At 35.2% G+C, this 72089-nt stretch overlaps 5 protein-coding genes and 1 long non-coding RNA gene across 14 annotated transcripts; 3 read left to right on the top strand and 3 right to left on the bottom strand.

Annotated features, from left to right (window-relative positions):
* Positions 1 to 28310: 28310 nt before the first annotated feature.
* On the top strand, positions 28311 to 54914 carry LOC122274775 (protein MID1-COMPLEMENTING ACTIVITY 1-like). 8 transcript variants are annotated; one of them, XR_006228328.1, is made up of 11 exons: positions 28311 to 28646; positions 28773 to 28854; positions 29015 to 29105; positions 29241 to 29666; positions 30651 to 31069; positions 31342 to 31451; positions 37068 to 37139; positions 38004 to 38110; positions 39434 to 39527; positions 39770 to 39884; positions 54596 to 54914. XR_006228328.1 is itself a non-coding variant. In XM_043083804.1 (10 exons), the coding sequence occupies exons 4-10, from the start codon at positions 29259 to 29261 to the stop codon at positions 39820 to 39822; spliced, it is 1263 nt and encodes a 420-aa protein (XP_042939738.1). In that variant the 5' UTR covers positions 28311 to 28646; positions 28773 to 28854; positions 29015 to 29105; positions 29241 to 29258; the 3' UTR covers positions 39823 to 40130. The 8 variants fall into 8 exon arrangements, 5 of the variants coding, with proteins under 5 accessions (XP_042939738.1, XP_042939739.1, XP_042939740.1 ...); XR_006228327.1 differs by lacking the exon at positions 54596 to 54914 and adding an exon at positions 41787 to 42128; XR_006228329.1 differs by lacking the exon at positions 54596 to 54914 and adding an exon at positions 41775 to 42128.
* On the bottom strand, positions 45997 to 46524 carry LOC122274550. The gene has a single exon (XM_043083580.1). The coding sequence runs from the start codon at positions 46522 to 46524 to the stop codon at positions 45997 to 45999; it is 528 nt and encodes a 175-aa protein (XP_042939514.1).
* Positions 51341 to 53309, top strand: LOC122274549 (SKP1-like protein 1A; the record flags this gene model as incomplete). The annotated part of the gene is made up of 2 exons (XM_043083579.1): positions 51341 to 51670; positions 52930 to 53309. Coding segments are annotated over 2 exons (504 nt in total), but the record flags the coding sequence as incomplete, so codon positions are not given.
* A 2798-nt stretch (positions 54915 to 57712) lies between the features above and the next one.
* LOC122274778 (SKP1-like protein 1A) lies at positions 57713 to 61574 on the top strand. 2 transcript variants are annotated; one of them, XM_043083814.1, is made up of 4 exons: positions 57717 to 58030; positions 59359 to 59409; positions 59780 to 59956; positions 61198 to 61574. In XM_043083814.1, the coding sequence occupies exons 1-4, from the start codon at positions 57740 to 57742 to the stop codon at positions 61540 to 61542; spliced, it is 864 nt and encodes a 287-aa protein (XP_042939748.1). In that variant the 5' UTR covers positions 57717 to 57739; the 3' UTR covers positions 61543 to 61574. The 2 variants fall into 2 exon arrangements, with proteins under 2 accessions (XP_042939749.1, XP_042939748.1); XM_043083815.1 differs by lacking the exon at positions 59359 to 59409 and having other exon boundaries at positions 57713 to 58030.
* A 2717-nt stretch (positions 61575 to 64291) lies between these two features.
* LOC122274780 lies at positions 64292 to 65578 on the bottom strand. Its single transcript, XR_006228332.1, has 3 exons — positions 65344 to 65578; positions 64784 to 64871; positions 64292 to 64556 (listed from the first exon to the last, which is right to left on the bottom strand). It is a non-coding gene; the product is annotated as an uncharacterized LOC122274780 (long non-coding RNA).
* A 3056-nt stretch (positions 65579 to 68634) lies between these two features.
* On the bottom strand, positions 68635 to 70035 carry LOC122274779 (cysteine-rich and transmembrane domain-containing protein WIH1-like). Its single transcript, XM_043083816.1, has 3 exons — positions 69775 to 70035; positions 69214 to 69301; positions 68635 to 68986 (listed from the first exon to the last, which is right to left on the bottom strand). Exons 1-3 carry the CDS (start codon positions 69818 to 69820, stop codon positions 68827 to 68829), a joined length of 294 nt encoding a protein of 97 aa, XP_042939750.1. The 5' UTR covers positions 69821 to 70035; the 3' UTR covers positions 68635 to 68826.
* Positions 70036 to 72089: the final 2054 nt, after the last annotated feature.

Genomic DNA, 72089 nt, shown 5'->3' with positions numbered 1-72089 from the left:
CAATAGAGTCAAAGACCTTCCTGATGCTCATAAACTCAGAAGCTTCCTTAGTGGCCTTAAGGATGATATTCGACTGCCCCTTCGTATGTTGAATCCCATCAACTTAAATGCAGCATTTGGCCTTGCATGAATACAAGAAGAATATTTAGTCAGCTCCAAAAAAACATTCAAAACATGGGGAGAAAAAAATTATTCATCCACATTCATTGGTCAGTCACCCTCTTTTTTAGAGATCATCACAACAACACAAGTAGAACAGCTGCTTAACCTAAGAAAGTGTACTCAATGCAAATGGATGAAAAACGCAAAAAGGACTTGTACTTCTACTGTAAAGAAAAGTGGAATCTACTACATATTTGTAAGTCTCCTAAAGTTTATTATATTCATGCTACTTATGAGTCTCATGATGAAAAAGCTGAGAAAATTTTTTATGACTCCACTGATGTTGTTGATAGTGGTCAAACTCAGATTATTGAACCTAACCATGTTATTTCCCTTAATGCATTATACTAGGACAGTGCATTAACTGGCACCCCCTGTCCTAGTATAATGCGAGTATGGGATAAGATTGGCTTCACTTCAGTAGTGATTTTAATGGATTTAGGAAGTACCCACAACTTCTTGGATCCTTCACTTGTTAAAACAAATATGTTGCTAGTTGATGAAGCTAGCCAACTTAGAGTGACAGTGGCCAATGGGGAGGAAATGCAAAGTCCAGGTTGTTGCAATAGTGTGCTCACTACAATCCAAAGTATCACTTTCTGCCCCAACTTTTATGTACTTCCCTTATCCGGTTGTGATGTTGTTTTGGGCATACATTGGTTGATGGGTTTGGGGCCAATTACTTGGAATTTTACCAGCTTGAGTATGAGATTCCAGTGGGCAAAAAAATGGGTTCAACTACAAGGGATACAGCTTAGCCCTTCCATTGTTACAAATGAGAGTGACAATTCCCTCATATCTGAAATTTCTAAAAACAAGGGCCTTTTGTTACAGTTAATGGCCACTACCCTAGAGACACCTCAGTCGACTTGTTGCCCTGATATTGACACCCTACTGTTACAGCTTGATAAAGTATTTCGAGAGCTAGTGGGCCTTCCACCTCCCAGGTCTCAGGACCACAAATATTGTTGAAGGATGGCACTAACCTAATCTCTACTCGACCCTACCGATACCCTCACTTTCAAAAAATAGAGATTAAGAAAACTCTAACTAAACTGCTCACTACTGGATTTATTCAACCTAGCTCTAGCCCCCTTTCCTCACCAATACTTTTAGTGAGAAAACATGATGGAAGTTGGCGACTATGTATCAATTATCGAGCCCTAAACCAGGAAATTGTGAAGGACAGATTTTCCATTCCAGTTATTGATGAATTACTCGATGAGCTACATGGGTCCCTCATTTTTTCTAAGTTAGACCTCAAGTCTAGCTACCATCAGATTCGGGTGGTTCATAAGATGGTCGTTTGTACCCACAAAGGTCATTACGAGTTTTTTGTAATTTCATTTGGTTTTACCAATGCACCATTCACCTTTTTAATGAACATAGTTTTTAAGCCATTCCTATGGAAGTTTGTCCTTGTTTTCTTCGATGATATCTTAATCTACAGCAGTTGCATGGAGGAACACCTGGCCATTTGAAACAAGTGCGACACACCCTGTCTGATCATTGCTTGAATGCAAAAAGGTTTAAATGTTTGTTTGGGGTAACTGAGGTTGAATATTTGGGGCACATTGTAACTGGACATGGAGTTAAGGTTGACCCTAAGAAGGTAGTAGCCATGCTGGACTAGCCAGCCCCTAAAAACACCAAGTCCTTGCGAGGGTTCTTGGATTTGACAGGCTATTATCACAAATTTATCAAGACTTATGGTCTTATAGTTGCCCCCCTTACTGAACTTCTTAAGAAGAACTCTTTTGCATGGTCTGACAAGGCTACTTAAGCCTTTGAGGCTTTAAAAAAGGCAGTGACATCACTCCCTATGTTGAGACTGCCTGACATCTCCCAACCCTTCACTGTGGAATGTGATGCTACTGGAGGGGGTATAGGTGTTATTCTTATGCAGCAGGGACAACCTATTGCATTTCTAGGGAGGGCTTTATCTCTATCCACCTATGAGAAGGAGCTTCTAGCCCTAGTCACAGTAGTTCACAAGTGGAGACCTTAGTTACTAGGTCAAGCCTTTAAGATTAAAACTAACCAACAGGCTCTAAAATATCTATTGGAACAAAAAGTGGGTATTGTAGCCCAACAGAAATGGCTCACTAAACTATTGGGTTATGACTTCAGTATTGAGTACAAACAAGATAAGGAAAATAAAGTAGTCGATGCTTTATCTCGCAAATTTAAGGCTGAACAACTTTTAGAAGGTTCACTGGCAATTATCACCTTTCCCACACCTATATGGATTGATGAATTAAAGAGCAGCTATGCAACTTCACCTGAGTTGCAGGAATTGTTGGGTAAGTTTCAATCCAACCAGCCTGTTCCAAAAGGGTACACTCTACAAAATGGCTTAATACTCAAGAAAGGTAGATTTGTTGTTAATGTTCAATCTCCCTTCAAAAGCAAGGTCCTTAAGTTAATACATGAAGACCCACAGGCAGGACACTCGGGGTTTCTCAAAACTTACCATAGGGGCAAGAGAGATTTCTACTGGCGTAGCATGAAACATGACATCAAGAAAATTGTTAGGGAATGCCACATCTGCTAGATTAATAAGATAGAAATTGTCCCTTATCCAGGTCTACTGAAACCCCTCCCTATACCTAATCAAGCATGGGATGCCATTTCCCTTGACTTTGAGGAGGGTTGACCCAGCTCTCACGAGGCTACAGTTATTTTGGTGGTCGTGGATAGAATAACCAAATATGGTCATTTTATTACTCTATTCCACCCCTACACAACAATTAGCGTGGCTCAGAAATTTTTTTAGGAGATTTTTAGACACCATGGACTCCCAAAAATTATAGTCTCAGATCGAGACTCTATCTTCCTTAGTTCTTTTTCGAAGTCTCTATTTGAACTACAAGGCTCCACATTGAACTACAGTTCTGCATACCATCCGGAAATAGATTGTCAAACAGAGGCCCTTAATAAAACTTTGGAAGGGTATCTCAGGTGCTACATAGGGGCCGAGCCTAGGGCATGGGCTTAGTGGTTGTCTATGGCTGAATTTTGGTATAATACCTCTTATCACACCTCTACTAAACTCTCACCATTCGAGGCCCTATATGGTTATAGTCCTCCTAAGCTTCTAACCTACAGCATTGGCACAACTGCCAATGACTCAGTGAACGATTTATTGCAAACAAGATAAAAACTCAAATCCATACTCAAGCATAACTTAGAAGCTTCTCAGTCAAGAATGAAACTTTATGCGGATAGAAGGAGAATTGAAAAGGAATTTGACTTAGGGGACTAGATTTACCTCAGACTCCAACCCTATCGTCAAAAATCTGTGGTGGCTCACTCGAATCTCAAGCTCTCGTCGAGTCTTTATGGGCCCTTTCGCATCATCCAACGCCTTGGTTAGGTGGCGTACAAGCTAGATCTTCCCTCAAGTTCCCATATCCACCCAGTTGACCATGTTTCGTACCTAAAATAGAAATTGGGAGATCAAATCACCCTGTTACCCTAGCTATCACTAGTCAACACAGAAGGTGAAAACTTAGCTGAACTGAAGCCATTGTCGATCGCAGACTCAAACAACAAGGAAATCAAGCCATTACAGAGGTCTTGGTAAAATGGGTTGGCACTATGGCAGACAACAATACGTGGGAATCTCTCTAGAAGCTGCATGATCTATACCCCCACCTTGTGGACAAGTTGCTTCAAGGGGGGGATTGTTAGGGTTCCATGGTAACAAGCAGGGGGAAGAGATGGGACTCTATGAAGAAGAAGAAGACAAGACCTAAGGCTTCAGAAGTGGGAACTATCGAAGGAACAAGGTTCAGTTGGGATTAAGTCTCAAGTCGCGATTAGGGGTGTAACTGGTCCGGTTTGGTCCAGTTTTAGACAAAATTTAGGACCAATTTTGCATTTTTCAAAACCGATTACGCACCGGTTATCCTCTTAAACCAGTACTCCAGTTTTATTGGTTTCCGGTCCGGTTCGGTCCGGACCGGTTTTACAGGGTTTAATATACTATATTATATATATAATATAATATAGTATATTATAGTATACTGATAATATATTGTTATATATTATAATATATAATATAATGATATATTATAGTATATTATAATATATAGTGATATAGTATTTTTTTTTTTTGATAGGAAATGCTTCACTGCATATATTCATAGGCGAAGTTACAACTGTGACTTAACAAACTGGAAAACCAGACCATAAGCCAACTAACGCATCTGCTCAGGAGCTCCCCCGTCAACAAATTTCTTTGTGACGGACAGTGTCTAAAACTTCTATACCTCCTCTCTTGACAGCGGTCAACAGAGAAAGCTCTCTGATAAACAGAGATAAACGACCACTCTTCCGAAGAAGAGGGGTACACCACACTCTCTCCTCCCATGGAGGAAGAGTACCCAAACCTACATTCCTCCAAAAGATGAGTAGGACAAAACCCACATTCCTTTTAAGAAGGAGTGGGACTCTAGGCAACATATAAGATCCCTAAAACTACATAAGACAAACTTATATTACATAAAAACCACTTCAAAAACACAAAATAGAAATTACAAACAACTGGACCAAAAACCTTGGGCCCAGCCCGACACAACTAAAAAGCCCTAAAACCAGCGGGAAGCCCACGGACCAAACGGGTTGAAGGGAGCACGACCGGCTAGGGTTTCGTCTCTAACTCCCCCGCCGCCCCCCTTCATCTTTCAACTGTTGTGCAGCACTGATTTACCATGCCGACCACACGGTTTCATGCACACCGATCCACTGCCACAAACAAAGAGAAGGAAGGCCAACAGCCTTTCCACCACGCACCCGCACCTCTGCTCGCACCTTCAGGTCTCTGTTAAAAACAGAGCATCACGCCTCTCGCCAATGAGTAGCCCTGCCGTAGCCTCGCCTCGCCTCGCCATAGACCACCGCCGTCAGCTTTGAGCCCTCAAAATAGGATGGCCAGCCTCTCATCCCTGACCAGAATCTCCGCCCTCGGCGAAAACACCGTGGCTCTGTTCGCGTCTCCTTCGCGATGTGCCACCTAATCGGGGGGTTGCACTCGGGAGCAAATCCTCTTTGGTTGCAAGTGATCCTCGCCTCGGGGCAGCTCCGTATAGAGAGCAAGAACTAAGCCTCCTTAAACACACAGCAGCGACTGAAGACAACAGCCAAGACCCACCCAAAACCCAGACAAAGTCTGGAAGAAAGAAAACAAAACCAAAGAAAACAGAAAAACTAACGAAAACAGAAAAACTAACGGGGGGAGGGAGGAAGGAGCTGAGGCTCCCACCTCCCTCTAGAGGTGTTTCTGATAAGCTGTTTAGAGAGAAGGGAGAGATTCTCTCTCTAGAAGGGAGTTCATGCTGTTTTCATGACGCACTAGAACTAGAACTAGAACCGCTTTCACATTCGTGATATAGTATTAGTATAACTATTAATATGTAATATATAATATTAGTCTAACTATTAATACAATAAACAAAATGATATAAGATTTTAAAATTTAATATTATATTAATTAGGAATTTATCATATAATACAAAACTATTTTATATATAGTTATATATTATATATAAAAAATTAAAATATATATAAACCGGTCCGGTCCGGTTTTAGAAAAAGAAAAATTGGAACCAGACCGATTTTGACCAGTTTTAAGAAAAATAAAACCGGTACCGGACCGAATCAACCTCGGGACCAGACCAATTCCATCAGTTTGGTCCGGTCCAGTCCAGTTTACCGGTTTATCGGTTTTTTTTTACACCCCTAGTCGCGATGCACCGTTTTGGGGATTGAAGCTCACTATTTCAATGGGAAGCAACGCAACGTTTCATGAAATGAGAGAGTTGCCATTTATTCTGTTTAGTTGTCATTTACTGATAAAGTGTTAGAATTGCATAATTAAGTTATTTAAAAGAGTGATTTATTTTATCAAATAAGAATTGAGCACTTAATTATGCATCAAATTCTAGTACTGGATGATAAATTAATTGATGCCAATATTTTACACATAAAGTTCTATATTTGCCTTTGAAATGAATACACTTTTTATGTGTTGCAGGGCATTTATGAAAATAATAGAAGAGCAATGCAATGACTTATTAAAGAAAGGGCATTCTTGGAAAGCCTCAACAAACTATGCGGGGCTATACTTGGAGATTGGAGTGCTCTGGTGAAAGGGAGAGGCAGATCATGCTATGGATGTGGAGCAGGTCACGCAGAGGAAATCAACACGGCAGAGGCATGGACAGCAGAGGAATCATGCAGATTCAAGGCGCAAATTCGATTCTTGGCTACAGGGGGCATTTGGGGGATTTTTCATTGGGATTCTATTTTCTTTTTCTTCCTTTTTTTTTTTGGTTTGAGTCGGTGGAAGCACTCCCTCTCTCTAGGTCTTTATTTTTTTCGTTTCTTTTCAGCTTTCTGGTTCGTTCTTAGTGGGGTTTCAAATATTGGCTATTGGACATTTGACTATTTTTTTCTACAATTTTATCTTTGGTGTCGGCTGGTTCTTTTTCGTTTGGATTCCCAGATTTATCTCTTAGACTCAGTATTTTTCAGTTTTCATTTTTTGTAGGTAGCTCTTTTGCAGTTTAGCCGATTGAGTTTTGGGATTGGATTTTGGGTTTGCTTTCACCGTTGCTTCAGCTGGGTTCTTAGGGTAGCAGTGTTTCTTTTTCTTTTTTTAGTTTTATTTGACCGTTACATTGTATTTTATTTTAATTTATGCTGAGCTTCTGTTTCGAAGGCAACTTTGAGATTCGATTTGGTAATTTTCTCTTAGATTTTATGATGGTGTTACTTAGATTAATTTTCATTGCTAGAAATATTATGCGTAGCTAATTTCTTAAACTTGGATTGTGGGATGAGACTTGATTTGTTTTGGGTTCTAATTTAATGCAATATTTTGTTGATAAATATTAATTTCACTATGTTACTAGTAAGATTTGAGTTGAAAATAGATTGCGGCTCTTGTTCTTGATTTGTTGCTAACGTAAGGCATAACAAAAGCTTGAAAATTATCAAGGTTTCTCTCGATTGATAATGTGTATTTGGCTAGTAAAATAGAGAATCCCTTAGGGAAACATTGCAAAAATTGAGTATAACTTTTTATCTTCTGTTTATCAATGTTTTGATTGGATTGTTAATCGAGAAAATTATCTAGGAACCGAAACAAAGAGTCTCATACCCAACCCAAGTGTTTGTTAATTTTCCTTTTTGATTAAAAGCTTTAATTCCAGCTTTGATTTAATTTTTGCAGAAATTGAATTCATACTTTTTTTCTTACTTCATCTTCAATATTTTTTACATTGCTTTTTATTTGTTTTATTTTCATCTCTCGTAATCGACACATTTGTTATACATAAATCTCACAAACGCTTTGATAACCCGTTGTCCCTGTGGAATACCATCTTGGTCTGATCCTTGATACAACTTGACACATCTACACTTGGAAGCACATTCAAAACCGAGTCATTTACTATTTGCCGTTTGTTTTGTTTAGTTGCCACTTAAGCATATTTTCTATTATTTAATATTCCATGTGTAGTGCTACCATTAGATCTGTTACAAGGCATGTGCAATATGTAAGCAAGAAATGGCAAGGGAAGAATCATGTGGAAAAACTTGAAAGAAGTGAGATTCACTATGTTCGTTTTAACCCAAACGACACCGCTTGCACCACCATCTTCTTATTTAAAACGCTACGTTAATGCATTCTGCACGCTGCTGCTCTTTTGAGCCGCACGTGAGAGTCTACAAGCGAGGCGCGTGGTCATCGTAAGAAGCTGATAGCAGTAGATCGGTGTATATTGGTCCTACAAATGGAAAACTATAGAAAAACTATAAGAAAGCACTATAGATAGGTCGAACCCTGAGTCAACCTAGGTTGTGCTTGCGTGTGACAGAAGTACCTAAGTCTTCAGGAAATCTTTGTTTGTCCCAATTTCTTTTTAATTCTCTTTTTTAGATGATTTATTTGTTTATATTTAGTGAGGTCATTTTTAATAGAAAAATGCTAGTATGTCCCATGGGTTTGTCCCCTCATTTTAATCGCTCATGTACTAAATTTTTTTAAAATTTTTTTCTTTACTTAATAGTCAAGGAAGTGACTTTTAGTATATTTGTTTGTTTTTTTCTTTCTTAAAAATATTTAAATATGTTTAAAAATGTAGAAAAGAAGATAAGAAAAAAATAAAAAGTTAAATTCTTACTAGTGGGCACAACCATCGATCAAAGCTAGGCAGCATACTAGCACTACCCTTTTAAATAACAATCGGACTCAATGATTGGTGCAAATGTAGCAATTTGATATATTGTTAACTAGTATACTAAACTAATTTGATCAAAATTATAAAATAAAAAATAAAAAATAAAAAATAAAAAATAAAAAATAAAAAATAAAAAATAAAAAATAAAAAAATAGTTTTTGAGGAGGAATTCTCTCAATTCCAAACTAGGCCTACTGCTTGCCCCTCTAGAGTTGAATAAAAATTCAAAAATCTAACTCCAGTTCAGTTCTGCTCTGACTCTAACTGAAAAATTTAAAAAAAAAAATTTGACACCAACTCCAACTTGGCCCTCTGACTCTGACTTCGATGTTGTATATATGTTATAAAAATATGTGTTTATTTGTATATTAATCATATACACTAGTATAACTATATAGTTATATAAGTAGAACTTATATAGTTAAAATCAATAATATAATTATCTCCATCTCCGGCGATTACGGAGACGGTTACTAATCATCTTCTTTCTCTCTTGTGTGAGACGAAAGTTTTGTCCTTCATGTTCAGTGAAGGTCTATATTTCTGCATGCATCATTTTTTCTTTTAGTAGATTTGATCAATTGTGATATCTTGGTTCACACCTCTAGCCACTGATGGAGGAGGACATTGCGGATTTATGTGATCGATTATCCTTAACTGAGGAGGAGGCTACGGATGTTGTGGTGAGGACCCATGATATACATGCAACGTTGGAGAGGGACAGATTTTTTCTTATTGGGAAAGTCCTAGCTAATCGGCGAATTAATCAAGTAGCTTTCAAGAACACGATGCTAAAGGTTTGGAGACTGGACACAACCATTAATATCATTGAAGTAGGTTTCAATATGTTCCTATTTGAATTTGCCACTACGGGTGCATTAGAGAAGGTCTGGGATGGGCAACCATGGTCCTTTGATCAGAGCCTCCTTTGTTCAAATATTTTGATGGCCTCACTCCACCTTCTACTACGGTGTTCATCAGACGTATCTATGGGTGCAAGTGCATAACTTGCCATTTGGTTGTATGAACACTGACATTGGTGTGCAATTGGAATAGTTTTTCATGTTGAGGCTAATGACAGAGGCACCAGTTGGGCTCATTTTTTACTTGTGCTTGTTGAATTGGACCTTACTAAGCCATTAATTCGCGGGAAATTGCTTAATGTCGATGGGAAGCGATTATTTATTCAATGCAAATATGAAAGGATCCCCTGATTCTGTTTTTATTGTGGTCTACTTTCACATGGTAAGAATGGATGTTCTCAGAAGCCTGGTGTTGGTTCGGACAAGGATACCTCAGGAATGCCATATGGGAGTTGGCTAAGAGCATCCCCTTCTACTCCATTCATTGGATTGAGCCAATTTGTCTCTGCTATGTCCAAGGGATCATGTTCCTCTTCAGAGGTTGGAGGGATGACGGTTTCTGACAGTCCTTTTGACAAGGATAACTGCTTTGGGCAATTGCATGGTCTTTTTGAAGATGCCCCTCTCTGATTGGCTGAATAACTCGTGCCAACCACGTGTCCTGATTCAACAGGTCTGCCTTCTCCAACGGCTTCAATTGCCACCTCTATAGATAAACAATCTTCGACCCTTTTGATGGCAAATTCCAAGAATGCAATTGCTGTTGCTATGGCTACAGACAAGGCAGGGCTGCAGTTTTCTGCTTCTCCCATCAATCTGAAGGATACTTGGAGGAGTGGCACAACAGATTCTAATGCCATCAGTGGTACCTCCTTGCTGAAGTGGAAAAGGCAGATCAGGCAGGGTGGCAGGTTGCATGCTACTAATTCTTCACTTCTCAAAGGTGGTCGTAAGAGGAAGTCCACTTCCAAAGGTTCTAACTTGAACTCTACTTTTCCTCTCAAAACTCTTAGAAAAACTAGAGCACAAAGTCAGAGTGCTAATCTAGTGGCAGAGGCTATATCGGGAGAAATGAAACTCCTAAGTTGGAACTATCGACGAATTGGCAATCCTCGAACAGTTCGTGATCTTGATCGTTTGATCAAGACTTACAAGCCTACTATTGTTTTTCTTATGGAAACTAAGGTGCTGAAGTTTAAGTTGGATAGGTTGAAGTTTAAATTTGGCTTTCAAAACTTATTTATGTGGATGGAATTGGGCAAAGTGGCAATTTGGCACTTTATTGAAGGGATGATTTGTCTCTTTCTATTCAATCCTTTTCTCATAGACACATTAATGCTTGGGTTATGACTGATATGCATACTCAATGGATGCTAACTTGTTTTTATGGCCACCCTGTGACTGAGTTGCGTGGGATTGGTTATAATGTTTTAAGATCCTTGAAAGAGTTGAATCCAGAGAAGTGTCTTTGCATTGGAGATTTTAGTGAACTTTTATACACCAATGAGAAAATGGGTGGTGCTGTGAGGCCATTGAGTCAGATGCAATTATTCCACCAAGCCTTGCAGGATTGTAGTCTGTGTGATTTGGAGTTTGGGTCTGGGTTTTTTACTTGGTCCAATAACTGCGAGGACACTGGTTTTACAATAGAAAAGTTGGACAAGGCTGTGGCTTCTAAGAGCTGGTGTGATTATTTTGGAGATGGGAATATTCAAGTCTTACCAACAATTTCATCATACCACTGTCTCATTCTAATTACCATCCTGCCATGGTTGTAACAGAAAATGGTTCATACTCGACTTGCAAGGTATGAAGCAACCCGGTCCCCTTATGAAGACTGTGGTGATGTGGTTCAAAGGTTATGGCTAGGTTCATCTCATTCTCAAGTTTCCTTTTCTTCACTCATGCAAAAGTTAAAACGAGGCATGCCTACTTTGCAAAGGTGGAGTAAAGGCAAGGCACCTCTCTCTGATTCCTATTTACAAACAAAGTTACAAAGGTTGCACTTTCTGCAACAGTCTATGCCTGCTACTTCAGTTGGGGAGATACACCATTTGCAGGGTGAGATCAATGGCTTATTGGAAATGATTAATGCTAAATGGCAACAATGAGCCAAAGAACATTGGCTGCAAAAGGGGGATAGGAATTCAAGATATTTTCACTCCTGTGCTACACAAAGGAAGAAGAGGAACCATATTGTGACGATTTCTGATGAGAGGGGGAATGTGTATACCAAGTCAGAGGAGATTGGTCAAGCTTTTACTAGCTATTATCAGTCTCTTTTCACTTCATCTAATCCTTCTAACATTGCTCTTTGTTTGGCTCATTTAACAACAAAGGTTTCTGAGGAGATGAATGCTAAGTTAACTCAGTATTTTACTGCAGCAGAGGTTGAAATAGCTCTTTTTCAGATGGGACCTTATAAAGTTCCAAGTCCCGATGGCTATGGTGCATGCTTTTTCCAAGATCATTGGTCAACTATGAAGGAGGAGGTTTGTCAGGCTGTGTTATCTTTTCTAAATGCCCAGCAAGATATTGCCGAGATTAATTTTACATACCTTGTCATGGTCCCTAAGAAGCATAATCCCTAGCTTCTAACTAACTTTCACCCTATTGGCCTTTGTAATGTGCTTTACAAGTTAATTGCCAAGGTTTTAGCTAATAGATTGAAAGGTATTTTGCCAAGCTTAATATCCCCAACTCAATGTGCTTTTGTGCCTGGACATCTAACTTAGACAACACATTGGCAGCTTATGAAACCCTCCACACCATGAATAGTAACATGTATGGGAAGAAGGGTTAAATGGCATTGAAACTTAACATGAGCAAGGCGTATGATCGTGTGGAATGGGGCTTTTTACAGGCTGTCCTACTAAAACTTGGCTTTGCTCAGAGGTGGATTCAATTGCTCATGGATTGTGTTTCAACTTCCAGTTTTTCAGTTTTAGTGAATGGCTCCCCTTAACAGATTTTCAGACCATCAAGAGGTTTTAAGGCAAGGCTGCCCACTATCACCATACATTTTTATTCTATGTGCTGAAGCTTTGAGTTCTCAACTCTTTGCTGCTGAGAGGCAGGGTTTAATTTCTAGTGCGCCTATTATAAGGGGTGAACTAACTATGAATCATTTGTTCTTCAGATGATAGTTTAATGTTTTGTCAAGCAAATATGGTGAAATGGGGTAGGCTGAATCACATCCTCAGCATCTATGAACAGGCCTCAGGACAGCAACTAAATAGGGACAAGACTTCTCTTTTTTTCAATAGAAACACTAAACTTTCTACAAGGGCCTATATTAAAGAGATTGTTGGATTACATGGCTCTTCTAACATGGAGAAATATTTGGGCCTTCCTAGTTTGGTGGGTAAAGCTCGAGTACAAGCTTTTCAATCTATTGTTAGCAAGGTGCAATGCAAGCTTGGCAATTGGAAGAACATATTTCTTTCTCAAGCTGGAAGGGAGGTTCTTATAAAGGCAGTGCTCCAATCAATCCCAACATACTGTATGAGTGTATTTCTATTGCCTAAAACACTATGCCAAAAGCTGAACTCCTTGATTTCTAATTTTTGGTGGAGTGGTATAGATGATAATAAGAAACTACATTGGAAGGCTTGGCATGTTCTGTGCACAAACAAGCAGCAAGGTGGGTGTGGCTTCAGGGATCTTACTGGTTTCAATATGGCTTTACTAGCTAAACAAGCATGGAGATTATTGACAGCACCTAACTCCCTACCTAGTAGAATTTTCAAGGCCAAGTATTTTCCTTCCTCCATTGTGTTGCAAGCCACTCTGGGATCCAGACCATCCTATGTCTGGCAAAGCATATGGCAGGCTACAAAACTTCTCAAAGATGGTCTTATTTGGCAAGTGGGTGATGGCAAGCAGATACATGTCTGGCAAGACAGATGGCTCCCAAGGGGTGGGTCAGGTCAGATTCAATCTCCAATGCAGTTGTTGAGGCCTAATGCTTTGGTTGAGGAACTCATTGACAAACATACAGCATGGTGGAATGTCCAGTTGGTTAGAGCTATCTTTACTAAGGCTGATTATGCTACAATTTTGCAAATCCCTATTAGCATGCTGGGGAATCCTGACAAATTGGTCTGGAAAGGAACTTCCACTGGTCACTTTTCTGTAAAAAGTGCCTATCACATGTATATGGAGATAATGAGGAGCTGCATTGGCGAGACATCCACTAGAGCTATGTATAGGCCACGTTGGAAACAATTATGGGGGTTACCAGTTGCTAACTCTGTGAAAACTTTCATGTGGAGGACCTATTTTGAATCTCTCCCAACAAAACAAAATCTCTGCAAGAGGAAGATGGTTGATGATGACTTATGTCCAATTTGTCTGATGGAACCTGAATCTTCTGGGCACATTATGTGGTCATGCCCTGCTGCCATGGATGTTTGGATGCTGGGTGCTAAGAAAATGTAGAAGATGGCAATTACTCATAATGATTTTGCTCAGATCCTTAAACAAATGGTTTACAGATTAAATAGCAAGGAGTTGGCTTGTTTTGCTTATATAGCTTGATCCCTATGGCATAGAAGGAATGCTTTCCTCTATGAAAAGCAATTTACACACCCTACAAAGTTATTTGAACAGGCTATTACTGAGTGCAACTTATATCAGCAAGCTATACAGGCGATGATCCACAAACCGAATCTAGTTGCCCCTCACGCAGTCCAATGGGAATTACCACTATTGGTTTCATTAAGTTCAACTAGGACATTGCGATACAACAAAGTACCAACAGGATTGGCATTGGCATTGTGCTTAGGAATTGTGAAGGGGAGGTACTGATGAGCTTGATGAAACCTATAGCTTTCTGTTCCAATGCTGATTATGCTTAAGCAAGGGGCTTGTTTGAAGTTGTGAAGTTATGTTATGAGCTTGGTTTTACACATTGCGTGTTTGAAGGTGATTCTTTACATGTTGTGCAAGCTATTAATACTCAAGGGGGCGAGGTGTATCTCCACAATCCTATTATTGCAGACATTAAGCAACTGCTGCACTGCACCACTTGGAGTCTGAAACATGTGGAAAGGGCAGCAAACCATGTTGCACACAAGCTTGCTAAGGAAGCACTATTGTTAAATTCAGAAAGATTGTGTTAATCATGTTATTTCAGATCTTGTAATGGTTGATTGCCAACGTTATCATTAATAAATTCATAGTCTTCCTATCAAAAAAAAAAAAAAAATAGACTAAATAAGCTAATAATAATTTAGTATATGTAAATATCGTAATATTACTAGAATGTAATGCTAATGTATAATAATACGCAATACTAATGTATAAACACTAACGTGTAATAACATGTAATACTCATTTATGATAACTAATGTATAATAATATGTAATACTAATGTATAAACATTGATGTATAAATTTATAATAATATGTAAAGTCTGGTATAGTAACATGTATAAGTCTAGTATATAATTAAGTTAGAAATAAGTTAAAAACTAATATAATAACATGTAATACTTTTAGGATAATAACATGTAATTAGACATTATAGTACAAGTCTTTAATAGAAATAAGTTAGATACTAGTATAGAATAGTATAATGAATTAATAACATGTGATACTATAATATAATAACATATAATTAGACCTTTTAAATAATAATTGTTAATAATCAATATTAACAATTAAATTTAGTGATGAAAAACCTTATAAAAACCATAAACAAAAAGACTTGTGACTAAAATAAAGATTAAAATTATTTTAGGGTTTGGTTTTGTTTAGGGATTATGAAAAACAAAAGCCCAAAATATGGTTTAGGGGAAAGAAAGAGGCCTTAGAAGCCCAGAAATGAGGCAGCTTAGCGCAAACCAAAATGGCTCAACACAGCCAAAAGCCCAAAAACGTAAACGATCTCTTTTTACGTGGTTAGGGTTTTTACCCCCTTCCCAACCTTCATCACGAAAATTCCTCACTCCCTCACTCTCACTCTCACTCTCACTCTCACTCTCACTCTCCCATCGTTGTTCCTGTGAGTAACTTTGCCCCTCGCTATCGACCTTCATCCAATTCTTCATTCCTCACTCTCTCAATCTTGGAACTTCTCCTATCGATGTCCCTAACTGTAACAGCCCGATAGAAATTCAATTGTGAAATTTCTATTAACTTTAGGAACCTCGTGAAGACCCCATAAGTTTTCACGAATCCATTAATCGTATAGGTTTTTGTCTAACTACATAGTTAGTGTTATTATTTACTATGGTATCAGAAGTGTGTTTTTGATTATTAGAGATAGTTAGAAGTGTCAAAATGTATTATGATTTGTGCCATTAGACTCGGAGGGTTATTTAAGGTCTTATGGCGCAATAACATTTTTTCATATTTTCGAACAAAACGTCTGTTCAAAACTGTAGATATTAATTATTGGATAAAAATATCTTAAGCTAATTTTGTGGATATTATTAAATAAAAATATTTTAAGCTAATTTCTTGGATATTATTGGGTAAAAATATCTTGAATTGATTTTTGTAGATATTATTAGGTAAGAGAGTCCTACACTCCACTCTCACTCCTGGTAAGAGAGTCCTACACTTAACTCTCACTTCAAGTAAGAGAGTCCTACACTTAACTCTCACTCTAGCCTCATCTCTTCCATATCTCATCCATAAGTATCTCCAGCCACCTCTCCCCACGAAATTATTTTCATTTATACTTTCCATTAAAAGAATATCAAACACTCTCTCTCGGACAGCTTTTAGGAGTTTTTTGCATTGACATTTCGAAGCTTTTTTAAGTATTTTATCATAAAGTCTCCTTCATATAAATTGTTCCTTTTTGAGTCTAGTTTACATGGACATTTTATTTGTCTCATTTGAAGATCATTTGGTCAGTAAAATATTATGTAAACTATAGAAAGGTCATTCTGGAAGATAAACTGGAGAATATGTTATAGTTTGGAGTTTTTGACCAAGCTAATGGATAGATATTGGTCCGAAATTTCTATGGAGTATTGTTAACATGTATATATGACTATTAGTTGAGGATTTTTGTATGATTAAAGGTTTTGATGAAAGTTTTTCTTAGATTTAGAAACTTAGAAACTGGAAGAGGAAAAACAGTTTCTGTTTTGAGAAAGTTTAACTTTTTGGTGGTCTAAACCTATTCCAATGACTTTGATAATTTTATTAGAGGATCCTAAGCATCTTATATACATGTTATATTATTATTTTGAAGATATTTGATATTAGTTTCAAAGATATGAAATTTTATGTAAAGAGATATTCGGATAAGCCAAAGTGTGGATGTTCTTGGCTAAATTTAAGTTTTGGTTAATTTTTAACCAGGTGATCTTGAATTAGAAGCTTATATATGTTTTAGGATATCTTTTTAAACCATGTGATGGTTTGGTTTGAAGATCACATATTTATAAGTCATATATCAAAAGGTTGATCAAAACAAGTTGGAAACAAAAATCAATAGAAATAGCATATAGAAATTTCGGCCCTATGGAGTTTTAATAGTTGTGATTAGCTTTAAATTTTTCTAAATTGATATTTGAATTGAGGATAAAATTTTCATGATGCATGTAAATTTTGGTGACTTTTGGAGTTAGTATGCAAAATCCTTAAGTTATGGATAAAACGGTCATTTTCTTACATGCAGAGAGTAAAATGAAAATTTTACTCTTTAAGTTAGTATTTTATATATTTTAATTTATTAGTGATTTAGTGCTAACTTTTAGAATCACTAATTACAGTTCCTCGTGATCGCACTTAAAGTTTTATAAGAAACGCGGAGATCGAGGTAAGTTAGCTTTTAACTTACTAGCAGTCTACTGTGTATGTGTACTAAGTAAAGGAACTATAGTGTATGTATGTGTGTTATCATATATGTCATGCCATGCCAAATTATCACGTAATTGTCTATTATACAGAATTTATTCTGTCATCAATTTTTATCTGTTACATAATATATTCTATCATGTATTACTGTACCTTACAAGTACGTCATGCTAAGTATGCCATCTATTACATGTATGTCAAGTCATGTAATATTCACTGTTGCAAGTATGTCATGTTAAATATGTTGTCTATTATATGTTATGCCATGTTACGAAATGTTTCTATCTCAAGTTAGTCATGTATTTCAAGTTATGTTCAAGTCACGTTATGTTACGTCAGGGCTTCAGTCATTTCGTATTCCAGTCACGTTTCATCTTGATTACTTATGTATGGGGTCACAGTAATTGTGGCGCATACACTACGTGAGACACAGCAATTGTGACACGTAGAATACATGAGGCCACAACAACTGTGGAGTATGTATTTACACGTAGAATACATGGGGCCACAACAACTGTGGAGTATGTATTTTCATGTTAAGTCAAGTTTGTGTAGAATACATAGGGCCACAACAACTGTGGAGTATGTATTTACACGTACAATACATGGGGCCACAACAACTGTGGAGTATGTATTTTTCATGTTAAGTCAAGTTTCAGAACAAGTTCATGATAAGTCAAGTTTCATATCACGTTCATGTTAAGTCAAGTTTCATAATAAGTTCATGATAAGTTAACTTTCATATCATGTTCATGTTAATTCAAGTTTCAGAGCAAGTTCATGCTAAGTCAAGTTTCAGATCAAGTTCATGTCAAGTCAAGTTCAGTTCATGTTTCAATTTAAGTTATGTCAATTATGCTATGTTGTATGCCAAGTTATGTTTTAACTACTTATGAATTTGATTATGCATTTATGTTTTTACTGTCATCCATGCATCATTATCTTGTGTGGAAGTTTTTTGTTAACTTACTGAGATTTGTAATCAAATCTCACTTTGGTAGTCCCAACTACCATTCCCCCCAAATGGTAGATCTTGTTACAGGACCTGAAGGAGAATCAGGAGCTGATCAATTAGACACAGTTGACTGAGCGACGGTGCGACATCAATGTTAATATAGTAATTAACGTAAATTACTACTTGTACGATTGAGTTGTATCTCTAGTACTTTTTGGATCATAACCATTTTGGACTAGTATTGTGATCTTAGTTGTTCAATGGGTTTTTATGTATGAAGTATGTTTTAAGCATTTGGGATATTTTCAATTTGGTGCATAGTATTGCTAAAGAAAAAAAAACTTATCCGCTGCGAATATTGCATATTGTTAGATGCATGTTAGGAACATTGCATCTTATATGTCATGAACGGGGGCAGGTAACCTTGTGTTGCATGTCTCGACGCTTCAAATGTCTATCCGATCCCAAACGGAATTTGGGGACGTCACAGGGTGGTATCAGAGCAATACGTCTCTGGGCAGTAAATCCACATTCCTTAGGAAATGCACCAAACATTAGGTTTGAAATTTTAGTCGTCAGTAGGCTTGAATTTCTTAAGGTATGAAAGGTAGTATGTGGTTTTAATACATATACTCGTGTGTTTCAAGAAGAGACATATGACTCGTGATAGAATACCTCGGAATCCTAAGGGAGATGACAATCAAGAGGACCAGAATTTCCCAATGGATGAAGGATTAGTTGAGGTGGTAAGATTGCTGACCAACGTGTTTAGACATCCACAACTACGGCAAGTGCACATACTCATTAGAGTATATGCTGTCACTCAGAGAGACGTAGATGATGGCGCCCCAGGAACTGCAGGAGCTGGTATCGTCACTGGTATTTTACTAGGACCTATATGTGGTTAAACATAGTTAACGTTGATCTGATTGCAATTGATGATAGTATTGCATTATTGTTATTTTGGAGTAGGTCAAGTCATTGGGGTTGGTAAATTGTACATTATTTGATTCGAACGAGTCATTGTTTCTATTAATTGTGGTAGTGCTTGAGAATTCAACTTGGAAGCTGAATTGTTACCCTAGTGGTAAGAGTAACAATTTTCATTAGAAATATTATTGTTCATACCAATGTAGATATAGAATACATTTTAGTAATATGAGAAAGGATATATAGGATTGATGAATGATATTCCACATATTTGAAGAATTGTTTTGATTTTGAGAATACGATAGAAATTGTGTTTGGAAGAGTAATTTGATTAGGAGAAGCTTTAGCCTTAGTAGGATTCATTTATGATAATAGTATTACCACGCCGCCAGTAAATGATTTATGGCAAAGCACTATCTTTATGGATACATAGATCGATATTCTTTTGAAGACTATTATATGGGGAGTAAAATCTTGGTCTTGAGGATTTATGTGAACATTAGGAACAAATCATTTAGAGTTAGAATAATTGATAACTCATGATGGATAGAAGAGTTATGACAATCATAAGAGAGAAAGTCTCAAGTTTAAGTTATTAACTGGTCAGTTATCGAAGTACCACCTAGGAAGATAACTGATTGTTGCGATTATAAAGAAGTAAGTTAGTCCTAGACCAGTAGAACTCCTTGAGGTTTTTATTAACTTGAAGATTACTGAGAGTTTGGATATGCATGATTAAATACATATTTATATGAGTCATTGGATCATGTCATATATATGAAAATCCCTGAAAGAAATAAAATGGAGCACATAAAACATCTATCAGAAGATAGAAACACAAATATGAATATTTGTGAAGTATTATTTTATTATCATAAAGTAAAATTACAGAAATTTGAGGCTCTTTGCCTCAATCTTTAAACGCTCTTGCTCTTCAAAAATCTGCATGTCTTTCCTATCTAAAGGAGTAGCCACTCGAAAAGAAGAGTTAAGCAAAGATTTTAAATCTCTGTTCTCTCGCTTTACTGCTTCTATCTTCATGTTGGATTCCATAAGAAGCCTTTGAAGGATAGAAATATTCTCGTGGAGTTTGTCAACCTCACCAGTCCTGGATTGCAGTCGCTGAGAATATGTGACAATGGCTGATGAGTATCGAGTACCGAGACTCACAAGCTCGTAGATAAGTTCATTATCTGACTTATTAGTCAGATCATTATTGGATTGCATTATAGCACCTACGGAAGAAGCATAAACAACTGATGAACGAGGTGCAGAATACCTCATATTTTGGTAATGAGAAGATTGCTGAGCCATTGCAAAGTGAGTAAGCAGAAAGAGATTGCAGAGTAAGAATGCAAATTAATTTCAGAAAAGTGAAGAAGATGAGATGTGAAAGAAGATGAACTAAATAATTCTTTTATAGAGAAAATTATGACGAATCATCTCTCGTGAAGCATTTCTCTACAAGAGACAAGAGCAATGTAGTATCATAGCTGCTGTGCCTGACAACTACAGAAGAACAAAGTAGTGTCATAGCTATGCGGCGCCTGACAACTACAGAAGAGCAATGTAGTACCATAGCTACGGCGCCTGACAACTACAGAAGAGCAAAGTAGTGTCATAGCTATGCGGCGCCTGACAGTTACAGAAGACCTATAAAAATCATGCGGATCAAAGTTGTCTGGTCTAAAACAGAGGGCCACCGATTTTTTTTTAGAGAGAGAGAGAGAGAAAGAGAGAGAGAGAGAGAGAGAGAGAGAGAGAGGATAACGGCTTAATTTTGATGAATTCTCTACTAACTTTGGTATTTATAAGAACACTTAAAGTATATCGCCTATATTTTTCTAAAAAAGAGTTTCGGAAGATTATTTACTTGAAGTTTTAGGTTTGGAGAGTGTGTCAATACAACTTGGACAACCTTGTGGAAAGAAGTATAATATAATTGTTGATTAAAGTAAGAGAGTTAAGGAATGACATAATCTCAAAGGCAAATATATACGGAATAGACAGCAAGTTGGTAAGCAACACCTATTCCTTAACTTGTTATTTCTTACTTCGATTTCGAGGACGAAATCTTTTTTTTAAGAGGGGGAGATTGTAACAGCCCGCTAGAAATTCAATTGTAAAATTTCTATTAACTTTAGGAACCTTGTGAAAACTCCATAAGTTTTCACGAATCCATTAATCATATAGGTTTTTGTCTAACTACATAGTTAGTGTTATTATTTACTATGGTATCAGAAGTGTGTTTTTGATTATTGGAGATAGTTAGAAGTGTCAAAATGTATTATGGTTTATGCCATTAGACTCGGAGGGTTATTTAAGGTCTTATGGCGCAATAACATTTTTTCATATTTTCGAACAAAACGTCTGTTCAAAACTGTAGATATTATTGGATAAAAATATCTTAATCTAATTTTGTGGATATTATTAGATAAAAATATTTTAAACTAATTTCGTGGATATTATTGGGTAAAAATATCTTGAATTGATTTTTGTAGATATTATTAGGTAAGAGAATCCTAGACTCCACTCTCACTCCGGGTAAGAGATTCCTATACTTAACTCTCACTTCAGGTAAGAGAGTCATACACTTAACTCTCACTCTAGTTTCATCTCTTCCATATCTCATCCATAAGTATTTCCAGCCACCTCTCCCCACGAAATTATTTTCATTTATACTTTCCATTAAAAGAATATCAAGCACTCTCTCTCGGACAGCTTTTAGGAGTTCTTTTGCATGCCCATTTCGAAGCTTTTGTAAGTGTTTTATCATAAAGTCTCCTTCATATAAGTTGTTCCTTTTTTAGTCTAATTTATGTAGATATCTTATTTTCCCCATTTGAATATCATTTGGTTAGTCAAATATTATGTAAACTATAGAAAGGTCATTCTGGAAGATAAACTGGAGAATATGTTATAGTTTGGAGTTTTTGACCAAGCTAATGAATAGATATTGGTCTGAAATTTTTATGGAGTATTGTTAACATGTATATATGACTATTGGATGAGAATTTTTGCATGATTAAAGGTTTTAATGAAATATTTTCTTAGATTTAGAAACTTAGAAACTGGAAGAGGAAAAACAGTTTCTGTTTTGAGAAAGTTTAACTCTTTGGTGGTCTAAACCTATTCCAATGACTTTGATAATTTTATTAGAGGATCCTAAGCATCTTATATATATGTTATATTATTATTTTGAAGATATTTGATATTAGTTTCAAAGATATGAAATTTTATGCAAAGAGATATTCAGATAAGCCAAAGTGTGGATGTTCTTGGCTAAATTTATGTTTTGGTTAATTTTTAACCAGGTGATCTTGAATTAGAAGCTTATATATGTTTTAGCATATCTTTTTAAACCATGTGATGGTTTGGTTTGAAAATCACATATTTATAAGTCATATCTCAAAAGGTTGATCAAAACAAGTTGGAAACAAACATCAATAGAAATAGCATATAGAAATTTCGGCCCTATGGTGTTTTAATAGTTGTGATTAGTTTTAAATTTTTCTAAATTGATATTTGAATTGAGGATAAAATTTACATGATGCATGTAAATTTTGGTGACTTTTGGAATTAGTATGCAAAATCCTTAAGTCATGGGTAAAACGGTCATTTTCTTACATGCAGAGAGTAAAATGAAAATTTTACTCTTTAAGTTAGTATTTTATATATTTTAATTTATTAGTGATTTAGTGCTAACTTTTAGAATCACTAATTACAGTTCCTCGTGATCGCGCTTAAAGTTTTATAAGAAATGCGGAGATCGAGGTAAGTTAGCTTTTAACTTACTAGCAGTCTACTGTGTATGTGTGCTAAGTAAAGGAACTACAGTGTATGTATGTGTGTTATCATATATGTCATGCCATGCCAAATTATCACATAATTGTCTATTATACAGAATTTATTCTGTCATCAATTTTTATCTGTTACATAATATATTCTGTCATGTATTACTGTACCTTACAAATACGTCATGCTAGGTATGTCATCTATTACATGTATGTCGAGTCATGTAATATTCACTGTTGCAAGTATGTCATGTTAAATATGTTATCTATTATATGTTATGCCATGTTATGAAATGTTTCTGTCTCAAGTTGGTCATGTATTTCAAGTTATGTTCAAGTCACGTTATGTTACGTCAGGGCTTCAGTCATTTCGTATTCCAGTCACGTTTCATCTTGATTACTTATGTATGGGGTCACAGCAATTGTGACACGTAGAATACATGGGGCCACAACAACTGTAGAGTATGTATTTAAGCAGTTAAAGAATAAGTTTCCGTAGAATACATGGGGCCACAACAACTGTGGAGTATGTATTTATACGTAGAAAACATGGGGCCACAACAACTGTGGAGTATGTATTTTTCATATTAAGTCAAGTTTGTGTAGAATACATGGGGCCACAACAACTGTAGAGTATGTATTTACACGTAGAATAAATGGGGCACAACAACTGTGAAGTATGTATTTTTCATGTTAAGTCAAGTTTCAGAACAAGTTCATGATAAGTCAAGTTTCATATCACGTTCATGTTAAGTCAAGTTTCAGAACAAGTTCATGATAAGTTAACTTTCATATCATGTTCATGTTAATTCAAGTTTCAGAGCAAGTTCATGCTAAGTCAAGTTTCAGATCAAGTTCATGTCAAGTCAAGTTCAGTTCATGTTTCAATTTAAGTTATGTCAATTATGTTATGTTGTACGCCACATTATGTTTTAATTACTTATGAATTTGATTATGCATTTATGCTTTTACTGTCATCCATGCATCATTATCTTGTGTGGAAGTTTTTTGTTAACTTACTGATATTTGTAATCAAATCTCACTTTGGTAGTCCCAACTACTATTCCCTCCGAATGGTAGATCTTGTTACATGAAGGAGAATTAGGAGCTGATCAACTAGACACAGTTGACTAAGCGACGGTGCGACATCAATGTTAATATAGTAATTAACGTAAATTACTACTTGTACGATTGAGTTGTATCTCTAGTACTTTTTGGATCATAACTATTTTGGACTAGTGTTGTGATCTTAGTTGTTCAATGGGTTTTTATGTATGAAGTATGTTTTAAGCATTTGGGATATTTTCAATTTGGTGCATAATATTGTTAAAGAAAAAAAAACTTATCCGCTGCGAATATTGCATATTGTTAGATGCATGTTAGGAACATTGCATCTTATATGTCATGAACGGGGGTAGGTAACCTTGTGTTGCATGTCTCGACGCTTCAAATGTCCGTCCGATCCCAAACGAAATTTGGGGGCGTCACACTAACTCTTACGTCGCCATCCCTATATGTGTGCCCTTGGCCATCGCCACCACTACCCCTTGCTGTTGGTTCCTTCTCCTAAGTCCCTCACCCTTTGCGAGTCACCCCTAGTGGGCAGGCAGTCAACCACCCTAACCCACACACCCTTATGGACGAGAGGCTGCATATAATCCCTAGCACCTAGCCCCGTCCCGCATGGGCAGGCTACCCCGCTCGATTGCTGGGCTTACAGATGGCTTTACAACCCATCTGAAATCCACCTAACAATCTAAATCCACAAATTCATTCATCAAGTCCACAAATCCATCCGCCAAATCCATAAATTAAACCTCAAATACACAATCTACAAAAAGATATAAAGCATTGTTGACCACGACATGGTCATGGGTTTGAGAAAGAACCACGACCACGACTGACCCGTCATGGTCATGGTTCTCTAAGGAAATCCATAACCACATCATGGCCTATGGCTTAGGCCAGAGAATCATGGTGAGTAGTGGCGGTGGATCTTGGGTTAGAGCTTTAGACCCACGGCCACACCATGGCTCATGGGTATCTCGTGGAAAACTACCTTGGAAAATAAAAGGCAAAGAAGAGGGTGAAGAGAAGATGAATGAGGAGAAGAAAACGTGTTGTGGGGTTGAAGTCAATGACGAAGGAGAAGATTTTAGAATATGGGGACGGCAAGAAAGATCGAGAGAGAAGAGAGAATTAAGAAAATGAAAAAGTTAGAATCTTTTTATCTAATACCCCATGCAGGTGGGGCTACCAACCCACAACTTTTCAACAAAATATCTCATGCCCACTACTCAACTTGGGCCGACTAGATTGCCCTCTAGCCCATCTGGAGGGTGAGCGGATGGGCCAAGTGGGCTGGATGGGAGGTTTCACCCAGCAAGCCTATTCCAAACTGTAGGAACTATTTTAATATTTAACCTTAATATTACATATATATATATATATATATATAATGTCTGTATGTATTAAAAGGCTAATGCTTAAAAATTTAGGAGGGTTTTTAAAGCTATGGATGTGACAAAAGCCCAAACCCAGTCCTACAGATGTATAAGCATAATTTACGGGCACTTACTGATGCCATCATGCCACGCACGTGATTTAGTGGATGCCCATTTTCCACATTTAAATGGTTTGAGTGGGCGGATTGTGATCACTATGCCATGATCAGTGCTGACATATAATTAAGCTTGGGAAGTTTGTGATATAATATTATAGAAATGAGAAATGGTATTTACGGTTATAAAAAAATACTAATTTGCCTCATACTCTATTTTTCTAGTTTGCTACTTATTGTAAAATTTCTAATATTAAAAAAATACACACTTTTATTCTAAGAGCAAAATGAGGGAAAGAATAGCAAATATATATATATATATATATATATATATATTGTGGGATGGCACTACAGCCACCGTTGGTTGCTGGGAGCTATCGCTCGTTAGTTTTGTGATTTTTTTATTTTTTTTATTTATTTTTATTTTTTGCTTTTTTTACATGTAATTTTTTAATATTTTTCAATTTTTTTAAAAAATTAATATTATTTTAAAAAATTACTTATTTAATTATTAAAAAAAACCAGCAGTAGCCCCAGCGGGCTCCCAAGCATTTATCAATATTGTGGGGTTAAAACTATGTTAAACAATTGATAAGTCCAACCAAGTGCTCATGTTGTATTAAAAAATCCACCATACAAGTAAGGAAATGAGAGCCAAAAAAACAAGTGGTTTTAGTTGTTATAAGACATAATATGCAACTGGTTGATATAGTCACGAGGCAAAACTGAAAGAAAAGATTTAAAAGTTGACAGAGAAGTGACGTGAAGCCAACAACGCATATACCAAAAACGAGGACGACCAAGAAAGCGACTCGTGGGAGACTTCCCTTTACACTAATGGGAGGGCCAGTTGTAAAGTACGGTTCCCACGACCATTAATTTGCAAGTCGTTGCGTTACGTGGCACTATGTATCTCTGATAATTATACTTAAATCAGTAATCAGTAATAAATAATAATTTAAAAATATATAATCAGATTATTCGAGAATTATTTGTTATGTGTTAACTTTTATATACAGGTATAAAGATTCAATGGATAAATATTATAAATAGATTAAGTTTGCGCAATGTTTAACCATAAAAAGACTTATTCTTAAGGTATCGAAATTATCTGATCGCCGCGTCGTAAATATTCAAAAGTTAAGAATTTATCCCTTTTAATAATTAGGACAATTAGGCCTATCTTAAATCACACAATTCCTTCAATAATTATCTTTTAGTGATAGTGGGCATTGGTCTTTGGTTTGAGCCAAACTAATATCGACCCTTCTAATTATTCCATAATTAGACTTATAATTTTTCTTCATTGGATTAGACATATTCATTTGATTTTGATGATGAGCTACATTGCTTCAACAAACACAGCTATTTAGACTAGCTTAGCCATAGTTTAGTTTATATTATTTTCTCTCCATGAAATCATGAAACATTTTCATTACTTAAGTAACGCTTTAATGCAGTTTCCTTCTTATTTTATTTATCTTATCCTAAAACATTTATCATTTTTATTGTGTAGTACTTATTTGGGTCAACAAATTATTTTGATACTTTATATTTGACAATGAAGTTAATTTATAGTTGTTTGATATGTTTTATGTATTTTGATGCATAGATTATTAAGAATTGTGAAAATTAAATTAAAAATATATTTCAAAACATTCACATTAAAGCGTAGAGAAAAGATTTAAAAATTAAAAGATAATAATATTTTATTATTATAATTAGCAATATAGCTAAGATACAAAATTATTATGGATAGGCAAAAACCCGCTCCTTCTTATAAAGAATTTGTATAAACTAGGGGTGGGCAACGGGGGCCCGCACCCCGCTACCCCGCCCCCGTACGACCCGCCCCCGCACGACGGGGCGGGGTACACCGCCCCGCATGGGCCGGGGCGGGGCTCATCTAGTCCCCCTAGCGGGGGCGGGGGGCGGGGAGAGCCCAACCCCGTCCTGCATTTCCCCCGCCCCGCCCTCACCTATATATATATTATATATATATATATATATAAACATAAATATTTATATTTATAAAAACATAAATATATGTTTATATATAAAAATATATATTTATATTTTACAAATTGTGTATATATAAATATATATATATATTATAATTTGTTAGACTTGTTCACAAATTATGCATTAGCAAATTTAAAAACTATATAGTTTAAAAACTACTACACTACAACTTACACAAAATATGCATTAGTAAATTTAAAAATGACATAATTTTTAAATTATAGTCATGTTTAAAAAATTTAAATTTACAATTTAGATCTAAACATATATTTTTTATCACTTTTAGATCTAGAAATAATTTTTTAAAATAATAAAATATAGTTAATATTTGAAGTGAAAATAAAGCGGAGCGGATTGGGTATCCGCCCCGCACCCCGCCCCGGGGATGCGGGGGCGGGTGGCGGGGAGGAAAATCTCACCCCCGCATGGTGCAGGGCGGGGTGCGGGGAGGGGGCTACCCCGCACCGTATGGTGCGGGTAGCACCCCTAGTATAAACTTATCTATTTCGAGTTTATGCCTAACCTTACTCCCTTCCTTATCTCTAACCTTACTCTGCGTGAAAATGGCCTTTCACAAATACAGCCCTACAGCAGCCAGCTAGAATTCTTTTTAAGTACGGATTTATTTAAATTTAAAGAATGTTTCATTTTATTTTATTATTATAAATTTTTTAAATTTTTATATATAAATAATAAATAATTAAATTAAATTTTAAAATAATAATAATATTAAAAAATAATATTTTATTTAATTTTTAATTTTAATCTAAAATAATTTTATCTCATCTAAAAACAAATTCTAAATAAATTAATTAATTAAAAAAACACGTTCGGAGTGATGGGTGATGAGAGTCAAATCCCGCAGCGTTCAGTGCTTCCGTGGAATATCGGGGGCATCTTTGTAATTTCGTTGGAACAGAAAGCGCATGAATGAGCAGTGAGCACGTCCACTGGCCCGCACTAATCTACATACTTCTGTCTGTCTCGCATGGCGTCTGAATGGGAGAGAGAGTTTGTAAGCGGACTCAGCTCTGCACAGACAAAGAAATCACTAAAAGTGTGAGCGTACGATAAGAAGAGTGAGGTGGGCGAGAAGGAAGCTGGTGTGCGCAAAGCAATGCCTGCTCATTTCTGAATTCGATGCTCTTCCTCCTCACGGATTTTGGCATATCTTTTCCTTTTGATTAATTTATTGAGCCTCGAATCACGCCTGCTCGCACCCTCAAAAATTGATAACGCGAGCCCGGGTTCATCGGCAACCCCTCCCTGTAAACTTAGTGCAACTTCTTCGCAGCAGGTGCCATAGTTCGTCAGCATTCGCAGCTTTTTTAAAAAAATAAAAATAAATAAAAGATTATTCATTTTCCTTAAAATGTCTCATTTCTTCATTGTGATTCTGAAGCTTCAATTGCGATTATCACAGGTTCTGATGCCTATATAAATTCTTTCGTTGTTTTAATTTTTGGCTGAAAGACGGTTGACCTCTCTGGGCCCGGCGAATAACGGTCAATAGATTAAGCGAACACAATTTTCTTCCTTTCTTCTTTTCTTATGATTTTTTTTTGCCATTTGCGTTGAAAAAAGTTAGTCAAGAGGTGTAACGAATGGTCTTCGGGATTTGGATCATTTGGTTAATCTCATTTTTTGCTGAATATATTGCTGCAGTTGAAACGGTTTATAAGTGGACAGGATCTTGAAGCCATTGCAACTCATCTTGAAGTTCTACTAAGTTTTGAGTCATTTGGCTCGAAAAAAGGTTACAAAGACTCAAAATCTCTCATCTTCTCTAAATTCCTGACATATTCGTATTTTTTATTTTACATTTTTTTATGGCTGAATCCCTTGAATGATTGGAAAATGCATATTCTGAAATACATAGGGTGATTTTTAGATTGGTTGAGAGGTGAAGATGTCTTCGTGGGATCATCTTGGGGAGCTTGCAACTGTAGCCCAACTTACGGGCCTGGACGCGGTGAAGCTGATTGGATTGATCGGGAAGGCCGCGAACACTGCGCGACTGCACAAGAGGAACTGCAGGCAATTTGCACAGCATTTGAAGTTAATCGGGAACTTGCTGGAGCAGCTTAAGATCTCAGAGCTTAAGAAATACCCCGAGACGCGGGAGCCTCTGGAGCAGCTTGAGGATGCGTTGAGAAGGTCCTACATCTTGGTCAACAGCTGCCAGGACCGGAGCTATCTGTATTTGTTGGCAATGGGGTGGAACATCGTGTACCAGTTCCGAAAGGCCCAGAATGAGATTGACAGATACTTGCGGCTTGTACCGTTGATTACTCTTGTGGACAATGCTAGAGTCAGGGTATTGATTCTGTTTCTTTTCTAATTTGTTGCTTTTCTTTTTTCCCTGTTTGTTTTATATATGATAGGAGTGATATTTGCTAGAAGAAGTAAAAAGAAAAAATGGAGAGAGCACATGGTTTGACAACGAGGACTACTTGCCAAAGGGCTGTTGAAATAAAAGTTTACCTGTAACCCCCCCAGTGGCAAGTCTCATACTGGTTTTTAGGTAGAATGTCAATTGTTGAAACAACAAAGATGGGTCAGCTGTGGGTGAGTAAATCAGCATTGAAGCATTCTAGTGGAAGAATTAGGTAGTGAGATTTGGTTCTCGAGGCTTGCTATGGGCGTCTGAACCTAGGCGAATTGGAGAACTGAATTTATTTGAGTGTTAGCAGCTGGCATATTGGAGTACTGAATTGGTTTGAGTGCCAGTGGCTGGCCTATTGAAGTACTGAATTAAGTTTTTACAATGAGTTTATAAGGCTGCCACACCTGAAACATAGGTTGCGGTTCCTTGTTCGGCATTGTTGATGATCTGCAAGAATGAGATGTCCATAGATGCATCAGTAGCTGGGTGGTAAGTGATACACCAAGTGGGAATGGCTTGCAAAGTCTATGAAATACTTATTGGCCTTGCATCCTCCCTCTGAAAGGTTCATCTTTGTTGGTTTGGATTGATATGAAGTTGTAGCAATGGTCAATGGGTAAAAACCTTTAGTAATTAGATGATCTCACTTTTTGGGCCCCTATGCCATATTAAGCTGAACTACCCATTGATTGTACTGAAGTCTCATGCCTTGAAATGTTCAGCTGCAGTTACAGGTTACATATCTTCATAGAAAGTACATATGAATCTTGATTTACCTCCAACTTTATAAGAATTTGCTCTCTTTTCTATATACATGTGGAGCTTGCCCAATTTAATCAACCTGCTTGTGCTGCAATTCCCTAGGAAGTTTGTGTAGCTTGATTGGGCTTATATGTACTTTTCTCTAATCCTCAGGAGAGACTTGAAGATATTGAAAAGGATGAGCGAGAATACACATTGGACGAAGAGGACAGAATGGTGCAGGATGTGATACTGAACCCAGATCCCTCAACTAATGATGCTATGGTGTTGAAGAAAACTCTTTCTTGTTCCTACCCAAACTTGCCTTTCAATGAAGCACTTAGAAGGGAAAATGAAAAGCTTCAACTTGAACTACAAAGATCACAAGCTCACTTGGATGTAAGCCAATGTGAAGTAATTCAACATCTGATAGATGTCACGGAAACTGCATCTACCAATGCCCTTCCGGAGAAAAATTTGCCTGAAAAAGGTCACAAGAAAGTGGAACAGAATTATTCAGATACCAATAGTGACAATGAGCATTCATCTGATGAAGGCTATCGTAAGAGAAGTGATACTCTTAAAACTTCAAGGTTAGTTTTCTTCATGTTTAAACTTAATATATGTTAATGTAGTTAGAATAAATGAAATTGTATTTCCAATGCTGTATCAGTATGATAAAAGATTTAAGTAGTTATACTAATCTCAAGTTACATGATCTTCAGATCCATGAGAAACAATTCGAGTGAATTTTTGTTACTTTATTTTTCCCTATCTTACATTATGTTTTTAAGCTAGACTAGACTTTCTAAGAAGATCTTTTTCATGCTTATATTGGTGCTTCTGGCCATATATCTCTGTACAGAAACACGTCTTCAGTTTCATCAGGCCATGATCTGCTCTCAACTAGAGGTTCACTTCGACATGAAGAATGGCATACTGATCTACTTGGTTGCTGTTCTGAACCTTGTCTATGTATGTTCTCTCACAGTGTGAATATATTGTCAATTAGATTGTAGTGATCTGGAAAGTTATTTTTTATTTGTGTGACTGTATAAACTTTTGTGTTTATCAATCCACGTGCTTATGCTGTCAAAATTTGATTGGAATTAAAATTCGTTTGCATTGAGTTGTGTTTATCAGTCCATGCACTTATGGTATGGATATTCTGCTCTAAATTTCTAGTTTCTCCTTTGTTCTAGCATATTTTGTGGTATATTGATTCCCACTTTTATTTCTCAGTGTGGCTCACAACATGAGCATGTTAGATGCAACTACTTGAGTACTTCAAAATATATTTTTTTCTTCAAGATTCTTAAGCTGGTTGTGCTTAGGGTGAATGATGTTCAAATGACGTCTATGTGTCGCACGGGTTGGGGTTGTGGAAAGATATCAGAAGAGGATGGTGCCTTTTTTCTAGTCATACTAGGCTTTTGACAGGTGATGGTTCTAAGATTAGAATTTGGCATGATTTATGGTGTAACGACAGTCTCTCAATTGGGTCAGGCTCAGTTAAGGTGGTGTGATGCTTTTATGGCACACAGTGAGTCCTTGGAGGGAGTACGAGTTGATCCTCTAGCTGTTCTGCAGAGTGGGGGCTCATCGGGTAAGGGGGAGTCTGATAGGGAAGGCCAGTTGATGCTTTATGACCCCTGTAATTACTCAAACGAGGGGGAGGAGTCAGCAGGAGAGGATCCTACCCCTATAAGTATGATCCCTCCTATTGTTTCTTCGGATTGGGTATTGAAAAAGGTAGAAGAATTGCAGAGTTGTTTGGGGATTTCGTGTGAGGGCTACGAAGATCAGTTTAAGGCATTGACTATAGCTATTGAGGCAGGACAACATGGTGCAGGGTCTAAAAAAAATAGGGAGTTGAAGAGGTTGACGTGGTCCATTAATTATGATGGAAAGGAGGGGAGTGCAAGTCATGGTAGAAATAAGGGGAGGGCTGGAACAGTTGTTAAATGAAGCCAAAAATTATGAGTTGGAATGTTCGGGGGCTGAACGAGATTAATAAACGCCTTCGAATAAGAGCCTTATTGAGGCAATGGAAGGTGGATATCATTTGTTTGCAGGAGACAAAATTTAAGATTATTAATAGAAGAATTATTCGGAGTGTATGGAGTTGTCAATGTGTAGATTGGACATACTTACCTTCGAAAGGGGCCTCAAGTGGAGTTTTGGTTGTGGGATAAGAGGGTGGTGGGGAACATTGACGAGTTTGTGGGAGAATACTCGGTGGGGTGTCTTTTTAAAAATATAGATGATGGTTTCTTATGGGCTCTTGCTGGGGTATATGGTCCTAACTTGGATGGTGAGAGGTGGTTGCTTTGGGATGAGCTAGCTGGCCTAAGTGCTTGGTGGGAGGCTCCTTGGTGTATTGGCGGGAATTTTAATGTGATAAGATTTTCTAGCGAAAGATCAGGGGAGAGACGACAAAATCAAGCTATGGTGGATTTCTCAAATTTAATTTTTGAGTTAGGTTTGATGGACATACATTTAATGGGAGGTGAATTTACTTGGTCTAATAACCTGACGTGGTCAAGATTGGACAGATTTCTCATTTCTCCCTCATGGAAGCTACATGACCCAAATTTAAGCCAGAAAAGGCTCTCGAGGATATGCTTTGATCACTTTCCTGTAATGTTAGATTGTGGTGGTATTCAAGGGGGTAGAAGGCCGTTCAAGTTTGAGAATAAGTGGTTAAAAGCGGATGGGTTTGTGGACTTGATTAGACAATGGTGGAATTCATACTTATTTGAGGGCAATCCAAGCAACATATTGGCCTACAAGCTGAAAGCTTTGAAGAAGGATTTGAAGATACGGAATGAACAGGTACTTGGAGATGTAACGTCACAGAAGAAGAGCTTATTTCAAGAACTACAAAGCTTGGAGGGTGTAGGGGATGAGAACAACCAAAAAGATCAAGTAGTTTCTGAACTTGAACGATTGACCCTTATGGAGGAGATCTCATGGAGGCAAAAGTCAGGGCTTTGTGGCTTTGGGAGGGGGATAAATGCACAAAGTTTTTTCACCAAGTCGCTAATGCACATAGGTGGTTTAATTCCATTGAGTCCATGAACATAGATGGTGGTGCTTCCTCCGACCAAGTTGTGATAAAGGAGCACATGGCTGGCCATTTTGAACATTTGTTGTCGGAACCTCATGCATGGAGGCCTACTATTGATGGGTTAGTCTTTGAGGCTATTGATCAAAATAGTGTGGCTTGGTTGGAGAGACCATTTGAAGCGGAAAAGGTACATCAAGTTCTCTGGAAAATGAATAAGGATAAAGCTCCAAGGCCGGATGGCTTCATTATGGCTTTTTTCCAGACTTGTTGAGAAGTGGTGAGGGAGGATGTATTTCTGGTTTTTCAGGAATTTTTCAGTTATGGCAAATTTGAGAAAAGTTTAAATGCTACTTTTATTGCTATAGTCCCTAAAAAGGTTGGTGCAATAGAGGTCCAAGATTACAGGCTGATTAGTCTTGTCAGTGTGTATAAGATGCTTTCAAAAGTTCTTGCCAATAGGATGAGCACGGTCTTGATGAAGATTATTTCTAAGTCACAAAATTCCTTTGTGAAAGGGAGAAAAATTTTGGACTCGGTCCTTATAGCTAATGAATGCTTGGATAGTAGGATCAAGTCGGAAGCTCCAGGTATTATTTGCAAACTAGATATGGAGAAGGCATATGATCATGTTAATTGTGATTTTCTGATATATATGGTAGGGAGATGTTGTTTTGGGGAAAGATGGAGGAAATGGATGAGGCACTGTGTGTCAACGGCTCGTTTCTCGGTTTTGGTAAATGGAGATCCAGTGGGCTTTTCTAAAAGTTCAAGAGGACTACGCCAAGGTGATTCATTATCACCCCTCTTGTTTGTTCTAGTAATGGAGGCACTAAGTAGAATGGTGTCGGCTGCAATAGAGGGTGAATTTTTCTCAAGTTTCTCTGTGGGAGATATCCATAGCTCTACCATTATTTCTCAGCTTTTGTTTGCAGATGACAGCTTTCTATTTTGTGAGGCAAATGCAGGGCATATCCAATCTTTGAAAGCCATCTTACTTTGTTTTGAAGCAGTATCCGGGTTGAAGATTAACCTTACTCAGACGGAGATGGTCGCGGTTGGTGATGTAAACAATATTAGGGGGTTCGCTAACATTTTGGGTTGTGTGGTTTCTTCATTACCTTTGAAGTACATTGGTCTTCCGTTGGAGGCTCCTTTCAAAGCTAAGTCAATTTGGGAGGTGGTGCTGGAAAAATTTGAGCGGAGGCTAGCTGGGTGGAAAAGGTTGTATTTATCTAAAGGGGGGCAGATCACACTTATCAAGAGCACTTTATCAAACCTTCCAACATACTATCTTTCTTTATTTCCCCTCCCCCACTAGCATTGCATTGAGAATGAAGAAAATTCAGCGTGATTTTTTGTAGAATGGAATAGGTGATGAGTTTAAATTCCACTCAGTGGGGTGGGACGAGGTTTGCTTTCCTTTGAGAGAGGGTGGTTTGGGGGTTCGTAATGTGAGGGATTTCAATAAGGCTCTATTAGGTAAATGGTTGTGGCGTTATAACTTTGAGAAGGGGGCATTATGGAAAGGGGTGATTGACACGAAGTATGGTAGTGAACGGGGGGCTGGTGTTCTAAAGAGGGCAGGGGGGCTTATGGAGTGGGGCTATGGAAGTATATACGGAAAGGCTAGTGCTCCTTTGTTAGTAATACTCGATTGTGTGTGGTGGATGGTAGTAGGATCAACTTTTGGAAGGATGTGTGGGTGGGAGACATGGCCTTGAAGGAAGTTTATCCCACGATTTTCAGTATTGCAAGGGAAAAAGAAGCTAAGGTGGCTGATTTGCAGGTAATCAATCAAGGTTCCCAGGAGCGGAACATTAGTTTCACTAGGGATGCCCATAACTGGGAAGTGACTGTTTTGGTGGAGTTTTTGAACTTGCCGTAAAACACTCCTATTGTTGCCACAACTGAAGACTTGATAGAATGGAGACCCTCTAGGAAAGGGAAGTTTTCGGTACGCTCATTTTATGACTCTATTACCATACAACAAAGGCACAACTTCCCTTGGAAGAACATCTGGAGGAGTAAAGCACCAACCAATGATGCATTTTTTGTCTGGATAGCAGCTCTAGGGAAGATTTTGACCATAGATAATCTTAGACGACGTGACCTTATAATCACGGATTGGTGTTGTTTGTGCAAAAATAGTGGTGAAACGGCAGACCATCTACTTTGACATTGTGATTTTACTCAAGATATTTGGAACTACTTTTTCAGCAGAATGAGAATAGCATGGGTAATGCCGGGCAAAGTGGTTGAACTGTTAGCCAGCTGGAGAGGGATCACTGGGACACTTCAGATTGCAGACGTGTGGAAAATGGCTCCTTTATGTATAATTTGGTGTATATGGTGTGAAAGAAATGAGAGGCTTTTTGAGGATAATGAGCATTCCTTGAATGAGTTTTGGAGTTTCTTCTAGAAGACTTTGTTTTTGTGGGCCATTTCTTTAGATTTGAATGGTCTCAGCTTCCATGATTTCCTTGTAATTGTTTATAGTTCTTAAATAGGTGTATTCACATGTATACTTCCAGTGTACCTAGGCTATGCCTATCTTTATATCAATGAGATAACTTATTACTTATAAAAAAAAATGACAGTCCCTCAAGGAAAACTTCATTGAGGTATACACCCTTGTTTGTGTAGGAGGCCCCGATGGTTGATCTATCGGAGTTCTCTAGTAGCACTGCTTGGTGGAATGTCAGTTTCTTCAGAGTGGCTTACGATTGGGATTCAAAGAATTCAAGCTCTTATATTCTAGTAGCTTTTTCTTGGAGGTGCAGAGAAGACTCTTTGGGACGCTTCCAAGAAAAGGAAGTTTATTGTTTGATAATTCTATCAAGTCCTTCTACCTCAGGATGCTAACCTGTTTCCTTGGAAAGCGTTCCCAAGAGCACTTGGACGGTCTCCTTGGGAAAGATCCTCATTGCAGACAATGTAAGGAAATGTCATTTATCATTCTAATAGATTAGTATTGTACATGAGGAAAAAGCAGGGAATCTGAAAACCCTCTTTTACACTATTATGAGATTGCCAAAGCCTAGTGGGATGAGATTTTTGGTAAAGTTAGGGCTGGCTTGGCGCCTTGGCCTATGCCTAGAAGGATAGAAGACCTCTTTGTAAGTTGGAGATGGTTATATGGCAACTCACAAATTTCAGCTGTGCCTGGTATGGTTCATTTGGAGGGAAATGAATGATAGGAATTTCGAGAATCACAAGTGGAAAATGGAAGAGCTTAAAACTTGCCTCTTCATATGGGCATCTGCTATTGATTTTAATGGGCTGAATTTTCGTGATTTCCTTGTATCTTTTTCTAGTTCTAATTAGGTGCTCCTCTTATACACATTCTGTGTACTTTCGCTATGCTTTATTTATTTTTAATAAAATACTTGATTACATATATGTATATATATAAGCTAATTTAACTGAAAATAATATGACAGCCTCGTGGTTGGCATTGTAACACTGTCACATCCTGGTATTCTTATGTTCTTTGTATTCTAACTGTGCCAGTTGTTTTGCAGGTATAAAGACGCTTCTCTTTCCTTGTGGGACATTTTCAAAGATTGCTACTGTAGCAACTAATAGGCATATATGTAAGTTAGCTCAACTTCTTCGGCCTTTCTGATCAGGTCTTGTCTACATACCTTATAAGTAAATGTAATAAAGACTATCAATTTGAATTAGTGGCCATACCCAATACTTCTGCATCTAAGTGTTCCATGTTTCTATCAATCCTTACACTATAGTAGTAGATTCTAAGCTGAATGGAGTTATAGAGGTTCAGTAAGCTAGTTATATATAGGGCTTGTCTAAAATATTGGGTTTAGTTTTCAGTCTTGCAGGTGGAAAAAGCAGCCATTTCTTTCTCCAGCATGGACTTGGATAGGTAGATTTTGGGTCAAACTGGTTTAGCATTGTGATTTTATCTGAACTGTGTTTCCTAGAAAGGAACAGGACCGTACTGTAGTATTTATTGATGCTGACCAGTGGTAAATTCGTGACCCCACTCTGTTACAATTGCAGCAATGAGGCCATTGTTTTGGTTCAGCGGTGATATGATTTTTAGGAAGTAGAGGCACAAACACATTTTTTCCTTTGGAGAACAGACAGAAATAATGGTTCCATCATTTTTTTTTAGCTGAATATTTGTTCAGGTTACTAGAGTTCAGTGTTAAAATCCTTTCCTGACTTCCTCTTACATCTTCAACTGCTAGCCTGCTACATTGTTGATTTTATGGGAGATATTATTGAATGAACCTTCTCTCAATCTAACGAGTTCAAATTGAAGTAAACGAAAGGAAAATAATAAATTAAGAAGCATTATGAAATCATATAAGGTCTTGTACAATATATTTGACACGGTGATTGAAGACAAATTAAGATGAAAATAGAAGTGATTGTAGTTTTTGTAGCATTTGGAAGCTTACAAAGAAAAATATTGGTTTTCTGATCATCAGCTTCAGGGCAAGCATGCAATGATTTGATGGCATATTCGTTGATATTGTCATGCTGTTGCTATACTTGCAATGTCAGAAGAAAGCTTCGCAAGATGTTTAACATTACGGTAATCCCTCTCCCACTATATGATCGGTACTTTTCTTGTGGCAACACTATGTATCAGACACATCAACCCCCTTTGATAATTATCACCTTCTATAAGACTAACGTTCTGATGCTAAGAGCATTGGCATCCAATTATGTAATTTTCTGCTTAAAATTTAGCTAGAAAAGACATCATACTTTTTTACGTAATCTAGTTCCCATACCTTCCACATTGAATTATCAAAAAATTTCACTAAACCATTAAATAATATATCTTTTTTGTAATATTAATTCTCGCTGAACTATTGAACTACAAGTATTAAACTAAAACAAAATATTATACAACGGATTTAGCTGAGTTACAGTATCCAGCAATATGTTGGATACTGTAGCCAAAAAGTAGCTGAAAGTTAAATTAGCCAGATATTTGTTTAGTTCAATGTGGGATTGCTTTGTGCATCTTTAGTTAAATTATACATTGCTATATAGTACAGAGAGAGGAATGCGCTGCTCTTACCTTGGATGAGAATTGCTATTCCTTGATGCCATTTATTTGATACAGCACGTCACCTAGCAGATCACCAAGCTCACAACCTGCACACAAGATAATCTAATATCCTTTGCCTGAGGTTTCCTGGTGGGGATTCTCCAACAATCAAGTTTGTTACTTGAGAATGTAGATTGAATGAGGGAGTAAACAAAAAAAGGCCAAAAGCCCTACCTGTCATGGGTTCCCTTTTATACGTCTCTCTTGTAACTGACCTGTTTCCTCTAAGTGGGTTCGTATTGAGGGATATCTGGGTAGTTATTGGTAGTGTGGTGCCTGGCAGTTGCTAGATCATGGGGGTATTGGATCCATAATCCTTGGTCCACGTGTTTCTCATGCCATTAAGAATATGCCCTTGTTTTGAGTCTTGACTACCTCTTCAGTGGGCCTTATCTGGGCCTGGGTCTTGTAGGAAAATATACCCAACACTATTGATGGATCGTTTTCGTGAACATGTACCTTTCAGTGCTCATCTAACGTAAACAGTTTTGAAGATTAGAAGTTTTGGCTATTGTGAAAATTTTGATCTGTAGGTTTATATGGGAAGCGTAGGTACATCCATATAAGAATGACATTCTTTGGGAGGAATATTAATATCTTTGGGTGAAGACCTACCATCCAATCTGTTATACCTGTTCCTTATAATCTTTTGCAAGAAAATATTAGGTAATGTGTTTAGGCAAGGTTGAGTTGGATTCAAGATATGTAATTCTAAGTTAACCCCCCTCCTCAAGTCTTTCTTGTTGTATTGTATTCTGGTTTCTCCAAACTATGACCCTCATTTCCTCTCTTTCGCAGGGAGGCTCCATTGATGATTTTCTTTCGCATTTGATGTGTTGCTGCTGTGCCCTTGTCCAAGAATGGAGAGAGGTGGAGATCCGTGGGGCTTATGGTATTGTCCTCTGCATTGAGCTTTGCTTAATCTTGTCCAATGTTTTAGTTCTCTGATATTGAATAGAAGAAAAGCATCAAAGTGACTCCTCTTAAATGAATTTTGAGGATACCGACCTGTTCTCAGAAAATTTTCAATTAATTTGGTGGATACGTTTACTTCAAGTCATAATAATGATGTTGTTTCTGGTTGGGCTTTCTTGTGACTTCTTTTACCCGGATGTAAACTATTCCAACTTGCAGGTCTTGAGAAGACAAAGACAAGCCGTCCACCCTTGCAATACATGGAATCTTAAGTGATAGAATGGAAGTCTTGATAGTATGAAACTTTTTATGAACCTTGGCAGCAGTATATAAGGTCAATACTTTTAACCCATATATGCATTGTAGCTGTCTATATCTTCTAAATTCAGCACAGGGTGTATCATAGACAGTTTTTTAGTGTTGTCTCACCTTGTTAATTATTTTATTTTATTTATCATGTCAGTTAACATTGCCTTGAGGATTGATGGGACTCGTATCTTGTGGGTAGCCTAAATATTTAGTAATTGAAAAATAGGATGGATTATAGTGCATGTACATATTATAACTCTTTTAACTTATATATATATATGTGTGTGTGTGTGTGTGTGTGTGTGTGTGTGTATGTATGTATGTATGTATGAATGCATGTATGTATGTATGTATATATGTATGAATGTATGCTCCCATGATGATAAACAAATAGGTCTACTTTATATACCAGGACCTTAATTTATTTCTCCTGTTAACTATCTATCAAAAAATTATAAGTAATAGGTTTTTTCAATCCTAATTTTTATCATACTCAATTACATTTGGTGATGTGGCATATTTTAACTGGGTCTTATTTTAGGTTATTGATAGAAAAAGCTGACTTAAAATATGATATATCACTTTGTGACTCAGAATGACAAACTTTAGGATGAGTAATAAGATTACTAAAGAGCTATAAGGTATTTTAGAGTAATAGCATACTCAGTTACATTTGGTGATGTGGCATATTTTAATTGGGTGCAAATTTTAGGTTATTGATAGAAGAAATCACTTAAAATATGATATATCATTTTGTGTGACTGAGAATGACAAGATTTAGGATGAGTAATAACATTATTAAAAGACTGTAAGGTATTTTAGAGAGGGGGGATATTTTTATCCTATTATAAGATGTGATATCATTCAAGTTTTATGGTACAACACATAATTAAAAACAAATATTTATTCAAAAGAATTTAATGGCATTACATGAAATCATAATAAGTATTTATAATTACTAATAATTATAAATAATAATTACTTATCCACCAGTGGTATTAGGGTTGGTTTGGTTATACAAAACCAAAATATCTCATCTCATATAATCATTACAACTTTTTAAAGTTTACGCACAAAATATAAAAAATAATTTAATTTTTTAAATCCTAAAACAAAATTGGTATTAAAAAATTATATTATAATAATATTTTGTTTAATTTTCAATAAAACATCTTATTTCATCTAAACTATATAACCAAACGAAGCAGCATAGTTGCCTCTTTGACTAAAAAGAAAACGAGTTTTGAAGTGGACATTTCGAAATGGCAGCATCGAAATATCAAAAGTATTTACATATATGGTCAGCTTGTTTAATTAATAGAAACTCTATCAGAAACCGGCTAGGGGAACCGAGGAGAAACTGTGTTTTATGTGGTAAAAGGTAAATGATACCATTTTCATCTTTCTTCCTTTTTATCTTTTCATTTCACTAAAGAGATTTTTTCCATCTTGTTTAATCTTTCCACAGTCTTCCCTTTTCATTTCATTTCAAGTTTTTTTCCATCTTCCCTCTGTTTACCACCTTCCCCCCTCAAAATCCCTCTTACCCCCATTTCCAAGCCTCCTTTCCATCTTCCCTTCTTCGTCTTCCACCTTTTCCACTCGAAATCTAACACAAGAAATTTGCGACGAAGGACCTTTGAAGCCAAAAGCCCATTCCCACATAAGCCCTACATTCCCACTCGAAATTGACACATAAAACCTAGAACAAATTTGACTTGTTGGTAGCTTGTATGGCTCATGGAGTCATGAAAAAGAAGAAACATTAAAATTGGACGGTTTCCCAAACTTTATTCTCTCTACTCAATGGGAGGGATGGAAAGCATATGGGGTGGAGATTACTTAGAATTCAAGCCATAGAGATGGATTTCAGAGCAAGGAAGAATGATGCATGTACCATCTAACAAGTTTACAGTATTCAATGCAGGACCCAAGACAAGATCTACCACTTGTTCACATAAAGATGAGCAGAGAAGGACAAGACACCCACATGAAGACGATGATGAAGAGCTCTTCAAAACCCGAAGACGACGACGGTAGTGATCTCTTCTTTCTTTCAGACCCAAAATTGTAGAGGTTTTCTTCCCAGACTCACGTGATTTCTAAACTTTCTGAAATCTGAATTTTCCTTCCTCTTTCTCGTTTTCATCTATGTTATGTTTCGCATTTTTTTTTTTTTTAGGTAACGTGGTATGCCGATTCCCCTATGGTTTCGCACCTCAGTTGCATGTAGCGAAATTGTTTAATTAATGGAAAATCTTTCACTAAATTCCCAGCTTGCTTGTATTAGGGAAATTGAAAATTTGCAGTATTTTTTGGGGTTTAAAAATAAAATTAGTTGATCATGTGATTTGTCTCAAAATTAAATGACTTTTTTTTAATTCAATTTTTACTACCTATTGTTTTAATAACCTTCAAATTCTTTCTTCGATTAGAAATTTGTTTATAAAATGTGTTGAGAGTGATAAGAAGAAAGTTGATCCTACATGAATTCGACAAATATATAAATATATATATATATATATATATATATAAATAATTAATCAAATCAGAGAAAAGGCTCACTCATTGACTCAACACAAATTTGAAAAACTTGATATGAATTAACACCAAGCTTAGTTTAGATTTAAAGTTGATCTTAACTCATCTCATTTAATTATTATAAATTTTTCAAAAATTTACATAAAATATAATAAACAATTTAACTTTTTCAAATTTAAAAACAATAATAATATTAAAAAATAATATTCTAACGATATTTTATTCAACTTTCAACTTTCATCTCAACTCACCATCTAAATCTCACCAAAACCTATTGTAATAACCAAACCAAAAATAAATAAATAAATACATTTTGTTTTCTCTTCAAATTCCTATTAAAATGAAGAGAAAAGCTGGGGAGCGGTCCGGCTACTCTCCCTCGTTAAGCAGCCCTCCTACTGTTGTACGCCACGTAAGCAGTGTAGTGTTTTTAAGCTACACGTACATACACTTGATCACAGACCCACAAATACTGCCCCCTTCCTCATTCCTTCGTCTTCCATACCATCCCAACTAAACGAAATCCCACCCCACACTCATCTCCTACGGCACTCGACCCAAAAGGTGGCAAGGACGGAGCTTGACCACTATACGAGATGTAAAATCAAATCTTCAATCAACGTTATTTCATTCGGGACATTATAATGAAGCATATTTTGGAAGCCAATCTACAAATGCCAGCCGATTGTATCATCAACAAAATCAAAACTTCCATGCAAGTCCAGACACGATCCCATGGCATACAATCAACAAATTAATCTTATAAAAAAAACCCAAAACCACAGAAAGACTCCGGAAGGTAGAGGAAATGGAGGAGATTCACTCGGAGCTCGGACTGACGGCGTTGTCTAGAAGGTCCTTTTCAGTAGCTGATCAAAAACTCGGGGCTTTGTAAAGCTTAAATTCATAGTGCTTAAGCTCCAAAACGACGACGAAGACGCAAATGGCTGCCTCCTAAAGCTCTCTCATACTCTCTCTCTCTCTCTAAAGACTTGCAGAAGAGTGAGAAAGTTCAGATTTTTACTTAAAAGAGAAAACCTGTGGTGATTCTACGCGGTGAGTTCTAAACAGTCTATAGTGTTTTTTCCTAGGTGTCATCGTGTCAACGGAGGGCTGCTTTTCTATCTATAACAGCCCGACCGTCCCGCAGCGCTTCTGTAAAATGAACATAGAATTTGTCATATGAAGTGGGCATTTCTACCTTGAATTTACACCTCTTCTTCTTTTAGAAAAATCTTACTCATCATCTTCACACCATAAATTACAGATAATTTTTTAACTTTTTATTTTTTTTCTCTTACCAAATATATAATATATGGATGATGAGTAAAATAAACTTAATTAATTTAAGAAAATTAAAAATAAAAAAATAAAAAATAAAAATAAATATAGTATGTGAAGAGATGAATAGCAAAGTTTATTTATGAATAATAAAATGGTGTTTGAAGTTCGGAGTAAAAGATGTTCTTTATGTAATAGTGTTTTTGGAATTTCCACAACCTTTTATATTTTCTATGACGCTGAAACAAACTATAAATTGCATTCATTACTTTTTATTCAAAGCATAACTCTTGACGATGAAAGGGAAACTAAAACAATTAATTTTAACCCAAAATTAAATATTTCTTTATACCTAAACTCTTAATTCATTGTAACTAACGTGACAGATAATCAAGCCAATCAGTTTTTTAATAATTTATGTGACATAGATATTTAACAAAATTAATGATGTTAAACGATTGCTAGCTATACTTTGGATCTTACCGTAGCTATGAACTTTAATTTTATTTTCTACATTTTTTTTTCTGTTTTTTGAAAATATTAAGCAAGTTATAAATTAAAAAATAATATGATTAATGATAAGAAATATAAACTATTTTTACATTTTTTTTTTTTGATAAAATGAAGGATATTGCTGTAAAATAGAGTATCATTATTTTATAAAAATGGTCTTTATATAAAATAAATCTAAAAAGAAGGTTGTAAAATGACTTATGCCTTCGTGATTATGTCGCTTCATTGAAAATGAATTTTAATTTCACAAAACCTCTTTCTTAGAGATGTTAAATAGCTGTACAGCCGTAAGTTTATTATTTCTCAATCTTAAATATTATTAGATATAAGAAACGAATAATATTACATACAGTTATGAAATGTGTAAGTATGATGAATTTTTTTAAAAAAGAATAAGATTTATTATTAAAAATTAATTTTTTAAATAAATTTCATATTTACTTTTTTTTTATAGGTAATTTCATATTTACTTTTTTTAAAAAAAAAACAAATATATACGATGTTTATGAAATCCACTACTGTAAGTATTATCTTTTTTAATAAACATATAGGTATAACACGTAAAGTTAAAAAGAGAAATGCTAAAGCTCCCAAATTTAGAAGCTTTTTTAATTATCGAAAGATTTTTTTTAACTTAGTGATTAAGTAAATTTTTTTAAGTAATAGTGTGAATTTAAAAAAATTATTTAAGAATATAAAAAAATGAATACAAAAATCAATTAAAAATTAAAAAAAAAAAAAAGATGCATGCATTCGAGATGATAATTCAGTACCCGAAACATGACTCAACTTAAAAATATGAGTTTTGCTATCTATAAATAAAATCATATACTAATCTGCATACTAATATTGATTCTTTCGTATTTAAAATTTAAATTAACATTATTTTTAATAAAATTTAATTTTGATCAATTATATTAAATTAATGTACATATTAATACGTAATTATATTTACAACTAAATTATTCCTAAAAAAATTTAGTAATGCCATATAAGCTCTACACGTGCAAGTACAGGATAGAAAAAAGTAGTACCCATTAACAAACTGTTTGAATAACCTTTTAAAAGGTCGCCCTGCGGCCGGTACCTCCATTGATTTTGTATGCTTTTTTATATATATTTTTTTATTACTTTTTAATATTTTATTTTAAAAAAATTATAATATTATTATAAAATACTTACTTAATCATTAATAAAAAATAATAATAAACGATCTAACGTGAGCTCCAGCTGGCTCCCATCATTTTTTTGACCTTTTTGGTAGTAGTGTACCTCTTCAATTTGTCCACTTAATACCGTACTAGTGTAAATTATATATATATATATATATATATATTTTTTTTTGAAAGGAAGAGGAGGTTCCAAAGAGAACCTCCTTTCTGTATTCACTATTAGATAGAATAAAGTTTATTCTGAATGATAGTCTTCACTATCTCCTCAGGTACACTTTCAATCCAGACACTCTCATCATTTACATTCAAAGAATATCTCGCTAAACTGTGTGCTGCTTTATTACATTATCTGTATGTATGCTGTACTACCCAACTGGATCTATTCTTCAATACTTCTCTAATATCTTCAATTATCTGTCCGTTCCATTCCCAATTCTCCTCCCTTCCATTCACTGCTTTGACTATACCCAAAGCATCCCCTTCAAAAACTACATTTACAAAATTCAACTCTGCACATAGTTTTAAAGCTCTCCAAAGTGCCTGCATTTCTGCTGCATCTGGTTTAGACACCCATTTCCTCGAGCCACATAGTGAAGCTAAAACCTCACCCTCCTCATCCCTGATTATTATTCACATTCCCATCTTCCCTTCCTTATCTTTTAATGCCGCATCCCAATTAGCTTTCACTGTATTAGGTGCAGGTTTCTGCCATCTACACAGGTTCCTTCCCACTGCACTACTTCTACTGCATTGCCCTTTACCTTCTGCTGCTTGTGCCAGTTGAAACTCTGCTAGACTATCAACAGCCTGCTTAAAGAGGAATTTAGGATCAGTAAAAGCATTCTCAAAAACAAATTGATTCATTCTCAACCAAATCTTTCTCATAACAGTTGCCACTAACTCCAACTGCTCCTGTGACAGGATCTCCACCATTTTTGCCCAGACTACAAAGAGGTCCTTTTCACTGCATCCCCATTTCTGTACAGGGCTCTCTATCTCGTTCCACACATCAGAAGCACTCACACAATTCCGAATAGCATGACCAATAGACTCCTCTTCAGACTCGCATATAGGACAGCTTGAATTCACAATAATCCTTCTCTTCAAAAGATTTTTTCTGGTAGGTAGACTATCAGTAAGAGCCTTCCACATAAACATTTTGACAACCCTTGGTATCTTTAACTGCCACAACACTTTCCACCCTTCTTCCTTCCTTGCTGAGGCCTATCCTTTAAGTTCCTTTTTCCAATTCATCCCCAGGTAGTATGCACTCCTTACACTGTAGATACCATTTTTTGTATGAGCCCAGATCAACTTATCTTGCCTGCTTGTGTGACTCAGTGGGACTTTACACACCAAATTCACATCCTCAGCATTCAGAATGTTTTTCACCACTTCCTCATTCCACTCTCCACCCTCCTCCACCATTAACTCCCTCACTTTAGCATCAGCATGAAGCCCTTTAACAGGGGATTGAATACTAAATGAAGAAGGTCTCGGGACCCATTTATCTCCCCAGATCCTTATATTAAGCCCATTTCCAACTCTCCATACCAGACCCTTTCTCAGTAAACTCAAGGAACCCCACAAGCTCCTCCATATAAAAGAGGGTCTCTGGCCTAGATTAGCCTTAAGCAGATCAACATATCTGAAATACTTCTCCTTAAGCACCACTGATGCCATGGTCTGAGGGAGTGTCAACACCCTCCAACATTGTTTAGCTAGCAGGGCATTATTAAAGCTGTCAAATTCCCTAAAGCCCAATCCCCCTTCATTTTTTGATCTCCCCATCTTACTCCAACTGCACCACTGTATCTTCTTGTCATTTTGCTTAAATCCCCACCAGAATCTCGCCATTAAAGTAGCTATCTCCTTACATATCCTCTTCGGTAGTTTAAACACATTCATATGATAATTTGGAATTGATTGAGCAACTGCTTTCAACAATATTTCCTTCCCTGCTGGAGACAAAAACTTATTCTTCCAGTTATACACCCTCTCCCACACTCTATCCTTTATTCCTCTAAAAGTATTATATTTAGACCTCCCTACCATGGCAGGTAAGCCCAAATATTTCTCACAGTCAGATTGAACTCTAGCTCCCAACTCCTGCACTATTCTGTTTTTAATAACTTGATGCACATTCTGACTGAAAAACAGTGTGGTTTTTTGTTTATTCAAACTCTGACCAGATGCCCCTTCATACTTCTCAAGGATACTACAGATTTTCCTCCATTCAGTCCAATTAGCCCTCCCAAAAATAATGTAGTCGTCGGCAAAAAGGAGATGGGAAATTTTAGTACCACCCCTTACAACACTAACCCCTTTTAACTCCTTCAACTGTACTGCCTCATTGATCATTGAACTCAAACCCTCAGCACACAGCAAAAACAAGTAAGGGGACAAAGGATCCCCTTGTCTTAATCCCCTAGTTGGAATGATAGTATCCCTCGGATGACCATTGATCAGAATAGCATAAGATACTGTCGTTACACACTCCATAATCAACTTCACCCACCTCTCTCCAAAACCCAACCTCTCCATAACAGATTTTAAAAAAACCCACTCCACCCTGTCATAAGCTTTAGAAATATCTAGCTTCATGGCCAAACTGCCCACTCTACCCCTCTGCCTAGTTTTCATAGTATGTAAAACTTCATAGGCAGCTATTATATTGTCAGTTATAAGCCTTCCAGGGATGAAAGCACTTTGACACTTAGAGACAACCTCATCAAGCACCCCTTTCAATCTATTGGCCAAAGTTTTTGCAATGATCTTGTACATCACATTGCACAAACTTATTGGCCTATAGTCATTGACAGATCTTGGCTCTTTTTATTTTAGGGATCAAAGCCACATAAATATGGTTGAGGAGATGTAGCTTACCATCACCATTGAGAACTGTCAGGGCTGCCTCACATACATCATGTCCTATAATATTCCAAGATTGCTGAAAGAAGCTAGCCCCAAAGCCGTCTGGTCCAGGAGACTTCAGTGGCCCTATCATTTTCAGAGCTATCTCAACTTCTATTCTGGTGAACTCCTTCTGCAGCTTCTCATTCATGGAGTCTGAAACTCTTCGATCCATTGCCCTCAAGCAGCTATCAATATCCTCTCTTCGTGGCTTAGCAGTTTTATAGACCCCCGAATAATGGCTTACAAAAGCTTTCTCAATATCTCCCTGAACATTCAAAAAGCTGCCCTGAAAGTCCACTACTGACCTTATTTGATTCCTGCTCCTCCTTTGATTGGTACAAGCATGAAAAAATTTCGTATTCTTGTCCATTAGCCTATACCAGTCCTTCTTGGCCCTTTGTTTCCACTTTGTGTCTTCCTGTTCAAGCAAGGTTCCCACTTCTTTCTTTTTTCTCTTCAGCTTCTCATAATTCAGCAGACCCTCTTCTTCATTCAGTTCTTTTATTTCCTTTGTAAGCTGAACTATTTTCCTCGGCCTATTTCTATCTTTCCCTTTAACAGTTGCTGGACTCTTATCACAAGATCAGTATTCTTTTGACTTCTATCCCAGACTTGCTTCACCACATCCCCAAACCCCTCCTCTTTTAGCCAGCTAGCCTCAAATTTAAAAGAGAAACCTCTTCTTAGCTTCTTTGCACTCAATTCCTTCATAGTCACTAGCAATGGTGCATGATCTGAAGTTCTAGCTGGTAACCCTTCCACCCTTACCTCTCCAAACACTTCTCTCCATCTATTATTCACCACACACCTATCCAGCCTCTCCTCAGTGAAGGAGTTACTCCAAGTAAAGGGGTAACCACAGAAACCTGCATCAGATAGTCCATTATTCACTAAGACCTCACAGAAACTACCCATTTGTGCTTCAGCTCTCTGTCTACCACCTCTTTTCTCCTCTTGGCTTGTTATCTCATTAAAATCCCCCACTACACACCATGGTAACTGGCCCTTTGGATTCAAACTAGTTAACAAATCCCATGACAAGTGTCTTTTCCCTGTTTCAGGGTGTCCATAGAACCCTGTAAAATACCACTCCTCCTTTGTTTCTTCATACCTAATCCGTGCATTTACATGCCACTGAGAATAGCTCAAAACTTCCACTTCATTTTCTTTTTTCCAGAACAACGCTAAACCTCCTCTCCTCCCCTCTAGATCCACCACCAAACACCCTTCCATTTTCAACCTGTTTTTTAAACCTTCTACCCTGCTCCCTTTCACCTTAACTTCAATAACAAACACTAATTTGGGCTGCTTTTCCTCCACCATAAGGCAAAGGTCCTGAACTGTTCGAGGGTTCCCAAGCCCTCGACAGTTCCAACTAAGGAGATTCATAATGCTTGGCGGGACTGCCTAGCAGCCACCGCCAATTCCTCTTTTCCAGTAATCACCCCTCCCTCTTCCTTTCTAACCTTCTTCCCAACCTCCATTCCTTCACCATCCCCCTCCTTACCTTCCTTATTCCCCTCCAATTCCTCAATGGGCCGTTTCACTCCCAAGACTGGTTGGAAGCTGCCCTGACTGTCAATTAGCTCCCTTGCCCTCCTCTTCCAACTACTTTTTTTTATTCCTTTTTTCTTTCCCATTCCTTCTCCCACACTCACCTCCCCTTTCAACCCCAACCCTTCTACCCCCACATCCAATTCCAAGGGACACTGAGCTGCAGAATTCACTACTGTATTAACACAAACACCTGATCTGCCCCCCTTCCCGACAGAATTTTCCAACCTCAGCTGATCCAGTACTTTGTCCCTTACCTCTACCACTACATTCTCCTTGTTTTTCCCCTCATCCCTTCCTATCTCACCCTTTCCCACTCCCGAACTCCCCTCTCGACCCACAGATGAACTCCGGTCTTCAAAAGAATCTCCAACCCCCTCCTCCTTACTTTGGTCTCCTTTCCTTACGTGTTTCTTCCGAAATACAGTATTTGCTCTAAGCCATGGTCCATATGGTTTGTCCACCACATCCACCTCTGTGCATTCCCCTTCCCCGTGGACCATTTTGCCACAATTAAAACAAATTCTTGGTAACTTCTCGTACTGGAATGGAATCCAGCACTTTTTTCCATCTATCTGCATTGTTCTCCCTCGAGCCACCGGTTTCTTCACTTCTCATTCAACCTTGACTCGCAGCATTTTCCCCCAAGCCAATCCATCCTCCTGTACATCTACCGCACAGACCTTCCCAACTGTGTTCCCAATCTGCACTTCCATTTCCTTATTCATAGATCCCAGCGGCAGGTTGTACATCTGGATCCAAAAGAATTCTCGTTCAAAATCCATTTTGCTCACTTGAGTACTCCCATCAAAATCCTTCAGCACAAAAACAAAGTTATCGAATAGCCATGGACAGCCTTCCATAACCTTCTTCTTGTCACTAGTTTTAACGAAAGAAATCACGTAACAGTTCACTCCAATCTCTTTGACCTCTAATGGCTTCCCTACCTTCCATATTTTCTCCATTGTAGTCCTCACTACCTCCCTTCCAATCCGCCTCTCAGACCAGATTCTACCAACGATACTCCGTGCTTCTTTGTCATTCCCCCAATTCTTCTCCCCCTTACTCACCACGATAGGACAGATTTCCTCCTCAGAAAGTTTCATACGCGCCCATCTCTCCTCCATCTCCTCCATACCTCCCCTCTATCCACCACCGTGAATAGATACTTCCACCCTCCTCCGTCGTAACAGAAAGTACTTCCTTCGCTACACCTCAAAACGCTTTCGAGAGAAAACGGTTGAGAGCAGAATTTTTTTTTTAAATAACAGTTATTTTAAAAAACAGAAAATCTACACAGCAGTCTCACACTTTTTCACACCATTGAAAAATGTAAATTTACTATTTTACCCTCTTTTATTTTACACTGGTGTGTTAGGTGTGGGGCTGCTGTGTAGCAGTGCTCTTTAAAAAATATTCTATTTGTGTAAATTATATTATTTTTACTTCTATTTCAAGCATTTTTTAATTTTTTTTAAAAATAAAAAAGTATCAATATAGTAATTATCACTTCTATTTCAAGCATTTCGTTTCGATCGAAACCATATCGTCGTCGCAGAAGATCACCCTGAAGAGTCCCGATGGCGAGTCTTTCGAGGTCGACGAGGCTGTGGCTCTCGAGTCTCAGACCATCAAGCACGCGATAGAGCTTTGCGCCGACAACGTCATCCCTGTTCTCAACGTGACAAGCAAGATCTTGGACAAGGTCATCGAGTACTGCAAGAAGCACGTCGAACCGGCCAACTCTGAGGACCGCACCTCCGAAGATGATCTCAAGGCCTGGGACGCGGAGTTCGTCAGTGTTGACCAGGCCACTCTCTTCGATCTCATTCTAGTTTGTTCTCTTCCTTCGCCTCTGATTTGTTCTATCTTTTTATGGCTTTGGTTCGTGTGGGCGATTCTTCCCCTCATGGGTTTCTCGCGGCTTGGGACTCTGAAATTTGGATCTGAATTGATTTCTTTTAAGTTAGGGTTCTGGATTAGGGTTTCGAACCACGTTTTTAGCGTGATGGTTGTTTTGTTAATTTATGATTCTGGGTTTTGAAACTTAGGGTTTTGATTATTTGAATTTGATTTGATTATTAATGTCAAAGTTTTAAATACAGTTGTTTTCGTTGTTTGTTGAATTATTATCATACTAATGGAACCCTAGGAGTTGGCTCAAGTGGTAAAGGAGTTGGTGTTGGTGGTATGCTCCTGCCAAGGTCTAAGGTTTTGAAACTTCTTTGGTGCAAACAATCTGGGCAATTGGACTGGGATTTTTTTACCTGACTTATTGCCAAGGGCTTGTACACCTCTGAGATTAGTCAGGACCCTGTTCTAGGACATTCGGTGCCAATAACAAGAAAAATATTCCTACTAATGGGTGATTTGTTGGTAATTTACTGTTAACACGTGATGATGCGCTGCGGGGTGATGGAGGCTCCTTGAGTATGCAATTATTGGACCAGATGCTTCAAACTGATTCTTGTAGACATAAATAATGTGGATTTTCTAGTATTTCTGTTCTTTGCCAATACGTGGTTGATTTCAGGGTTGTATTTTCTTTACAATATGTCTTTGTTGTTGCTTTGTTTTTTTTTTTTGTCCAAAGTTTAATGTTCTAATTGCTTTGTTGATTTCGTTTGCTTCGTCGTTGATACTGCAACTTAATTTCTTTGAGGAGAAAGTACCTATTTTGTTTGAAGGTTCTTTCAATCAGTTAACACAAACTTTTTTTTTTTTTCTTTTTTTTTTTTAAATGTCTACCTTATTCTTTAGGAGTAATTTTGTTTATGTTCCTCAAATGAAAATAGCTTGATTTTATGTGAAGGAAAGATATTTTGGTTTGTTTTAAAAATCATTGCCAAGTTGCATTGTTAATTGTTTTACGTTGGCCCTATGCTTGTGATATTTTTTATGATTGTTGCCGATCAAAAAAATATTTTTTATGATTGTTAACACAACAAAAATATTTCTGTGATGTGTATTACGATTGATGTTGATGTTCATTATGGTAATATGACCTGGTTATTTTTATTGATCTTTGAAAAGTCCGAGTTTTGCTAAGAAATATTTGTTCAGTTGTGGTTCTAGTAATGTTGCCTTTTTCAGGCTGCAAACTATTTGAACATCAAAAGCCTCCTGGATCTGACATGCCAGACTGTGGCGGACATGATCAAGGGAAAGACCCCAGAGGAGATCCGTGAGACCTTTAACATCAGGGATGACTTTACCCCGGAGGAAGAGGAAGAGGTTCGTCGGGAGAACCAGTGGGTATTTGAATGATGTATTGAGTGATAATTTTTAGTGGGACTTGGAAACAAAAATGTGATTTACAAACAACTTGGTTTAAGGGTTACTATGTGGGTTCATATGTTAGGCATGTTTGTTTTGGCTTTATCTTCGCTATATACAATCGTGTAGTGCGCAAGTGTCATGTAATCGCTTTAAAAAGGTGTGGGGTTCATTATTAAAAAATTAATTTCTTTTCATGTGGATCTCGTATTTATTTATTTTTTAAAAAATAATTGCACGGCGCTTGTGCACTCAACAACTATCATTTCTCTTTTTTATCTTTATCTTCCCCTGTTTTAAACTCTTGCTTTGTTGAAATCGTAAAACCCTTTGAACTGTAAATAATATTCAGATTCTGATTGGGGGCACTGTTAGTAGATGGTTCTGCCATCAATTTCTCTGTCATTTCAATAGTTTATATTCCTTATTTATTGTGATAAGGAATATATAAATCTCTGTGCATTTGAAAGCTTTGTTCTGTCTGAGTGTAGCACTCACCAATTTAGCAATTGACAGAGGATCGGTGGTCGAGGATTTGAACTTAGCATGGCAGGATTCAGCTTCTCCCTCTTCATATCCATTCTTTTTAATAGATTCCCTTGGTCGTGTGCTGTGAGTGGGAAGACAGGATAGGGTTTTGGTGGTGGATTATTAGATTTGGAAAATGATTACCTTGGCACACGTTTACAACTACACATTAAATGAAGGTAGTTTAGGAATGTTGAAATTCATTTTTAATGAAGTATCATCTTAATTGCATTGGTTGATTGTAAAATGATTATAAAAGAGTGGTAAGTTTGCTCTTTAAACCGATCACATATTTTTGCACTAGTTGTCGAAGTGAGTGGTCACATATTATTACATATATGGTCAGCTTGTTTAATTAACAGAAACTCTATCGAAAACTGGATAGGGGATCCGCAGAGAAACTGTGTTTTACGTGGTAAAAGGTAAACGATACCATTTTCATCTTTCTTCCTTTTTATCTTTTTATTTCACTAAAGAGATTTTTTCCATCTTGTTTAATCTTTCCATGTCTTCCCTTTTTCATTTCATTTCAAAGTTTTTCTCCATCTTTCCTTTGTCTACCACCTTCGCCTCGCTTCCATCTTCTCTTATTCGTCTTCCACATTTCCCACTCGAAATCCATCATAAGGAATCTGCGACTAAGGACCTTTGAAGCCAAAATCCCATTCCCACATAAGTCCTACCTTACCACTCAAAATTGACACACGAAACCTAGAAGACAAAAGAAGCCAAATTCGACTTGTTGGTAACTTGTATGGCTCATGGAGTCCTGATTCCTGAAGAAGAAGAAACATTAAAACTGGACGGTTTCCCAAACTTTATTCTCTCTACTCAATGGGAAGGATGGAAAACATATGGGGTGAAGATTACTTAGAATTCAAGCCGTAGAGATGGATTTCAGAGCAAGGAAGAATGATGCATGTACCATCTTACAAGTTTACAGTATTCAATGCAAGACCCAAGACGAGATCTACCACTTGTTCACGTAAAGACGAGCAAAGAAGGACGAGACACCCACATGAAGACGATGACGAAGAGCTCTTCAAAACCCAAAGACGACGACGACGGCAGCGATCTCTTCTTTCTTTCAGACCCAAAATTGCAGAGTTTTTCTTCCCAAACTCACGTGATTTCTAAACTTTTTGAAATCTGAATTTTCCTTCCTCCTCATTTTCATCTGTGTTATGTTTTGCTCTTCTTCTTTTTTTTAAGCTAACGTGGCATGCCGATTCCCCTATGGTTTCGCACCTCGGTTGTATGTAGCAAAATTGTTTAATTAATGGAAAATCTTTCACTAAATTCCCAGCTTGCTTGTATTAGGAAAATTGAAAATTTGCAGTATTTTTTGGGTTTAAATATAAAATTAGCTGATCATGTGATTTGTCTCAAAATTAAATGACTGTTTTTTAATTCAATTTTTACTACCTATTGTTTTAATAACCTTCGAATTCTTTCTTCGATTAGAAATTTGTTTATAAAATGTGTTGAGAGTGATAAGAAGAAAGTTGATCCTACATGAATTCGATAAATATATATATATATATATATATATGTATATAAATAATTAATCAAATCAGAGAAAAGGCTCACTCATTGACTCAACACAAATTTGAAAAACTTGATATGAATTAACACCAAGCCTAGTTTAGATTTAAAGTTGATCTTAACTCATCTCATTTAATTATTATAAATTTTTCAAAAATTTACATAAAATATAATAAACAATTTAACTTTTTCAAATTTAAAAACAATAATAATATTAAAAAATAATATTCTAACGGTATTTTATTCAACTTTCAACTCACCATCCAAATCTCACCAAAACCTATTGTAATAACCAAACCAAAAATAAATAAATAAATACATTTTGTTTTCTCTTCAAATTCCTATTAAAATGAACATAGAATTTGTCATATGAAGTGGGCATTTCTACCTTGAATTAACACCTCTTCTTCTTTTAGAAAAATCTTACTTATCATCTTCACACCATAAATTACAGATAATTTTTTAACTTTTTATTTTTTTTTCTCTTACCAAATATATAGTATATGGATGATGTGTGAAAAAATTCAATTAATTTAAAAAGAAAAAAATTAAAAAATAAAAATAAATATAGTGTGTGAAGAGATAAATAGCAAAGCTTATTTATGAATAATAAAATGGTGTTTGAAGTTCGGAGTAAAATATGTTCTTTATGTATTAGCTTTTTTGAATTTCCACAACCTTTTATATTTTCTATGACGCTGAAACAAACTATAAATTGCATTCATTACTTTTTATTCAAAGCATAACTCTTGATGATGAAAGGGAAACTAAACTCTTAATTCATTGTAACTAACGTGACAGATAATCAAGCCAATCAGTTTTCTTAATCATTTATGTGACATCGATATTTACCGTAACTACGAACTTTAATTTTATTTTCTACATATTTTTTTCTCTGTTTTTTGATAATATTAAGCAAGTTATAAATTATAAAATAATATGATTAATAATAGAAAATAAACTATTTTTTATCAATTTTTTTTTTGATAAAATGAAGGATATTGTTGTAAAATAGAGTATCATTATTTTATAAAAATGATCTTTATATAAAATAAATCTAAAAAGAAGGTTGTAAAATGGCTTATGTCTCTATGATTACGTCGCTTAATTGAAAATGAATTTTAATTTCACAAAACCTCTTTCCTAGATATGTTAAATAGCTGTACAGCCGTAAGTTAATCATTTCTCAATCTTAAATATTATTAGATATAAGAAACGAATAATGTTACATACAATGTATAAGTCTCATAAATTTTTTTTAAAAAAATAAGATTTATTACGAAAAAATTAATTTTTTAAAATAAATTTCATATTTACTTTTTTTAAAAAACAAAAATATACGATATTTATGAAATCCACTTCTGTAAGTATTATCTTTTTTAATAAATATATAGGTATAACACGTAAAGTTAAAAGAGAAATGCTAAAGCTCCCAAATTTAGAAGCTTTTTTAATTACCGAAAGATTTTTTTTAACTTAGTGATTAAGTAAATTTTTTTAAGTAATGGTGTGAATTTAAAAAAATTATTTAAGAATATAAAAAAAATGAATACAAAAATCAATTAAAAATTAAAAAAAAAAAAGATGCATGCTTTCGAGATGATAATTCGGTACCTGGAACATGACTCAACTTAAAAATATGAGTTTTGTTATCTATAAATAAAATCATGTACTAATCTGTATATTAATACTGATTTTTTCATGCATAAAGCATGTGGTTCAGATGGCATGAGATCCAGCCTCCATAAGAGAGGTCTTGGATTCAATCCCCCTCCCCAATCCCCAATATCCAAAAAAAAATATTGATTCTTTCATATTTAAAATTTAAATTAATATTATTTTTAATAAAATTTACTTTTTGATTAATTATATTAGATTAGTGTATATATTAATACGTAATTATATTTACAACTAAATTATTCCTAAAAAAATTTAGTAATGCTATATAAGCTCTGCACGTGCAAGTTCAGGATAGAAAAAAGTAGTACCCATTAGCAAATTGTTTGAATAACCTTTTAAAAGGTCGCCCTGCAGCCGGTACCTCCATTGATTTTGTAAGCTTTTTTATATGTATTTTTTTAATTATTTTTTAATATTTTATTTTAAAAAAATTATAATATTATTATAAAATACTTACTTAATCATTAATAAAAAAAATTAATAAACGATCTAACGTGAGCTCCTCCCATCATTTTTTTGGAAAAATATAGTTACAAGCATAGTTGTGCACTAATCTGTGCACCAATGTGATGTGATTGGTCAAAAAATAGATTTGATTGAAAACAGTGTTAATTTAAATTTTAAGTATGAATAAATCAGTATTGATACACAGATTAGTGTACAACTGTGCTTGTATGTATCAAAATTCTATTTTTTTTTGACCTTTTTGGTAGTAGTGTACCTCTTCAATTTGTCCACTTAATACTGTACCTTTAGTGTAAATTATATTATTTTTACTTCTATTTCAAGTATTTTTTAATTTTTTTAAAAAATAAAAAAGTATCAATATAGTAATTATCACTTCTATTTTAAGCATTTCGTTTCGATCGAAACCATGTTGTCGTCGAATAAGATCACCCTGAAGAGTTCCGATGACAAGTCCTTCGAGGTCGACGAGGCTGTGGCTCTCGAGTCTCAGACCATCAAGCACGCGATAGAGCTTTGCGCCGACAACTTCATCCCTCTTCCCAACGTGACAAGCAAGATCTTGGACAAGGTCATCGAGTACTGCAAGAAGCACGTCGAACCGGCCAACTCTGAGGACCGCACCTTCGAAGATGATCTCAAGGCCTGGGACGCGGAGTTCTTCAGGGTTGACCAGGCCACTCTCTTCGATCTCATTCTGGTTTGTTCTCTTCCTTCGCCTCTGATTTGTTCTATCTTTTTATGGCTTTGGTTCGTGTGGGCGATTCTTCCCCTAATGGGTTTCTCGCGGCTTGGGACTCTGAAATTTGGATCTGAATTGATTTCTTTTAGGTTAGGGTTCTGGATTAGGGTTTCGAACCACGTTTTTAGCGTGATGGTTTTTTTGTTAATTTATGATTGTAGGTTTTGAAACTTAGGGTTTTGATTATTTTAATTTGATTTGATTATTACTTATCAAAAAAAAAAAATTTTGATTTGATTATTTATGTCAAAGTTTTAAATACAGTTGTTTTCGTTGTTTGTTGAATTATTATCATACTAATGGAACCCTAGGAGTTGGCTCAAGTGGTAAAGGAGTTGGTGTTGGTGGTATGCTCCTGCCAAGGTCTAAGGTTTTGAAACTTCTTTGGTGCAAACAATCTGGGCAATTGGACTGGGATTTTTTTACCTGACTTATTGCCAAGGGCTTGTACACCTCTGAGATTAGTCAGGACCCTGTTCTAGGACATTCGGTGCCAATAACAAGAAAAATATTCTTACTAATGGGTGATTTTTTGGTAATTTACTGTTAACACGTGATGATGCTCTGCGGGGTGATGGAGGCTCCTTGAGTATGCAATTAATGGACCAGATGCTTCAAACTGATTCTTGTAGACATAAATAATGTGGATTTTCTAGTATTTTTGTTCTTTGCCAATACGTGGTTGATTTCAGGGTTGTATTTTCTTTACAATATGTCTTTGTTGTTGCTTTGTTTTTTTTTTTTTTTTTGGTCCAAAGTTTAATGTTCTAATTGCTTTGTTAATTTCGTTTGCTTCGTCGTTGATACTGCAACTTAATTTCTTTGAGGAGAAAGTACCTATTTTGTTTGAAGATTCTTTCAATCAGTTAACACAAACTTTTCTTTTTACCTCTTCTTTTTTCTTTTTTTTTTTCCCTTTTTTTTTTTTAAATCTGTCTACCTTATTCTTTAGGAGTAATTTTGTTTATGTTCCTCAAATGAAAATAGCTTGATTTTATGTGAAGGAAAGATATTTTGGTTTGTTTTAAAAATCATTGCCAAGTTGCATTGTTAATTGTTTTACGTTGGCCCTATGCTTGTGATAATTTTTTATGATTGTTGCCGATCAAAAAAATATTTTTTATGATTGTTAACACAACGAAAATATTTCTGTGATGTGTATTACGATTGATGTTGATGTTCATTATGGTAATATGACCTGGTTATTTTTATTGATCTTTGAAAAGTCCGAGTTTTGCTAAGAAATATTTGTTCAGTTGTGGTTCTAATACCGTTGCCTTTTTCAGGCTGCAAACTATTTGAACATCAAAAGCCTCCACGATCTGATATGCCAGACTGTAAGTGGAAGATTGAGTGATAATTTTTAGTGGGACTTGGAAACAAAAATGTGATTTACAAACAACTTGGTTTAAGGGTTACTATGTGGGTTCATATGTTAGGCATGTTTGTTTTGGCTTTATCTTCGCTATATACAATCGCGCAGTGCGCAAGTGTCATGTAATCGTTTTAAAAAAGTGTGGGGTTCATTATTAAAAAATTAATTTCTTTTCATGTGGATCTCGTATTTATTTACTTTTTAAAAAATAATTGCACGGCGCTTGTGCACTTAAACAACTATCATTTCTCTTTTTTATCTTTATCGTCCCCTGTTTTAAACTCTTGCTTTGTTGAAATCGTAAAACCCTTTGAACTGTAAATAATACTCAGATTCTGATCGGGGGCACTGTTAGTAGATTGGTCTGGCACAACAGCATCCCTCTTCCCTACGTGCCAAGCAAGATCTGGGACAAGGTCAACGAGTACCGCAAGAAGCACTATGATCTGAAGGTCTGGGACGCGGAGTTCGTCAGGGTTGACGGGGCCACTCTCTTCGGTCTCGTTCAGGTTTGTTCTCTTCCTTCGCCTCTGATTTGTTCTATCTTTTTATGGCTTTGGTTTGTGTGGGCGATTCTTCCCCTCATGGGTTTCTCGCGGCTTGGGACTCTGAAATTTGGATCTGAATTGATTTCTTTTAGGTTAGGGTTCTGGATTAGGGTTTCGAACCACGTTTTTAGCGTGATGGTTGTTTTGTTAATTTATGATTCTAGGTTTTGAAACTTAGGGTTTTGATTATTTGAATTTGATTTGATTTTTTATGTCAAAGTTTTAAATACAGTTGTTTTCGTTGTTTGTTGAATTATTATCATACTAATGGAACCCTAGGAGTTGGCTCAAGTGGTAAAGGAGTTGGTGTTGGTGGTATGCTCCTGCCAAGGTCTGAAACTTCTTTGGTGCAAACAATCTGGGCAATTGGACTGGGATTTTTTTCCCTGACTTATTTCCAAGGACTTGTACACTTCTGAGATTAGTCAGGACTCTGTTCTAGGACATTCATTGCCAATAACAAGAAAAATATTCTTACTAATGGGTGATTTGTTGGTAATTTACTGTTAACACGTGATGATGCTCTGGGGGGTGATGGAGGCTCCTTGAGTATGCAATTAATGGACTAGATGCTTCAAACTGATTCTTGTAGACATAAATAGTGTGGATTTTCTAGTATTTTTGTTCTTTGCCAATACGTGGTTGATTTCAGGGTTGTATTTTCTTTACAATATGTACTTGTTGCTTTTTTTTTTTTTTTTTGGGTCCAAAGTTTAATGTTCTAATTGCTTTGTTAATTTCGTTTGCTTCGTCGTTGATACTGCAACTTAATTTCTTTGAGGAGAAAGTACCTATTTTCTTTGAAGATCCTTTCAATCCGTTAACATAAACTTTTGTTTTTTTTAAAGGTCTGTCTACCTTATTTTTTAGGAGTAATTTTGTTTATGTTCCTCAAATGAAAATAGCTTGATTTTATGTGAAGGAAAGATGGTTTGTTTTAAAAATCATTGCCAAGTTGCATTGCTAATTGTTTAACGTAGGCCCTATGCTTGTGATATTTTTTATGATTGTTACCGATCAAAAAAAAAATATTTTTTATGATTGTTAACACAACAAAAATATTTCTGTGATGTGTATTACGATGGATGTTGATGTTCATTATGGTAAATATGACCTGGTTATTTTTATTGATCTTTGAAGTCTCCGAGTTTTGCTAAGAAATATTTGTTCAGTTGTGGTTCTAATACTGTTGCCTTTTTCAGGCTGCAAACTATTTGTGCATCCAAAGCCTCCTGGATCTGACAAGCGAGATTGTGGCGGACAAGGGCAAGGGAAAGACCACAGAGGAGAAGCGCAAGATCTTTGATATCGAGGAGGACCTTCCCGAGGAGGAGGAGGACCTTACCGAGGACTTATCGAGGAGGAAATTTTTCTTCAATATTATTTTTTTTGATAAAATGAAGGATATTGTTGTAAGGGTCCAGCTGACCGTATTAAGAGCATTTACATTTGGTCTATGTACGTGCATATGCAAAATCACTTTTTTTGCATATCCACTTTGTCATTTTAACAAAATTTTCACGTTGACTTATGCATATTTAAAATAAAATAATAATAAATTATTATTATTTTATTTTAATTTTTTTTTGCCAATTTTTTTTTTTTTTCAGTGTAATTTCCATGTACTGGTTTATACATGCAATTAGTACCGAGTACATTAAAAATGCTATGCCACCGAACCTGCAGAATGAAATAATGAAGATTATTTTATGATTATTTTATGCATCCATATCCAGATTCATGCATGCAAATTTATCAATTTTATATATAATAAAATTCATCAAATTTATGGAGTATCAATCAAGCTTTTATAGAAGGAGAAAAATCTGTTACAGTCATAGACCATAACCCAAGTGAATCTTTTCCATAGGGGAGAGTAGGAAGCATGGCCATAAAATTAGATATGTCAAAAACTTATATGATCGAGTTGAGTTGTTGTTTTTGAAGACTTATGAAAAAATTGGGTTTTCATGAAAAATGGGTGAAGCTGATGTTGTGACAAATTTGTATCTTTTTTTGTTCTAATCAATGGCTTTCCGGTACAAAATTTTGGCTTGAAGGGGTTTGAGGCAGTATGATCTTTTGTTACCCTACCTTTTTATTTTTTTTGCTAAAGGTTTGGGTACCAGTGCAGATGATTGTATCCTTTTTGGGAGAGTAAAGCTAGAAGAATGGCATAGATTACAAGAGATATTGAAGAAATATGAGAATAAACTAAGAAAAAAGAATTAGATGTGGACGCTTTTTAAAAACAATTTATTTTTACATATATAAACTTTAAAAATGATAAAAAAAAATGAACGATTAGAAAACTAATTTATAATTTATTTGTTATAAATGATTTTAAATAAGATTAATTTTTATAATGATCAATATAACATGAGTACATTGTGTTTTTTTTTTAAGAACTTTTAGGGAAGTTTTGTACAGAAAAATTAAGTCTATTATAAAAAAAGAAAAAAAAAGATACTTTAGGTGTCACTGATGTTATATATATTTATATAATAAAAGTTACGATCCTCTTCTTGTCGTTTTATCCCTTTATTATTATTATTATTATTTTTCAAGTCGTTGGCTTATCCATTCATCGTTCTCTCGAGCTATATGCCTACTGTCCGTAACTCGTCGATCCCATTTCTAATTTGAATAAAATATTAGCCTACAATTATAAGTTTCACCTCCAATATTATTATATATTGTTAATAATAATAATAATAATAATAATAATAATAATATATATGTTATATATAGAGATATATATATATATATATATAACATATATAGATAACATATAGATATATATATATATATATATATATATATATTTATGAGTGTGTAAAGACGTCATCAAATGTAAAATCTCATATATATATATATATATATATATATATATATACTAGGTGGGAGTAACGTGTAAAACACGTTTGTCTAATTTTATGAAATGATTATTTGTAAAAAATAATATATATTTTATAAAAATTATTGATGTCACTTAATAATTTAAGGCATATTGGAGAAAATAAAAAAATTAATTCAAAGTATCATATAATCCAATACATGTTTATAACATCTATAATTTTAACAAAGATGTATACGAAAAATTTAATAAAAGTCTAATACAAATGGTAGTTCAAAATATGTGTCGTTTGATGTTTGTATTATAATTCATCAATTTATGTCATCCTGTAGACAATCAATAGAGACAACATTGAAATTCTTATTTTGCTGTTGGTTGAGTCGATCAGGGATAACATAAAGTTAAAACATAATCTTTTTATAAAATTTGTGGTATAATATTTTCTATATATAACATATATATAAATCATAAAATATATTTTGAAATTGTTGGCCGAATTTACTTTTTCTTAATTAGGGATCACGACCTTTGTCACGTGCCTATAATAGCAAGCTCACGTATGGAATATGACTTAGCAGAAGCTACGTCCTACTACCATGGGAAAAAAAAACACTTTGATTAAACACACTTGTATTATATATTATATGAGATTTTTAAATTTGGAATACTCAATAATCTGAGTTAATGAAACGTATAATACACGTATATTATACTTAGGGATTCACGTCTTATGCACCTAATACACGTGTATATGTTAAGGAGAAAGAGAAAAATATAATAACTAATATTTAATTACTTATTATTATATAAACTATTAAGTATTATAATTATTGAGATTAATAAATCATATAACAACATTGAATGCTATCTCTCTCAACATTTATGTCTTCATTTTATGTGTCAAACCGTTAAAACAAACGCTGTTAACTTTAACGGAAAAACAAAAAAAACCGTTAAAACAAGATTTTTCGTTTCATACACACTTTTTATATATAAAAGATATATATTGATTGGTTTTAATACGATCGAGACTTTTTGAAATGGTTGGATGAGTCTCTTCGATTCTCTCTCGAAATTGAAAGTTTTAATTTGAACATAAATAGAACTTTATTAAATTAATATGCTTGTATGAATGTTCAACAATATCACGAAGTACCTCCACCAATAAATGTTTTTCTCTTTGATCAATTAGATAATTGAGCCAATCCAATTATTTCCTTTTTTTTTTAATGTAAAATAAAATAAGGAAAATAATAGAAAACAAATAATAACAACGGTAATATAAGTGTATTTATATTAGGAGAATACGTGAAATAATTATTATATAAAATACTTTTAAAACTAATAATAACATAATATATATATTTTTTATGGATACTTTTGATGTTGTTTCGTTGAGTTAATTAGTTAATTTAATTGATTATATATATATATATATATAAGAGAAATTGATGAATATTATATATAGTCTCTGAGAAACTACAACACAAAGATTGATAGACAATAGAAACTGCAAATCTAAAACAAAGTCTACATGTACTGATCACCGGACGAGAACAATTTCGAGCATGATACTATTTACAAGCGGGAAATATTCGTACGTGCATGCAATTACAGGCCGATGATGATGATCAGCAGACACATACGATGGATGGGTCGCAGCAACACTCGTCAATCCGGCAGCAGCAACAGAGAGCCGCTAAACTGCAAGAAAACACCCAAAAAAATCATTTTTTTAATTTTAAAGATTGAAGACAAAATAAAGCACCTTCAGGAAATATATATATATATATATATATTGAGATGATTATGTGAAATTACACTCTTTATTCTTTTTTTTTTAATAATTTTTATTTTGTTAGAGATCGAGAGAGCTATGGCAGTCTATTGCAGACACATGCATGATGATGGTGAGACATTAATCAATTTACCATCCCTGAATGAAACCTGCTTCTGATCTCCTGGGTGGTGCAGCAGCATATTGTGGAGGTGCCATCACTGGGGGTCCTTGATAATAACCTGGAAAGATTACCCCCAACCAAGTTGACAAAAAATTTAAACAAATTGATTTAAAAAAATTCATTGATTTCAACATATTCTAAGAGCAAGGCCTGGAAAATCTTTAAGACCACCAATATTAATGCAGAATTCTTCAAAATTAAAACCAAATATGAGACTAATTAAGTGAAATGACAATCATATCTATTAACTCATGTTATAATCACAGAAATTTATATTTCAGAACTTTCCCACTCAAACAAAAGGAAAGTTTAACCCTTTTTTAAAATCTAGTTTTTAGTTAGTACTTCAACCCGTGACTGGACAAGAAAAATGAAAGGCTTTAATCCGAAAATGCAGGTGATATAGCAGAAAATTATAAAGAGAGTCAAAAGAAGTAGGTAGGAAACTTGTTGAAAACAGGAAAGATGATCAGAAATTAGGAGAGAAAGAAAAAAACGAAAGAAAGAAAGAGGAAAAGGAAGCTGGATACCTTGGCCTTGGGCAGGGTAAGCATATGGGTACCTAGGGTCTTTCATCACTGCTTAACACAAACAAACACTAAACCTTTTACTCTGAAGCACAAAGCTGAGATCAAACAAATGGACAATGAAACTGTGAGAAACCTCAGCTATCTTCTGGCCGGGTTTTATATCAAATTAAAAGGAGTTGGTATCATGCACACGCAAACCCACAACCACCCCAAACATCAGTGTCTCAAATGATCTTTTGTTATTATTATATATATACTAGTGAAGGTGCTATGTGCAAGGCACGTATAACCCTTGCATATAGCACCTGGTTAGAAGAATAAAAAGGCATATGTGAAATCAGTTTCGGTAACATATGGGGAAAAAATGTGGCTGCTTAGTTGACTTTAGATTGATAACTTATGAAATAAAACCTTAAATCATTGAACACATTTTAATAATAGAAACAACCTATTAAAGCAAAAATCAGCATATTCTTTTTACTTATCAAAAATTTTTAATGCAAATTACAGAAACATTCAAACTTAAAACCCAAAAAGCAATTGCATGGGAACTTAAACTTTCAGTTCTAACTTTTCATTCTAATGCCTACTGAATTCTTTCAAATAATATCTAAATCAATACTTCCAATTCAGAGTCTCCATATATATATATATATATATATAATTTAATGATCAGTAATATATTTAATAGAAACCAACTTCAGTACAGTACAAAATGCCACTCATCATGTATTATGACAGAAGATTATTTTATGCATCCATATCCAGTTTCATGCATGCAAATTTATCAATTTTATATATAATAAAATTCATCAAATTTATGGAGTATCAATCAAGCTTTTATAGAAGGAGAAAAATCTGTTACAGTCATGGACCATAACCCAAGTGAATCTTTTCCATAGGGGAGAGTAGGAAGCATGGCCATAAAATTAGATATGTCAAAAGCTTATATGATCGAGTTGAGTTGTTGTTTTTGAAGACTATTATGAAAAAATTGGGTTTTCATGAAAAATGGGTGAAGCTGATCATGAGTTGTGACAAATTTGTATCTTTTTTTGTTCTAATCAATGGCTTTCCGGTACAAAATTCTGGCTTGAAGGGGTTTGAGGCAGTATGATCTTTTGTCACCCTACCTTTTTATTTTTTGTGCTGAAGGTTTGGGTACCAGTGCAGATGATTGTATCCTTTTTGGGAGAGTAAAGCTAGAAGAATGGCATAGATTACAAGAGATATTGAAGAAATATGAGAATAAACTAAGAAAAAAGAATTAGATGTGGACGCTTTTTAAAAACAATTTATTTTTACATATATAAACTTTAAAAATGATAAAAAAAAATGAACGATTAGAAAACTAATTTATAATTTATTTGTTATAAATGATTTTAAATAAGATTAATTTTTATAATGATCAATATAACATGAGTACATTGTGTTTTTTTTTTAAGAACTTTTAGGGAAGTTTTGTACAGAAAAATTGGTATATCGTAACATTTTCCTCATTAATTTGGGAGTCAATGTATCTTCCCCGTTATTTCGCCCACCGGCCAGAGTATTCAATTGAAGCGATAATCCGGCACGCCTCACCGCGCCCAGTTAACTGAATGCAAGTGACAAGGAATGAGACACCAAAAAAAATTTGAAGCCTCGAAATATGAATAATTGAAACTTTAGAAATGCTCTATTTATTTTACAAAAGAAAAAAAATTAATAATTGAATGTACTTTGATTTCAACAATTAAATTTCTAAATCCACTGGTTGGGAAAATCTTCTTAAATTAATATGGAGAAATGGTCACGTCTCTTGTGAGCATATAAGAAATATATGTCTTTTTTATTTTTAATTAAGGGATAGGCACGTGTCAATTTTAGCTTTGATTATTAAAAAAATATATACTAATTACGTGCTTAATATAATAGACTTTTATCATTTCTAAATTATGTTCTTTCAATATAGTTTGGAAAAAAATTATGTTCTTTCAAAAATTTTAACAAAGATGTATACGAAAAATTTAATAAAAGTCTAATACAAATGGTAGTTCAAAATATGTGTCGTTTGATGTTTGTATTATAATTCATCAATTTATGTCATCCTGTAGACAATCAATAGAGACAACATTGAAATTCTTATTTTGCTGTTGGTTGAGTCGATCAGGGATAACATAAAGTTAAAACATAATCATTTTATAAAATTTGTGGTATAATATTTTCTATATATAACATATATATAAATCATAAAATATATTTTGAAATTGTTGGCCGAATTTACTTTTTCTTAATTAGGGATCACGACCTTTGTCACGTGCCTATAATAGCAAGCTCACGTATGGAATATGACTTAGCAGAAGCTACGTCCTACTACCATGGGAAAAAAAAACACTTTGATTAAACACACTTGTATTATATATTATATGAGATTTTTAAATTTGGAATACTCAATAATCTGAGTTAATGAAACGTATAATACACGTATATTATACTTAGGGATTCACGTCTTATGCACCTAATACACGTGTATATGTTAAGGAGAAAGAGAAAAATATAATAACTAATATTTAATTACTTATTATTATATAAACTATTAAGTATTATAATTATTGAGATTAATAAATCATATAACAACATTGAATGCTATCTCTCTCAACATTTTTGTCTTCATTTTATGTGTCAAACCGTTAAAACAAACGCTGTTAACTTTAACGGAAAAACAAAAAAAACCGTTAAAACAAGATTTTTCGTTTCATACACACTTTTTATATATAAAAGATATATATTGATTGGTTTTAATACGATCGAGACTTTTTGAAATGGTTGGATGAGTCTCTTCGATTCTCTCTCGAAATTGAAAGTTTTAATTTGAACATAAATAGAACTTTATTAAATTAATATGCTTGTATGAATGTTCAACAATATCACGAAGTACCTCCACCAATAAATGTTTTTCTCTTTGATCAATTAGATAATTGAGCCAATCCAATTATTTCCTTTTTTTTTTTAATGTAAAATAAAATAAGGAAAATAATAGAAAACAAATAATAACAACGGTAATATAAGTGTATTTATATTAGGAGAATACGTGAAATAATTATTATATAAAATACTTTTAAAACTAATAATAACATAATATATATATTTTTTATGGATACTTTTGATGTTGTTTCGTTGAGTTAATTAGTTAATTTAATTGATTATATATTTTTCCTTTTAAAAAATTATTCTTAGATTTTTTTGGGAGCCACTGGCCAAAGTCGCCTAATGGAATAAAGCTGGCATATATATATATATATATATATATAAGAGAAATTGATGAATATTATATATAGTCTCTGAGAAACTACAACACAAAGATTGATAGACAATAGAAACTGCAAATCTAAAACAAAGTCTACATGTACTGATCACCGGACGAGAACAATTTCGAGCATGATACTATTTACAAGCGGGAAATATTCGTACGTGCATGCAATTACAGGCCGATGATGATGATCAGCAGACACATACGATGGATGGGTCGCAGCAACACTCGCCAATCCGGCAGCAACACTCGCCAATCCGGCAGCAACACTCGCCAATCCGGCAGCAACACTCGCCAATCCGGCAGCAGCAACACTCGCCAATCCGGCAGCAGCAACAGAGAGCCGCTAAACTGCAAGAAAACACCCAAAAAAATCATTTTTTTAATTTTAAAGATTGAAGACAAAATAAAGCACCTTCAGGAAATATATATATATATATATATATTGAGATGATTATGTGAAATTACACTCTTTATTCTTTTTTTTTTAATAATTTTTATTTTGTTAGAGATCGAGAGAGCTATGGCAGTCTATTGCAGACACATGCATGATGATGGTGAGACATTAATCAATTTACCATCCCCCAATGAAACCTGCTTCTGATCTCCTGGGTGGTGCAGCAGCATATTGTGGAGGTGCCATCACTGGGGGTCCTTGATAATAACCTGGAAAGATTACCCCCAACCAAGTTGACAAAAAATTTAAACAAATTGATTTAAAAAAATTCATTGATTTCAACATATTCTAAGAGCAAGGCCTGGAAAATCTTTAAGACCACCAATATTAATGCAGAATTCTTCAAAATTAAAACCAAATATGAGACTAATTAAGTGAAATGACAATCATATCTATTAACTCATGTTATAATCACAGAAATTTATATTTCAGAACTTTCCCACTCAAACAAAAGGAAAGTTTAACCCTTTTTTAAAATCTAGTTTTTAGTTAGTACTTCAACCCGTGACTGGACAAGAAAAATGAAAGGCTTTAATCCGAAAATGCAGGTGATATAGCAGAAAATTATAAAGAGAGTCAAAAGAAGTAGGTAGGAAACTTGTTGAAAACAGGAAAGATGATCAGAAATTAGGAGAGAAAGAAAAAAACGAAAGAAAGAAAGAGGAAAAGGAAGCTGGCATACCTTGGCCTTGGGCAGGGTAAGCATATGGGTACCTAGGGTCGTTCATCACTGCTTAACACAAACAAACACTAAACCTTTTACTCTGAAGCACAAAGCTGAGATCAAACAAATGGACAATGAAACTGTGAGAAACCTCAGCTATCTTCTGGCCGGGTTTTATATCAAATTAAAAGGAGTTGGTATCATGCACACGCAAACCCACAACCACCCCAAACATCAGTGTCTCAAATGATCTTTTGTTAGTATTATATATATACTAGTGAAGGTGCTATGTGCAAGGCACATATAACCCTTGCATATAGCACCTGGTTAGAAGAATAAAAAGGCATATGTGAAATCAGTTTCGGTAACATATGGGGAAAAAATGTGGCTGCTTAGTTGACTTTAGATTGATAACTTATGAAATAAAACCTTAAATCATTGAACACATTTTAATAATAGAAACAACCTATTAAAGCAAAAATCAGCATATTCTTTTTACTTATCAAAAATTTTTAATGCAAATTACAGAAACATTCAAACTTAAAACCCAAAAAGCAATTGCATGGGAACTTAAACTTTCAGTTCTAACTTTTCATTCTAATGCCTACTGAATTCTTTCAAATAATATCCAAATCAATACTTCCAATTCAGAGTCTCCATATATATATATATATATATATATATAATTTAATGATCAGTAATATATTTAATAGAAACCAACTTCAGTACAGTACAAAATGCCACTCATCATGTATTATGACAGAAGATTATTTTATGCATCCATATCCAGTTTCATGCATGCAAATTTATCAATTTTATATATAATAAAATTCATCAAATTTATGGAGTATCAATCAAGCTTTTATAGAAGGAGAAAAATCTGTTACAGTCATGGACCATAACCCAAGTGAATCTTTTCCATAGGGGAGAGTAGGAAGCATGGCCATAAAATTAGATATGTCAAAAGCTTATATGATCGAGTTGAGTTGTTGTTTTTGAAGACTATTATGAAAAAATTGGGTTTTCATGAAAAATGGGTGAAGCTGATCATGAGTTGTGACAAATTTGTATCTTTTTTTGTTCTAATCAATGGCTTTCCGGTACAAAATTCTGGCTTGAAGGGGTTTGAGGCAGTATGATCTTTTGTCACCCTACCTTTTTATTTTTTGTGCTGAAGGTTTGGGTTGCAGATGATTGTATCCTTTTTGGGAGAGTAAAGCTAGAAGAATGGCATAGATTACAAGAGATATTGAAGAAATATGAGAATAAACTAAGAAAAAAGAATTAGATGTGGACGCTTTTTAAAAACAATTTATTTTTACATATATAAACTTTAAAAATGATAAAAAAAAAAATGAACGATTAGAAAACTAATTTATAATTTATTTGTTATAAATGATTTTAAATAAGATTAATTTTTATAATGATCAATATAACATGAGTACATTGTGTTTTTTTTTTAAGAACTTTTAGGGAAGTTTTGTACAGAAAAATTGGTATATCGTAACATTTTCCTCATTAATTTGGGAGTCAATGTATCTTCCCCTTTATTTCGCCCACCGGCCAGAGTATTCAATTGAAGCGATAATCCGGCACGCCTCACCGCGCCCAGTTAACTGAATGCAAGGGACAAGGAATGAGACACCAAAAAAAATTTGAAGCCTCGAAATATGAATAATTGAAACTTTAGAAATGCTCTATTTATTTTACAAAAGAAAAAAAATTAATAATTGGATGTACTTTGATTTCAACAATTAAATTTCTAAACCCACTGGTTGGGAAAATCTTCTTAAATTAATATGGAGAAATGGTCACGTCTCTTGTGAGCATATAAGAAATATATGTCTTTTTTATTTTTAATTAAGGGATAGGCACGTGTCAATTTTAGCTTTGATTATTAAAAAAATATATACTAATTACGTGCTTAATATAATAGACTTTTATCATTTCTAAATTATGTTCTTTTAATATAGTTTGGAAAAAAATTATGTTCTTTCAAAAATTTTTGCAAGTGCGAAAAGTTGGGAATAATAAAAATGACCAAAAAGACATACATATTTGCAATAAGCACCCCTATGTATTCGTATCCATAAAAAAAGACACATGAGAAAAGTAATATCTAATTTATTTTTTATAATTTTTCACATATAAAGATATATTTATATTTATAGTGCTTTTTGGCTGATTTTTTTACAAGGAAAAATTTTTAAGAATCCATGACTTGGATATGTTGGATGGTCTCTAACATTTCTCGCAGAGAAATGCGGTTGTTATGAATTGTCAGATCTAATCTATAAATAAATAAATTAATACGTAATTAATATGCAACCCAT

This window comes from Carya illinoinensis, chromosome 8, assembly GCF_018687715.1.
Source record: "Carya illinoinensis cultivar Pawnee chromosome 8, C.illinoinensisPawnee_v1, whole genome shotgun sequence".
Lineage (NCBI taxonomy): Eukaryota > Viridiplantae > Streptophyta > Magnoliopsida > Fagales > Juglandaceae > Carya > Carya illinoinensis.
The sequence above is the reverse complement of the archived record's forward strand: the minus strand, read 5'-3'. Positions and strand labels throughout refer to the sequence as shown.

Bases quoted from the DNA above. Each gene is read 5' to 3' on its own strand.
- LOC122274778 (XM_043083814.1), top strand. From the start codon at position 57,740: ATGTTGTCGTCGAATAAGATCACCCTGAAGAGTTCCGATGACAAGTCC. The intron at 58,031-59,358 runs GTTTGTTCTCTT...TGCCTTTTTCAG, and splicing joins CTCTCTTCGATCTCATTCTG to GCTGCAAACTATTTGAACAT. The intron at 59,957-61,197 runs GTTTGTTCTCTT...TGCCTTTTTCAG, and splicing joins CTCTCTTCGGTCTCGTTCAG to GCTGCAAACTATTTGTGCAT.
- LOC122274779 (XM_043083816.1), bottom strand. From the start codon at position 69,820: ATGAACGACCCTAGGTACCCATATGCTTACCCTGCCCAAGGCCAAG. The intron at 69,302-69,774 runs GTATGCCAGCTT...TAATCTTTCCAG, and splicing joins TTACCCTGCCCAAGGCCAAG to GTTATTATCAAGGACCCCCA. The intron at 68,987-69,213 runs GTAAATTGATTA...GTTTTCTTGCAG, and splicing joins GCAGGTTTCATTGGGGGATG to TTTAGCGGCTCTCTGTTGCT.
- LOC122274775 (XM_043083806.1), top strand. From the start codon at position 29,259: ATGTCTTCGTGGGATCATCTTGGGGAGCTTGCAACTGTAGCCCAACTT. The intron at 29,667-30,650 runs GTATTGATTCTG...TCTAATCCTCAG, and splicing joins TGGACAATGCTAGAGTCAGG to GAGAGACTTGAAGATATTGA. The intron at 37,140-38,003 runs GTAAGTTAGCTC...TCTGATCATCAG, and splicing joins AGCAACTAATAGGCATATAT to CTTCAGGGCAAGCATGCAAT.
- LOC122274550 (XM_043083580.1), bottom strand. From the start codon at position 46,524: ATGTTTATGTGGAAGGCTCTTACTGATAGTCTACCTACCAGAAAAAAT.